The sequence below is a fragment of the Ranitomeya imitator genome, chromosome 2 (genome assembly GCF_032444005.1).
Source record: "Ranitomeya imitator isolate aRanImi1 chromosome 2, aRanImi1.pri, whole genome shotgun sequence".
NCBI classification, from domain to species: Eukaryota; Metazoa; Chordata; class Amphibia; order Anura; family Dendrobatidae; genus Ranitomeya; species Ranitomeya imitator.
This window is the reverse complement of record NC_091283.1, coordinates 759,855,240-759,921,061: the sequence shown is the minus strand read 5'-3', so window position 1 is coordinate 759,921,061 and position 65,822 is coordinate 759,855,240. Positions and strand designations below refer to the sequence as shown.

The window sequence follows — 65,822 nt, the reverse complement described above, 5'->3', positions numbered from 1 at the left end:
TGGTCATGAATAGTACTTCGGCTGGTTCTGTCCATGGACTTTCTCTGGTGCCTGTGGGTGTTTCTGAGTTTCCTTCCACAGGTGACGAGGCTAATTCGTTAGTGGGCTGCTCTATTTAACTCCACTTAGATCTTTGCCCCATGCCAGCTGTCAATGTTGTACTATGGCTCTAGTTCGCTCCTGGATCGTTCTGAGTTCCTGTTGCTCCAGCAGAAGCTAAGTTCCTCTGTGCTATTTTGCTTGTTTGCTATTTTTTCTGTCCAGCTTGCTTTTGTCAATATTGCCTTGCTTGCTGGAAGCTCTGGGACGCAGAGGGGCGCCTCCCGCACCGTGAGTCGGTGCGGAAGGTATTTTTCCCTGCACTCTCTGCGTGGTTTTTTGTAGGTTTTTGTGCTGACCGCAAAGTAACCTTTACTATCCTCTGTCTGTTCAGTAAGTCGGGCCTCACTTTGCTAAATCTATTTAATCTCTGTGTTTGTAGTTTCGTCTTTGCTCACAGTCATTATATGTGGGGGGCTGCCTTTTCCTTTGGGGAAATTCTCTGAGGCAAGGTAGGCTTTATTTTTCTATCTTCAGGGCTAGCTAGTTTCTTAGGCTGTGCCGAGTTGCATAGGGAGCGTTAGGCGCAATAGGTTTAGGGATTGCGGTCAGCAGAGTTCCCACCTCCCAGAGCTCGTCCTTATTATCAGTAACAATCAGGTCCATTATTTGTCCTAACCACCGGATCATAACAGTACAGCTGGCCAAAAGTGTTGATGCATCTCAATAGAGGGATAAGTGAAGCTCTGAGACCATTTTTTTTTCTTTGCAGCGTGTTCTGTCTCACTTTTCCCCTTTACCTCTGGTGTTATGCTGTGCTATCAGGCAACACAGTGTGCAGTAATCAGCGCACATACAGTGATATGGCAATAACCCAAAAAACAATAGAACAAGCTCTGAGACGTGGAATCTCTGCAGACTGCAATACCTGAACCTATCCTCACACAACTAAAAGCAGCAGTGGATTGCGCCTAACACTACCTATGCAACTCGACACTGCCTGAGGAGCTGACTAGCCTGAAGATAGAAATACAAGCCTGACTTGCCTCAGAGAAATACCCCAAAGGAATAGGCAGCCCCCCACATATAATGACTGTTAGCAAGATGAAAAGACAAAACGTAGGAATGAAATAGATTCAGCAAAGTGAGGCCCGATATTCTAGACAGAGCGAGGATAGCAAAGAGAACTATGCAGTCTACAAAAAACCCTAAAGCAGAACCACGCAAAGGGGAGCAAAAAGACCCACCGTGCCGAACTAACGGCACGGCGGTGCACCCTTTGCGTCTCAGAGCTTCCAGCAAAAGAGAATAGCACAGCTGGACAGAAAAAACGGAAACAAAAACAAAGTAACACTTATCTAGCAGAGCAGCAGGCCACAGGAAAGATGCAGTAGCTCAGATCCAACACTGGAACATTGACAAGGAGCAAGGAAGACAGACTCAGGTGGAGTTAAATAGCAAGGCAGCCAACGAGCTCACCAAAACACCTGAGGGAGGAAGCCCAGAGGCTGCAATACCGCTTGTGACCACAGGAGTGAATTCAGCCACAGAATTCACAACAGTACCCCCCCCTTGAGGAGGGGTCACTGAACCCTCACCAGAACCCCCAGGCCGACCAGGATGAGCCACATGAAAGGCACGAACAAGATCTGGGGCATGGACATCAGAGGCAAAAACCCAGGAATTATCCTCCTGAGCATAACCCTTCCATTTGACCAGATACTGGAGTTTCCGTCTAGAGACACGAGAATCCAAAATTTTCTCCACAATATACTCCAATTCCCCCTCCACCAAAACAGGGGCAGGAGGCTCCACAGATGGAACCATAGGTGCCACGTATCTTCTCAACAACGACCTATGGAATACATTATGTATGGAAAAGGAGTCTGGGAGGGTCAGACGAAAAGACACCGGATTGAGAATCTCAGAAATCCTATACGGACCAATAAAACGAGGTTTAAATTTAGGAGAGGAAACCTTCATAGGAATATGACGAGAAGATAACCAAACCAGATCCCCAACACGAAGTCGGGGACCCACACGGCGTCTACGATTAGCGAAAAGCTGAGCCTTCTCCTGGGACAAGGTCAAATTGTCCACTACCTGAGTCCAGATCTGCTGCAACCTGTCCACCACAGAATCCACACCAGGACAGTCCGAAGACTCAACCTGTCCTGAAGAGAAACGAGGATGGAACCCAGAATTGCAGAAAAATGGAGAGACCAAGGTAGCCGAGCTGGCCCGATTATTAAGGGCGAACTCAGCCAACGGCAAAAATGACACCCAATCATCCTGGTCAGCAGAAACAAAACATCTCAGATATGTTTCCAAGGTCTGATTGGTTCGTTCGGTCTGGCCATTAGTCTGAGGATGGAAGGCCGAGGAAAAAGATAGGTCAATGCCCATCCTACCACAAAAGGCTCGCCAGAACCTCGAGACAAACTGGGAACCTCTGTCAGAAACAATATTCTCAGGAATGCCATGCAAACGAACCACATGCTGGAAGAACAAAGGCACCAAATCAGAGGAGGAAGGCAATTTAACCAAGGGCACCAGATGGACCATTTTAGAAAAGCGATCACAGACCACCCAAATGACCGACATCTTTTGAGAAACGGGAAGGTCAGAAATGAAATCCATCGAAATATGTGTCCAAGGCCTCTTCGGGACCGGCAAGGGCAAAAGCAACCCACTGGCACGTGAACAGCAGGGCTTAGCCCTAGCACAAATCCCACAGGACTGCACAAAAGCACGCACATCCCGTGACAGAGATGGCCACCAGAAGGATCTAGCCACTAACTCTCTGGTACCAAAGATTCCTGGATGACCAGCCAGCACCGAACAATGAAGTTCAGAGATAACTTTACTAGTCCACCTATCAGGGACGAACAGTTTCTCGGCCGGACAACGATCAGGTTTATTAGCCTGAAATTTCTGCAACACTCTCCGCAAATCAGGAGAGATGGCAGACACAATGACTCCTTCCTTGAGGATACTCGCCGGCTCAGATAACCCCGGAGAGTCGGGCACAAAACTCCTAGACAGAGCATCCGCCTTCACATTTTTAGAGCCCGGAAGGTACGAAATCACAAAATCAAAACGAGCAAAAAATAACGACCAACGGGCCTGTCTAGGATTCAAGCGCTTGGCAGACTCGAGATAAGTAAGATTCTTATGATCAGTCAATACCACCACGCGATGCTTAGCTCCCTCAAGCCAATGACGCCACTCCTCGAATGCCCACTTCATGGCCAGCAACTCTCGGTTGCCCACATCATAATTACGCTCAGCAGCAGAAAATTTCCTGGAAAAGAAAGCACATGGTTTCAACACTGAGCAACCAGAACCTCTATGTGACAAAACCGCCCCTGCTCCAATCTCAGAAGCATCAACCTCGACCTGGAACGGAAGAGAAACATCTGGTTGACACAACACAGGGGCAGAACAAAAACGACGCTTCAACTCCTGAAAAGCTTCCACGGCAGCAGAAGACCAATTAACCAAATCAGCACCCTTCTTGGTCAAATCGGTCAATGGTCTGGCAATGCTAGAAAAATTACAGATGAAGCGACGATAAAAATTAGCAAAGCCCAGGAATTTCTGCAGACTTTTCAGAGATGTCGGCTGAGTCCAATCCTGGATGGCCTGGACCTTAACCGGATCCATCTCGATAGTAGAAGGGGAAAAGATGAACCCCAAAAATGAAACTTTCTGCACACCGAAGAGACACTTTGATCCCTTCACGAACAAGGAATTAGCACGCAGTACCTGGAAAACCATTCTGACTTGCTTCACATGAGACTCCCAATCATCAGAGAAGATCAAAATGTCATCCAAGTAAACAATCAGGAATTTATCCAGATACTCACGGAAAATGTCATGCATAAAAGACTGAAAAACAGATGGAGCATTGGCAAGTCCGAACGGCATCACCAGATACTCAAAATGACCCTCGGGCGTATTAAATGCCGTTTTCCATTCATCTCCCTGCCTGATTCTCACCAGATTATACGCACCACGAAGATCAATCTTAGTAAACCAACTAGCCCCCTTAATCCGAGCAAACAAGTCAGATATCAATGGCAAGGGATACTGAAACTTAACAGTGCACTTATTAAGAAGGCGGTAATCAATACACGGTCTTAGCGAACCATCCTTTTTGGCTACAAAAAAGAACCCTGCTCCCAATGGTGATGACGATGGGCGAATATGTCCCTTCTCCAGGGATTCTTTCACATAACTGCGCATAGCGGTGTGTTCAGGCACGGACACATTAAATAAACGACCCTTAGGGAATTTACTACCAGGAATCAAATTGATAGCACAATCACAATTCCTATGCGGAGGTAGGGCATCAGACTTGGGCTCTTCAAATACATCCTGAAAGTCAGACAAGAACTCTGGGATGTCAGAAGGAATGGATGACGAAATAGACAAAAATGGAACATCACCATGTACTCCCTGACAACCCCAGCTGGTTACCGACATAGAGTTCCAATCTAATACTGGATTATGGGTTTGTAGCCATGGCAACCCCAACACGACCACATCATGCAGATTATGCAGTACCAGAAAGCGAATAACTTCCTGATGTGCAGGAGCCATGCACATGGTCAGCTGGGCCCAGTACTGAGGCTTATTCTTGGCCAAAGGTGTAGCATCAATTCCTCTCAACGGAATAGGACACCGCAAAGGCTCCAAGAAAAATCCACAACGTTTAGCATAATCCAAATCCATCAGATTCAGGGCAGCGCCTGAATCCACAAACGCCATGACAGAATACGATGACAAAGAGCATATCAAGGTAATGGACAGAAGGAATTTGGACTGTACAGTACCAATGATGGCAGAGCTATCGGACCGCTTAGTGCGCTTAGGACAATTAGAAATAGCATGAGTGGAATCACCACAGTAGAAACACAGCCTGTTCAGACGTCTGTGTTCTTGCCGTTCAACTTTAGTCATAGTCCTGTCGCACTGCATAGGCTCAGGTTTACTCTCAGACAATACCGCCAGATGGTGCACAGATTTACGCTCGCGCAAGCGACGACCGATCTGAATGGCCAAGGACATAGACTCATTCAAACCAGCAGGCATAGGAAATCCCACCATGACATCCTTAAGAGCTTCAGAGAGACCCTTTCTGAACCAAGCCGCCAGTGCAGATTCATTCCACAGAGTGAGTACTGACCACTTCCTAAATTTCTGACAATATACTTCTACATCATCCTGACCCTGGCATAAAGCCAGCAAATTTTTCTCAGCCTGATCCACTGAATTAGGCTCATCGTAAAGCAATCCAAGCGCCTGGAAAAACGCATCAACATTACTCAATGCAGGGTCTCCTGGCGCAAGAGAAAACGCCCAGTCCTGTGGGTCGCCGCGCAAAAAAGAAATAATAATCAAAACCTGTTGAATAGGATTACCAGACGAATGAGGTTTCAAGGCCAGAAATAGCTTACAATTATTTTTGAAGCTCAGGAACTTAGTTCTGTCACCAAAAAACAAATCAGGAATAGGAATTCTTGGTTCTAGCATAGATTTCTGATCAATTGTATCTTGAATCTTTTGTATATTTATAACGAGATTATCCATTGAGGAGCACAGAGCCTGAATATCCATGTCCACAGCTGTGTCCTGAAGCACTCTAATGTCTAGGGGAAAAAAAAAAAAAAAAAACTGAAGACAGAGCTGAGGAAAAAAAAATGATGTCAGGACTTCTTTTTTCCCTCTATTGAGAATCATTGGTCTGGCTCCTTGTACTGTTATGCTGTGCTATCAGGCAACACAGTGTGCAGTAATCAGCGCACATACAGTGATATGGCAATAACCCAAAAAACAATAGAACAAGCTCTGAGACGTGGAATCTCTGCAGACTGCAATACCTGAACCTATCCTCACACAACTAAAAGCAGCAGTGGATTGCGCCTAACACTACCTATGCAACTCGACACTGCCTGAGGAGCTGACTAGCCTGAAGATAGAAATACAAGCCTGACTTGCCTCAGAGAAATACCCCAAAGGAATAGGCAGCCCCCCACATATAATGACTGTTAGCAAGATGAAAAGACAAAACGTAGGAATGAAATAGATTCAGCAAAGTGAGGCCCGATATTCTAGACAGAGCGAGGATAGCAAAGAGAACTATGCAGTCTACAAAAAACCCTAAAGCAGAACCACGCAAAGGGGAGCAAAAAGACCCACCGTGCCGAACTAACGGCACGGCGGTGCACCCTTTGCGTCTCAGAGCTTCCAGCAAAAGAGAATAGCACAGCTGGACAGAAAAAACGGAAACAAAAACAAAGTAACACTTATCTAGCAGAGCAGCAGGCCACAGGAAAGATGCAGTAGCTCAGATCCAACACTGGAACATTGACAAGGAGCAAGGAAGACAGACTCAGGTGGAGTTAAATAGCAAGGCAGCCAACGAGCTCACCAAAACACCTGAGGGAGGAAGCCCAGAGGCTGCAATACCACTTGTGACCACAGGAGTGAATTCAGCCACAGAATTCACAACACTCTGGGTGGTTCAGAACACAGGTGTAGACATGGACATTCAAGGTCTGTCCTCTTGGATGGATAATCTCACTACAAGGGTACAAAACATTCAAGATTTTGTGGTTCAGAATCCGATGTCAGAGCCTAGGATTCCAATTCCTGATTTATTTTTTGGTGATAGATCTAAGTTCTTGAATTTCAAAAATAATTGTAAATTGTTTCTTGCCTTGAAACCTCGCTCCTCAGGTGACCCTGTTCAACAAGTAAAGATCATTATTTCTTTGTTACGTGGTGACCCTCAAGACTGGGCATTTTCCCTTGCGCCAGGAGATCCGGCATTGCGTGATGTAGATGCGTTTTTCCTGGCGCTCGGATTGCTTTATGACGAACCTAATTCAGTGGATCAGGCAGAGAAAATCTTGCTGGCTCTATGTCAGGGTCAGGATGAAGCAGAGATATGTTGTCAGAAGTTTAGAAAGTGGTCTGTGCTCACTCAGTGGAATGAATGTGCCCTGGCAGCAATCTTTAAAAAGGGTCTCGCTGAAGCCCTTAAAGATGTCATGGTGGGATTTCCCATGCCTGCTGGTCTGAATGAGCCTATGTCTTTGGCTATTCAGATCGATCGGCGCTTGCGTGAGCGTAAAACTGTGCACCATTTGGCGGTACTATCTGAGCATGGGCCTGAGCCTATGCAGTGTGGTAGGACTTTGACCAGAGCTGAACGGCAGGAACACAGACGTCAGAATGGGCTGTGTTTTTACTGTGGTGACTCCACTCACGCTGTCTCCGATTGTCCTAAGCGCACTAAGCGGTTCGCTAAGTCTGCCACCATTGGTACGGTACAGTCTAAATTTCTTTTGTCCGTTACTCTAATTTGCTCTTTGTCGTCCTATTCTGTTATGGCATTTGTGGATTCAGGCGCTGCCCTGAATTTGATGGACTTGGAGTATGCTAGGCGCTGTGGTTTTTTCTTGGAGCCCTTGCAGCATCCTATTCCATTGAGAGGAATTGATGCTACGCCTTTGGCCAAGAATAAGCTTCAGTACTGGACCCAATTGACCATGTGCATGGCTCCTGCACATCAGGAGGATATCTGTTTTTTGGTGTTACATAATCTGCATGATGTGGTCGTTTTAGGGTTACCATGGCTACAGGTCCATAATCCAGTATTGGACTGGAAATCTATGTCTGTGTCCAGCTGGGGTTGCCAGGGGGTACATGGTGATGTTCCATTTTTGTCAATTTCGTTTTCTACTCCTTCTGAAGTTCCGGAGTTTTTGTCGGATTATCAGGATGTATTTGATGAGCCCAAAGCCAGTGCCCTACCTCCTCATAGGGATTGCGATTGTGCAATTAATTTGATTCCTGGTAGTAAGTTTCCTAAGGGCCGATTGTTCAATTTATCTGTGCCAGAACACGCCGCTATGCGGAGTTATATAAAGGAATCCTTGGAGAAAGGCCATATTCGCTCATCGTCATCACCGTTGGGAGCAGGGTTCATTTTTGTGGCCAAGAAGGATGGTTCTTTGAGACCTTGTATTGATTACCGCCTTCTTAATAAAATTACAGTCAAATTTCAGTATCCTTTGCCGTTGCTGTCAGACTTGTTTGCTCGTATTAAAGGGGCTAGTTGGTTTACCAAGATAGACCTTCGAGGGGCGTATAATCTTGTGCGTATTAAACGGGGCGATGAATGGAAAACAGCATTTAATACGCCCGAGGGCCATTTTGAGTACCTGGTGATGCCATTCGGGCTTTCCAATGCTCCATCAGTATTTCAGTCTTTTATGCATGACATCTTCCGAGAGTACCTGGATAAATTCCTGATTGTGTATTTGGATGATATTTTGGTCTTTTCGGATGATTGGGAGTCTCATGTAACATAGTAACATAGTTAGTAAGGCCGAAAAAAGACATTTGTCCATCCAGTTCAGCCTATATTCCATCATAATAAATCCCCAGATCTACGTCCTTCTACAGAACCTAAATAGTAACATAGATGTGAATAAATGTGAAGCAGGTCAGAATGGTGTTCCAGGTCCTTCGTGCTAATTCCTTGTTTCTGAAGGGGTCAAATTGTCTTTTTGGAGTTCAGAAGGTTTCATTTTTGGGGTTCATTTTTTCCCCTTCTACTGTCAAGATGGACCCTGTTAAAGTCCAGGCCATTCATGATTGGACTCAGCCGACATCTGTGAAGAGCCTGCAAAAGTTCCTGGGCTTTGCTAATTTTTATCGTCGCTTCATCGCTAATTTTTCTAGTGTTGCTAAACCGTTGACTGATTTGACCAAGAAGGGTGCTGATGTGGTCAATTGGTCTTCTGCGGCCGTGGATGCTTTTCAGGAATTGAAGCGTCGTTTTTCTTCTGCCCCTGTGTTGTGCCAGCCAGATGTTTCGCTCCCGTTTCAGGTTGAGGTTGATGCCTCTGAGATTGGGGCAGGGGCTGTTTTGTCGCAAAGACGTTCTGATGGCTCGGGAATGAAGCCATGTGCTTTCTTTTCTAGAAAGTTTTCGCCTGCTGAGCGCAATTATGATGTTGGTAATCGAGAGTTGTTGGCCATGAAGTGGGCATTCGAGGAGTGGCGTCATTGGCTTGAAGGAGCCAAGCATCGCGTGGTGGTCTTGACAGATCACAAAAATTTGACTTATCTTGAGTCTGCCAAACGGTTGAATCCGAGACAGGCTCGATGGGCGTTATTTTTCTCCCGTTTTGATTTTGTGGTTTCGTACCTTCCGGGCTCTAAGAATGTGAAGGCTGATGCCCTGTCAAGGAGTTTTGTGCCTGACTCTCCGGGTGTTTCTGAGCTGGCAGGTATTCTCAAAGAGGGGATAATTTTGTCTGCCATCTCCCCTGATTTGCGGCGGGTGCTGCAAAAATTTCAGGCTGATAGACCTGACCGTTGCCCAGCAGAGAAACTGTTTGTCCCTGATAAATGGACTAGTAGAGTTATCTCTGAGCTTCATTGTTCGGTGTTGGCTGGGCATCCTGGAATTTTTGGTACCAGAGATTTGGTGGCTAGATCCTTTTGGTGGCCGTCTTTGTCACGGGATGTGCGTTCTTTTGTGCAGTCCTGTGGGACTTGTGCTCGGGCTAAGCCCTGCTGTTCTCGTGCTAGTGGGTTGCTTTTGCCCTTGCCGGTCCCGAAAAGGCCCTGGACGCATATTTCTATGGATTTTATTTCGGATCTCCCCGTCTCTCAAAAGATGTCAGTCATTTGGGTGGTTTGTGATCGCTTTTCTAAGATGGTCCATTTGGTACCCTTGTCTAAATTGCCTTCCTCCTCTGATTTGGTGCCATTGTTTTTCCAGCATGTGGTTCGTTTGCATGGCATCCCGGAGAACATCGTTTCGGACAGAGGTTCCCAGTTTGTTTCGAGGTTTTGGCGATCCTTTTGTGCTAGGATGGGCATTGATTTGTCTTTTTCCTCGGCTTTCCATCCTCAGACTAATGGCCAAACCGAACGAACTAATCAGACGTTGGAAACATATCTGAGATGCTTTGTTTCTGCTGATCAGGATAATTGGGTGTCCTTTTTGCCGTTGACTGAGTTTGCCCTTAATAATCGGGCCAGCTCGGCTACTTTGGTTTCGCCGTTTTTCTGCAATTCTGGTTTCCATCCTCGTTTCTCTTCAGGGCAGGTTGAGTCTTCGGACTGTCCTGGTGTGGATACTGTGGTGGACAGGTTGCAGCAGATTTGGACTCATGTGGTGGACAATTTGACCTCGTCCCAGGAGAAGGTTCAACGTTTCGCTAACCGCCGGCGCTGTGTGGGTCCCCGACTTCGTGTTGGGGATTTAGTTTGGTTGTCGTCTCGTTATGTTCCTATGAAGGTTTCCTCTCCTAAGTTTAAGTCTCGTTTAATTGGTCCGTATAAAATTTCTGAGGTTATTAATCCTGTGTCATTTCATTTGGCCCTTCCAGATTCTTTTGCCATCCATAATGTGTTCCATAGGTCGTTATTGCGGAGATACGTGGCGCCTGTGGTTCCATCCGTTGACCCTCCTGCTCCGGTGTTGGTTGAGGGGGAGTTGGAGTATGTGGTGGAGAAGATTTTGGATTCTCGTATTTCGAGACGGAAACTCCAGTACTTGGTCAAGTGGAAGGGTTATGGTCAGGAGGATAATTCCTGGGTTTTTGCCTCTGATGTTCATGCGGCCGATCTGGTTCATGCCTTTCATTTGGCTCATCCTGGTCGGCCTGGGGGCTCTCGTGAGGGTTCGGTGACCCCTCCTCAAGGGGGGGTACTGTTGTGAATTCTGTTGTCGGGCTCCCTCCTGTGGTCATGAATGGTACTTCGGCTGGTTCTGTCCATGGACTTTCTCTGGTGCCTGTGGGTGTATCTGAGTTTCCTTCCACAGGTGACGAGGCTAATTCGTGCTCTATTTAACTCCACTTAGATCTTTGCCCCATGCCAGCTGTCAATGTTGCACTATGGCTCTAGTTCGCTCCTGGATCGTTCTGAGTTCCTGTTGCTCCAGCAGAAGCTAAGTTCCTCTGTGCTATTTTGCTTGTTTGCTATTTTTTCTGTCCAGCTTGCATTTGTCAATATTGCCTTGCTTGCTGGAAGCTCTGGGACGCAGAGGGGCGCCTCCCGCACCGTGAGTCGGTGCGGAAGGTATTTTTCCCTGCACTCTCTGCGTGGTTTTTTGTAGGTTTTTGTGCTGACCGCAAAGTAACCTTTACTATCCTCTGTCTGTTCAGTAAGTCAGGCCTCACTTTGCTAAATCTATTTAATCTCTGTGTTTGTAGTTTCGTCTTTGCTCACAGTCATTATATGTGGGGGGCTGCCTTTTCCTTTGGGGAATTTCTCTGAGGCAAGGTAGGCTTTATTTTTCTATCTTCAGGGCTAGCTAGTTTCTTAGGCTGTGCCAAGTTGCATAGGGAGCGTTAGGCGCAATCCACGGCTATTTCTAGTGTGTTTTGATATGTTTAGGGATTGCGGTCAGCAGAGTTCCCACGTCCCAGAGCTCGTCCTTATTATCAGTAACAATCAGGTCCATTATTTGTCCTAACCACCGTATCTTAACAGCAGACCCTGTAGTATTAGGCAGACCCTGTAGTATTAGGCAGACCCCCATAGGCAGACCAAGTAGTATTAGGCAGACTCCCCATAAGCAGACCCTGTAGCATTAGGCACCCCCCCATAGGCAGACCCTGTAGTATTAGGCAGACCCCCATAGGCAGATCCTGTATTATAAGGCAGCATCCCTTAAAAAAATAAATAAATACTCACCTCTCTTCTTCCTGGTTCCTGCACTGCTCTGAGCTCCCGCTTGTCTCCTGACAGCGGGCACCGGGCAGTGACATCATCGTGCCCCCTGTCAGCGTCGCCGACGTCAGACGCTGACAGGGGGATGATGGCGGAAGGAGCGTAGCGCTCCTTCCCTCATCATTGCAGTCAGCTGTACCAGCTAAATGCTGGTACAGCTGACCCTGCAATGACAGGCGGGGGGACCCACTGCTGGCCCCGGGCCCCCCCTGCCTGCTCAGGGGCCCCTTAGCGGCCGGTGGCAGAGCAGGGAGATCGATTATCCCTGCTCTTCCGAAGAAAGTAACTGTATCGGCGCGCGCAGGTTATCGTAGCGTAGCTCCGGGTGGGCCCCCTCTGAGCACCGGGCACGGGGCACCTGCACCCTTTTCCCCCCGTTAGCTATGCTACTGTGCTGTATAGAGGAACATATAACATTATAACCACCAGGGGCATAAATCAAAGTCATGGGGCTCCATAGAAGAAGTATAATGCAGCACCATAGTCCTCCATATCGTATAATGCATCCCATAGTTCTCCATATAATATGCTGCACAGCCCATAGTGATCCATGTAGTATACTGCACAGCCCATAGTCATCCATAAAGTAAAATGCACCCACAAAGTCACCCATAGCTGTATAATGCACTTCCACAGTCATCCATAAAGTATAATGCACCCCTATAGTCATTCGTAGCAGTATAATGTACTCCCATAGTTATCCATAAAGTATAACGCACCCTCATAGTCATCCATAGTTTATGGCCACTGATTTTTTTTAATAAATAAAATACTCACCGTTCCTTAGTTCCTGCACCTCTCGCGTCCTCTTGTGCTGACTTCGGTCTGTGATGGGCACTCCGCAATACACTTCAACTGTATGTGACTCCACGTATGCGCATTCAGTTGAAGTGTTTGCTGGCCCCTCATCCCCCAGACCCCTGAGCCACCGGGCTCTGCCACAACCACGGTCATTACGCCTCTGTTTTCAACCCCTTCACAACATGTCACGTAAACTTACGCTATATGTCATGTGCCTGACTTTGGTGTGGGTTCACATGCCGAGTTAACATCTTTCTCAGCAGATGATGGCTGATTTAAGTGGATCTCTGCACGCAGCTGTTAACCTGTTAAATCCGGCTGTGAAACTCTGACAGAGGCATGTAACACATGCCAGCAGAGGGCGTGTCCATCGGCTCGCCCATGATCTAATCGCAACCGATGGGTTGCCATAACAGCCGGAGGTCTGCTGAAGACCTCTTGTGCTTGTCATGACCAGTCTCCTGTTAAAGCCAACCTATAACTAATGTTCATAGGAGGTTGTGATTTTCACTATACATAGCAGGGCTCATATACTGTTATGCATAGCATAGGCAATCACAACATTGCAGCTTCAAGTCGCCTATGGGGACTATTATATACAGTAAAAAAACATGTTTTAAAAATCTAAAAAAATACATAAAAGTTCAAATCTCCCTAATTTTGCCTCATTAAAAATATAACAAACATTAAAACTACACATTTGGTATCGCTGTGCTTGTAAAAGTGCAATCTATCAAAATATAAAGCAAATTAATCTGAACGGTAAGCAGCGTAAAAAGAAAAAAAAAAGAAAAATTCCAGAATTATATTTTTTTTGCCTCCCACTATATTATTGCACAATAAGAGATTATCAAAACATCGTATCTACCCCAAAAAGGTATCAGTAAAAACATCAGCTTAGAGGAAAAAACATAACACAGCCTCATATCCCAAAAATTTAAATCTATACGGGTCTTGGAAAATGGCCACACAAACAAAGTTGTTTTTTGTTTTTTTATTAATTTCTGTTTTTGTCCACCACTTTTTTGCAATTTCAATGTACTTGGAGTTTTCTTTCTTGCTTCCCAGTGCATAATATAATAATACAATTGATATAATTCAAAAGTACAACTTGTTCCACAAAACAAGCCCTTATTTGGCTTTGTGGATGGAAAAATAAATAAAAGTTATGGCTCTTGGAAGAAGGGGAGGAGAAAATTGGAACCTTGAAAATCGCCTGGGGGTGAAGGGGTTAATTAACCATTGAACCTTAGGCCCTTTTCACACATCCATATATTTCTGGTACCGGAAAAAAAGAGTACCGGATTTATCTGTGTCCGTGTGTCTACTACGTGTGGCACACATGTGGCAACTGTGTGCCGATCAGTACCACACGGACAGCCGCTGGGGAAGAATTGCTACAGTAAGCGATGTTTCCCAGCGGCTGGTGCTGAAGCCGGCTGTCATCATTCTCCCCTGCTCTGCCGACAAGCAGAGGAGAATGATGCGTGTTATTAAAGTCCAAACTACAGCAGGTAGGGGCTTTTGGGACTGTTGCTCTCATCAACCGACACCTGCTGTCGCTAATAACAGTGACAGTAGGTGCGGAGGATGGGGGTATTTCACAGTATTTCACTGTGATCGTTCAGAAATAAATGCATGAAAAACCTGACGTGGGTTCCTCCTATTTTATTGAACCAACCAGACAAAACTCACAGCTGGGGGCTGCAAACCCCAGTTGTCAGCTTCTGCAAGGTTGGTTATCAAGAATAGAGGGGTTCCCAAGCTGTTTTTTTAAATTATTTAAATAATTTAAAAAAACTGCATGGGGTCCCCCCCCCTTGTTGACATCCAGCCTTGCTAAAGCTCACAGCTGGGGGCTGGTATTCTCAGGCTATTATGGGGCCATTGATATAGGCCCCCAGCCTAAAAAAAGCAGCCCACAGCTGCCCAGAAAAGGCGCATTATTAGATGCTTCTTTTATGGCACTTTGCCTGGCTTTTCCCACTTGCCCTGTAGCGGTGGCAAGTGGGGTATTATTTGTGGGGTTGACGTCACCTGTCAGGTGACATCAAGCCCACAGCTTAGTAATGGAGAGGCGTCTATAAGACATCTATCCATTACTAATCCTCTAGTTGTAATGTTAAATAAAGACATGGCCAGAATAAAGTCCTTTATTTGAAAAAATTACACAAACTCCTTTAATGTTCGAAATTAAACCATACTTACTGCAACACATAATTCCCGACGCCCTTGATCTCCTGTAATAAAACTAAAATTATAGATCAACAATTTACCATACCTGTCCATCATTGTGTCCCATGCTGTAATCCAAGTCTGGGGGCTAAATAGTTTTCAACCAGGACAGTGCCAAGATGTGACCGTTCCGGGTGAAAACCACTGGTGAATTAGCTGCAGAAAGTGCAGCATCATTCACCAGCAGTGACATCATTACCGACTTTTTTCCATGGTCCAGAGGTCACCTCAGTTCACCCCAGCCATGATGATGTCACCGCTGGTGAATGATGCTGAGCTTTCTGCAGCTCATTCACCAGTGCTTTTCAGCTGGGACGGTCACATCTTGGCACCATTACTAAGCTGTGGGCTTGATGTCACCTGAAAGGTGACATCAACCTCACAAATATTACCCCACTTGCCACTGCTACAGGGCAAGTGGGAAGAGCCGGGCAAAGTGCCATAAAAGCAGCATCTAATAGATGTGCCTTTTCTAGGCAGCTGCGGGCTGCTGTTTTTAGGCTGGGAGGGCCTATATCAATGGCCCTTTACCAGTCTGAGAATAGCAGCCCCCAGCTATGAGCTTTAGAAAGGCTGTTTGTCAAAAATGGGGGGACCCCATGCCATTTTTTAAAATTATTTATTTAAGTAATTAAAAAAACAGCGTGGGAACCCCTCTATTCTTGATAATCAACCCTGCAGAAGCTGACAGCTGGGGGTTGCAGCCCCCAGCTGTGAGCTTTGTCTGGTTGGTTCAATAAAATAAGGGGGAACACACGTCAGGTTTTTCATTCATTTAGTTCCGAACGATCACACTCGGCAGCTGCAGAATACCCCTATCCTCCGCACCTACTGTCACTGTTATTAGCAGCAGCAGGTGTCGGATGATGGGGGTAAAAGTCCCAAAAGCCCCCACCTGCTGTCGTTCGGACATTAATATAATGCTCATCATTCTCCTCTGCTCGTCAGCAGAGAAGGGGAGAACGATGAGATACGGCTTTAGCACCAGCCGCAGAGGAACAGCGCTTACTGTAGCACTTCTTCTCCGGCAGCTGTCCGTATCACATGCAGGACATCAAAGTGTTTTCTCTATGTACATGTGTGCGGGACGTTTCGCTGTCCATGCTGAAGGCAAAAAACGGACAGGTCAACGTGTTTTACCCACGGACACACGATCCGTGGAAACACACTGACATGTGCACAGACCCATTCATTTGAATGGGTCTACATGTGTACGTGTCTCCGGTACATGTGGAAACTGGCACCACACATACCGGAGACACAGACTTGTGAAAGAAGCCTTACATATTGTAATAAGCTTTGTGCAATGCATAGACTTTTGTTGGTTATGACTGATGAAGACAATGTGTTTGTATGACTACATTCCTTTAGTGTTATTCTTTTTGTAAAAGCAAATAAAGAGAAGCTTTTAAAGAAAAAAAAAAAGAAAAAAACCTATTCAAAGCTAACTCGTAGTTATTTGTGTTCCGTCAGAAGAACATTTTGTGCAGAAATCAAACTGGTCATGTCTCTCTCAGAGATAAGATCTTCCTGCTGATTGAGATGTAGATCCATTCTATCACATCGCCCACTTCTTCCTCACCAATACGCTTGCTGGAGGCAAAGGTGGCCAATTGTGACCTACGTTCATTATTACTTCTCTTCCCATGGCTGATGCCAGTAGAGGTAATGGAGCTTCTGCTGCTGCTAGCAGCTGCCACATTCTTTGCCATAGTATGTTTTTTATCTGTTTCACTATCCCGCCCATTGACTTTTTTCTTTTACCATGCATTTTGTATAAACTATAACTAACTTTTGCCAATATTTTCAACCCCAATTATTGCACCTTTACTAAAAGAACAAGAAATGCTAGGTAGGTACATGAACATAAAGTAAAATGGGCAGACTGCAATATACAGGGGCTTCTCACTAAATTAGAATATCATCAAAATGGTAATTTAACTCAGTTCTTCAATACAAAAAGTGAAACTCATATATTATATAGAATCATTACAAACAGAGTGTTCTATTTCAAATGTTTATTTCTGTTAATGTTGATGATTATCGCTTACAGCCAATGAAAACCCAAAAGTCATTATCTCAGTAAATTAGAATAATTAATAAAAACACCTACAAAGGCTTTCTAAGAGTTCAAAAAGGCCCCTTAGTCGGTTTCAGTGAGCTCCACAATCATGGGGAAGAAATGACACTCCACAAGGAGGGTAAGCCACAAAAGGTCATTGCTAAAGAAACTGGCTGTTCACAGAGTACTGTATCCAGGCCTATTAATGGAAAGTTGAGTGGAAGGAAAAAGTGTGGTAGAGAAAGGTGGACAAGCAATCAGGATAACCACAGTCTTGAAAGGATTGTTAGGAAAAGGTCACTCAATAATTTGGAGTAGATACACAAGGAGTGGACTGCAGCTGGAACCATTGCTTCAAAGGCCACCACAAAGAGACATATCCAGGACATGGGCTACAAGTGTCGCATTCCTTGTGTCAAGCCACTCATGACCAATAGACAGCGCCAGAAGCGTCTTACCTGGGCCAAGGAGAAAAAGAACTGCACTGTTACTCAGTGGTCCGAGGTATTGTTTTCAGATGAAAGTAAATTTTGCATTTCATTTGGAAATCAAGATCCCAGAGTCTGGAGGAAGAGTGGAGAGGCCACAATCCAAGCTGCTTGAGGTCTATTGTGGAGTTTATTATTATTATTATTATTATTTATTATAGGTTTCCCCAATCAGTGATGGTTCGGGGAGCCATGTCATCTGCTGGTGTAGGTCCACTGTGTTTTTTCAAGACCAAAGTCAGCGCAGCGGAATACCAGGAAATTTTAGAGCACTTCATGGTCCCTCTGCCAACAAGCTTTATGGAGATGGAAATTTCATTCTCCAGCAGGACTTAGCACCCGTCCACACGCCAAAAATTACTGGCAGATAACACAAAAGGGGCATCAATTTCTCGACAGTAGAAATGGTATAATAGTGACCTAATTTTGTGAGACGCACATGTAAGTGTGGCGTGTACAGTGGTCAAATTAACACTAGTAAAACAGGTGTTCAAAAGCAACATGCACAGCTAAATGTCTCATCTTTTCCCTCCTTTTTAATTTTTGTTTTAAACTAAATTCATCCCCCTTTAAAAAAAGGATGAAGTAAGAAATGCTGTTTATCCTATTTTTTGGAATTTAAGACACACTTTTTTACCCCAAATTTGAGAGGAAAATGGGGGTACGTCTTGTAATGGGGCAGCTGCAGTGGAGCAGGGTCACAGGAGATGGGGTCCCTACTGTAGGAGGCCGGTGGTGTCAGGAGTGGAGCGAAGCTGAGAACTCTGTGCTGGAAGGAGGGGGTGTCTTGGCTCTCGACATCTCAATCAGCGCAAGTTCCGCCTCTGGTGGCCATTTTCTTGAGGCCCACCACAGGGATATCAATGGAACGGGGACTCCGCTCACCGCCGACATTTTATGACAGTCCAGTGCCCGCAGCCTTGCACTGCCAGGACACCCCCTCCTCCCAGCACGGGTCCTGCAGAATCGTTCATTTGTGCTCCTGCCGGCCTCCCGCAGCAGTGACCCTGCTTCCTGTGAAGCTACTCCACTGCAAGCTATCATAAAATCAGACTATAAAATGCACCACCATTTTGTTTAAAACTTTTTTTCCTATTTTCCTACCCCAAATTTGAGGTGCGTCTTATAACCCACAAAATACGGTACATAACCCTTCCTTATATCTACCTTATAGCAGACTTGGGCATAACAAAAACTAACAAAGTAGAAAGCTAGAAAATCAAAGCATAAAATTGAAACCTAATGATTCTGCATTTGAAGTATATTAAATTGATATATTTCAGATTAGCTGAACTTGAAATAAAATACCGTACTCTGTTCTGGATTTGAGGAAGGGAAAAAAAACATTGTTTTACATTGGAAAAAGAAATTGCTCAATATTTGCCCAATAGTTTAAATAACATTCAGTGGAAAGGGTCAGCACTCAGCTGCACAGAACACGATGGTGATGATTACTCTCTTACTATTTTACCCTCGGGTTCACACGATGTGGTTTTGATATGTATTTGATATTAGCCAAAACAAGTAAGGAACATACAAGTACGGTAATTGATTTACAACCGATACAATGATTTGAGTAAGGCATTTAGAAATTCATGCACATGTTGTAGGAACACTTCCATTCCATGTACAGAATATTTTTTTTGGGTCTGAAACCAAGTTACATGTTTAAACATTTAGGCTAAGTTCCCATGATGAGTAATTGGTGAGTTTTTGATATTGCAGATTTTCTGAAGCAATTCTGCACCTATTGGGTAAATTAGGTTAATTATTAAGTTTTCTCATTGTGTTTTCTGAGTGCGTTTTTTTTATATTTGTTTTTATCTCGCTTTTGACAATGTAAGTCTTGACTTTGTTGTGGTATGTCATGCTTTAACCCCTTTAGGATGTAGATTAATGACCAGGCCTAAACTTTGAAATCTGACCAGTGTCAGGTTATGTGGTAATAACTTTGGAACGCTTTGAAGGATCCCACTTGTTCTGAGTATTTTTTTGTGACACATTGTATTTCATGGTAGTGGCAAAATTTGTTCGATATGACTTGCGTTTATTTATGAAAAAATTGAAAATTTGGCAAAAAATTTGAAAATTTCATAATTTTCATAATTTTTATGCCCTCAAATCAGAGAGTCATACCAAACAAAATAGTTATTAAATAACTTTTCCTGCATGTATACTTTACATCAGCACAATTTTTGAAACATACCGTATTTTTAGGACTATAAGACGCACCGGACCATAAGACGCACATAGGTTTTAGAGGAGGAAATTAGGAAAAAAAACTGAAGCAAAAAAATGTGGTCAATTCTGTATTTAGGATCACCTATCCTGGTAAATATGGTCCGCTCATCCCTATCCTGGTATGTATGGCCCTCATCCCCATCCTGGTGTGCATGGCCCCATCCTTATTCTGGTATGATTGGCCCCATCCCAGTCCTGGTATGCATGGTCCCCTTCTTACTCTGATATGATTGGCCCCATCCTGTTCCTGGTTTGATTGATTGGCCCTATCCAGGTCCTGGTATGATTGATTGGTCCCATCCAGTTCCTGGTATGATTAATTGGTCGCATCCAGTTCCTGGTATGATTGATTGGCCCCATTCCTGGTATGATTGATTGGCCCCATCCAGTTCCTGGTATGATTGATTGGCCCCATCCTGTTTCTGGTATACATGGCCCCATCCAGTTCCTGGTATGATTGATTGGCCCCATCCCATTCCTGGTATGATTGTTTGGCCCCATCCAGTTCCTGCTATGATTGATTGGCCTCATCCCATTCCTGGTATGATTGATTGGCCCCATCCAGTTCCTGGTATGATTAATTGGCCGCATCCAGTTCCTGGTATGATTGATTGGCCCCATTCCTGGTATGATTGATTGGCCCCATCCAGTTCCTGGTATGATTGATTGGCCTCATCCCATTCCTGGTATGATTGATTGGCCCCATCCAGTTCCTGGTATGATTGATTGGCCTCATCCCATTCCTGGTATGATTGATTGGCCCCATCCAGTTCCTGGTATGATTAATTGGTCGCATCCAGTTCCTGGTATGATTGATTGGCCCCATCCAGTTCCTGGTATGATTGATTGGCCTCATCCCATTCCTGGTATGATTGATTGGCCCCATCCAGTTCCTGGTATGATTGATTGGCCTCATCCCATTCCTGGTATGATTGATTGGCCCCATCCAGTTCCTGGTATGATTAATTGGCCACATCCAGTTCCTGGTATGATTGATTGGCCCCATCCCATTCCTGGTATGATCGATTGGCCCCTTCCCGCTCCTGGTATGATTGATTGGCCCCATCCTTTACTGGTATGACTGATTGGCCCCTTCCAGTTCCTGGTATGATTGAATGGCCCCATCCCTTTACTGGTATGACTGATTGATTACATAACCCTTCCTTATATCTACCTTATAGCAGACTTGGGCATAACAGTTCCTGGTATGATTGAATGGCCCCATCCCTTCACTGGTATGACTTATTGGCCCCATCCAGTTCCTGGTACGATTGATTGGCCCCATCCCTTGCTGGTGTGATTGGTCCCATCCCGTTCCTGGTATACATGGCCCAATCAGAAAAGATTAAAAAACAAACCTTTATTCTTACCTTCCTCCGCTCCCTCACAGTCGCAGCGTCCTGCTCCAGTGCAGCAGCTGCTTAAAGGGAACCTGTCACCTGAATTTGGCGGGACCGGTTTTGGGTCATATGGGCGGAGTTTTCAGGTGTTTGATTCACCCTTTCCTTACCCGCTGGCTGCAATATTGGATTGAAGTTCATTCTCTGTCCTCCGTAGTACACGCTTGCGCAAGGCAAGATTGGATTGAAGTTCATTCTCTGTCCTCCGTAGTACACGCCTGCGCAAGGCAATCTTGCCTTGCGCAGGCGTGTACTACGGAGGACAAAGAATGAACTTCAATCCAATATTGCGGCCAGCATGCAGCCAGCGGGTCAGGAAAGGGTGAATCAAACACCCGAAAACTCCACCCATATGACCAGGGCCGTATTTGCCACTAGGCACTTGAGGGCACGTGCCTAAGGCGGGGACAATGCAGGGGGGCGGCACCTGAGCAAGTTTAAAAAATGTATTTATTTTTTTTAAGTCCGGGGGTCCCCCGCCCACCCACCTCAGTCCCAGCTGCTGCGGGGGGAGGGGGTCTCAAGCGCAAGGCCACCATCAGGGCATTGCTGCCCTGACTACTGTATGGGGCAGAAATGGGTGCTGTACCTTTAAGCAGCAGCAGCCCAAGTGCATCATGGTCCTCCTGACGCCGGTCATGTCACACGCTGCGCGCTCTTCTTACTGTAAGCACTGGAGCAGACTGCAGAGAAGCAGGTAATGTTTGTGGGAGAAGATACTGAAGTCGGCGGTGAGCAGGGAGAGGAGGAGGCGGGCAGTGTGTGAGGACTCAGAGGAAGCTGCAGAGAGGAGACGGGAGTCTGCTGATGTGAGTGAGTGAGGGGAGGGGATGAGAGGCTGGTAAGGAGATGAGAGGCTGGTAAGGAGCTGAGAGGCTGGAGAGGAGAGGCTGGAAAGGAGAGGCTGGTAAGGAGAGGAGAGGCTGGAGAGGAGAGGCTGGAAAGGAGAGGCTGGTAAGGAGATGAGAGGCTGGTAAGGAGCTGAGAGGCAGGAGAGGAGAGGCTGGAAAGGAGATGAGAGGCTGGTAAGGAGAGGAGAGGCTGGTAAGGAGAGGCTGGTAAGGAGATGAGAGGCTGGAAAGGAGCTGAGAGGCAGGAGAGGAGAGGCTGGAAAGGAGAGGCTGGTAAGGAGATGAGAGGCTGGTAAGGAGATGAGAGGCTGGAAAGGAGCTGAGAGGCAGGAGAGGAGAGGCTGGAAAGGAGAGGCTGGTAAGGAGATGAGAGGCTGGTAAGGAGAGGAGAGGCTGGTAAGGAGATGAGAGGCTGGAAAGGAGCTGAGAGGCAGGAGAGGAGAGGCTGGTAAGGAGATGAGAGGCTGGTAAGGAGAGGATAGGCTGGAAAGGAGAGGCTGGTAAGGAGATGAGAGGCTGGTAAGGAGTGGAGAGGCTGGAGAGGAGAGGCTGGAAAGGAGAGGCAGGAGAGGCTGGAAAGGAGCTGAGAGGCAGGAGAGGAGAGGCTGGAAAGGAGAGGCTGGTAAGGAGAGGAGAGGCTGGAGAGGAGAGGCTGGAAAGGAGAGGCTGGTAAGGAGATGAGAGGCTGGTAAGGAGCTGAGAGGCAGGAGAGGAGAGGCTGGAAAGGAGATGAGAGGCTGGTAAGGAGAGGAGAGGCTGGTAAGGAGAGGCTGGTAAGGAGATGAGAGGCTGGAAAGGAGCTGAGAGGCAGGAGAGGAGAGGCTGGAAAGGAGAGGCTGGTAAGGAGATGAGAGGCTGGTAAGGAGAGGAGAGGCTGGTAAGGAGATGAGAGGCTGGAAAGGAGAGGCTGGTAAGGAGATGAGTGGCTGGTAAGGAGAGGATAGGCTGGAAAGGAGAGGCTGGTAAGGAGATGAGAGGCTGGTAAGGAGAGGAGAGGCTGGAAAGGAGAGGCTGGAAAGGAGAGGCAGGAGAGGAGAGGCTGGAAAGGAGAGGCTGGAAAGGAGATGAGAGGCTGGAAAGGAGAGGAGAGGCAGGAGAGGAGAGGCTGGAAAGGAGATGAGAGGCTGGAAAGGAGATGAAAGGCTGGAAAGGAGATGAGAGGCTGGAAAGGAGATGAGAGGCTGGAAAGGAGATGATAGGCTGGAAAGGAGATGAGAGGCTGGAAAGGAGAGGCTGGAAAGGAGAGGCTGAAAAGGAGATGAGAGGCTGGAAAGGAGAGGAGAGGCTGGAAAGGAGAGGAGAGGCTGGAAAGGAGATGAGAGGCTGGAAAGGAGATGAAAGGCTGGAAAGGAGATGAGAGGCTGGAGAGGAGATGAGAGGCTGGAGAGGAGATGAGAGGCTGGAGAGGAGATGAGAGGCTGGAGAGGAGATGAAAGGCTGGAAAGGAGATGAGAGGCTGTAAAGGAGATGAGAGGCTGTAAAGGAGATGAGAGGCTGTAAAGGAGATGAGAGGCTGTAAAGGAGAGGAGAGGCTGTAAAGGAGAGGAGAGGCTGGAGAGGAGAGGCTGGAAAGGAGAGGAGAGGCTGGAAAGGAGATGAGAGGCTGGAAAGGAGATGTGAGGCTGGAGATGAGAGGCTGGAAAGGAGATGAGAGGCTGGAGAGGAGAGGCTGGAGAGGAGAGGCTGGAAAGGAGAGGAGAGGCTGGAAGGGAGAGGCTGGAAAGGAGAGGAGAGGCTGGAAGGGAGAGGAGAGGCTGGAAAGGAGAGGAGATGAGAGGCTGTAAAGGAGAGGAGATGAGAGGCTGGAAAGGAGATGAGAGGCTGGAAAGGTGATGAGAGGCTGGAAAGGTGATGAGAGGCTGGAAAGGAGAGGAGAGGCTGGAAAGGAGAGGATATGAGAGGCTGGTCTCATGCTGTATATGGGGAGGCTGTGTGGGGCTCTCCAGGAGAGGCTGGAGAGGAGAGGAGAGGCTGGAGAGGAGAGGCTGGAAAGGAGATGAGAGGCTGGAGAGGAGAGGCTGGAAAGGAGAGGAGAGGCTGGAGAGGAGAGGCTGGAAAGGAGAGGAGAGGCTGGAAAGGAGAGGAGAGGCTGGAAGGGAGATGAGAGGCTGGAAAGGAGAGGAGATGAGAGGCTGGAAAGGAGATGAGAGGCTGGAAAGGTGATGAGAGGCTGGAAAGGTGATGAGAGGCTGGAAAGGAGAGGAGAGGCTGGAAAGGAGAGGAGATGAGAGGCTGGTCTCATGCTGTATAAGGGGAGGCTGTGTGGTGCTCATGCTGTATTTAAGGGGCTGTGGGGGGTTTAAAGATATATAGGGGGTGTCAGCATACTTAATTCTGCTCAATATTAAGTGATACAATTAATATTGTATCACTTAATATAGGCTGGACCACGGTGAGTCATTGGACGTGGTATATCTCGATTTTTCCAAAGCGTTTGATACCGTGCCGCACAAGAGGTTGGTACACAAAATGAGAATGCTTAGTCTGGGGGAAAATGTGTGTAAATGGGTTAGTAACTGGCTTAGTGATAGAAAGCAGAGGGTGGTTATAAATGGTATAGTCTCTAACTGGGTCGCTGTGACCAGTGGGGTACCGCAGGGGTCGGTATTGGGACCTGTTCTCTTCAACATATTCATTAATGATCTGGTAGAAGGTTTACACAGTAAAATATCGATATTTGCAGATGATACAAAACTATGTAAAGCAGTTAATACAAGAGAAGATAGTATTCTGCTACAGATGGATCTGGATAAGTTGGAAACTTGGGCTGAAAGGTGGCAGATGAGGTTTAACAATGATAAATGTAAGGTTATACACATGGGAAGAAGGAATCAATATCACCATTACACACTGAACGGGAAACCACTGGGTAAATCTGACAGGGAGAAGGACTTGGGGATCCTAGTTAATGATAAACTTACCTGGAGCAGCCAGTGCCAGGCAGCAGCTGCCAAGGCAAACAGGAGCATGGGGTGCATTAAAAGAGGTCTGGATACACATGATGAGAGCATTATACTGCCTCTGTACAAATCCCTAGTTAGACCGCACATGGAGTACTGTGTCCAGTTTTGGGCACCGGTGCTCAGGAAGGATATAATGGAACTAGAGAGAGTACAAAGGAGGGCAACAAAATTAATAAAGGGGATGGGAGAACTACAATACCCAGATAGATTAGCGAAATTAGGATTATTTAGTCTAGAAAAAAGACGACTGAGGGGTGATCTAATAACCATGTATAAGTATATAAGGGGACAATACAAATATCTCGCTGAGGATCTGTTTATACCAAGGAAGGTGACGGGCACAAGGGGGCATTCTTTGCGTCTGGAGGAGAGAAGGTTTTTCCACCAACATAGAAGAGGATTCTTTACTGTTAGGGCAGTGAGAATCTGGAATTGTTTGCCTGAGGAGGTGGTGATGGTGAACTCAGTCGAGAGGTTCAAGAGAGGCCTGGATGTCTTCCTGGAGCAGAACAATATTGTATCATACAATTATTAGGTTCTGTAGAAGGACGTAGATCTGGGGATTTATTATGATGGAATATAGGCTGAACTGGATGGACAAATGTCTTTTTTCGGCCTTACTAACTATGTTACTATGTTACTATGTAACTGGATGGACAAATCTCTTTTTTCGGCCTTACTAACTAAGTTACTATATTAATATTGAGTAGAATTATTTTCATGCTATTGGTTCGGCCTCCACAACAGTCATGGTCTTTCATTTGGCCCCTCGGGAAAATAAATTGCCCACCCCTGATCTAGAGACATGGAGTGAGAAGCCCACATACGATAGCAACAGATTAGTCCGTTCTCTCACTAAATTACCCATCCAGCTCTTCAAACTATTCTCTCTGAAACGTCCCAGCATTGCAGAGATAAACTTCCCTGTTTGCAGTCTGAGTGATGCTGCCCGTGGTTTTGGTAGTATGAATCGACTGACAGGTTCCCCTTAAAGGGACTCTGTCACCTGAATTTGGCGGGACTGGTTTTGGGTCATATGGGCGGAGTTTTTGGGTGTTTGATTCACCCTTTCCTTACCCGCTGGCTGCATGCTGGCTGCAATATTGGATTGAAGTTCATTCTCTGTCCTCCATAGTACACGCCTGCGCAAAGCAATCTTGCCTTGTGCAGGCATGTACTACAGAGGACAGAGAATGAACTTCAATCCAATATTGCAGCCAGCATGCAGCCAGCGGGTAAGGAAAGGGTGAATCACACACCTGAAAACTCCGCCCATATGACCCAAAACCAGTCCCGCCAAATTCTGGTGACAGGTTCCCTTTAAAAAACTGTCAGCCAAACCTTGCAACTGTGGCAGAATCAACTGACCATGTACTGTGTATGAGATCCACCAGATTCTCACATGACAACTAATGGAAAGGTTTGCAAAGGCTACTTTCACATCAGCGATTTTCTCCGTTCGCGGCAGATACTGCAGTTTTTCCGCCTCTGTCGTGTAACATATCACTTACAGGCCGGCAACTCTGCGTTCGGCCTCATTCATTACCTATGGGACTTGCGGACATGTGCAGCACTTGAGGTGAGACAAAAAAAACACTGCTAGCAGCATTTTTTTCTTGTTGCTGCAAGTACCGCATTTGCCGGATCGCAGCAAAACCGCAAGTGCCGCAAGTCCCATAGGGAATGAATGAGGCCGAACACAGTGTTGCCATAAGTGATCCGTTATGGATGCGGAAAAACTGCCGGATCTGCCGCAAATGTCAAAAATCGCTGATGTGAAAGTAGCCTAAGTCACTGCCGATAGTATCTGCATTAGGCCGGGGTCACACTAGACCGTAATACGGACGAGTGCAATGCGATAAAAAATCGCATAGCACTCGTCCCAATGTTAATCAATGGGGCAGCTCCCATCATCCGATATTTTCTCGGCTGTATTCAGGATCCGAGTGAAATCGCAGCATGCTGCGATTGTCAGCGTTTCTCGGCCGAGAATCGCCAATGAAAGTCTATGGAAGCCCCAAAAATACGGATTACACACGGACCAGCAGTGTGACTTGCGAGAAATACGCAGCGGTGTTAGAGAGAAAAGCCGGTAATTCAGTGCGGTGTACAGTAAAATCACACTGACAGCTTCCAGTAGAATAGGTAGAATAAATATGTACACAAAGAATAGGTATATATATATATATATATATATATGTCAGTAGACACATATATGTATATATATTATTCCTTCATACAGCCGCGATATAGCAAAAAGCCGGTAATTCAATTACCGGCTTTTGCTTTCTCCTTCCTAAAACCCGACATGATATGAGACCTGGTTTACATAAAGGAAACCATCTCATATCACCATTTTTTTTGCATAATCCACACTACTAATGTTACTAGTGTGTATCTGCAAAATTTGGCCGTTCTAGCTCTTAAAATAAAGGGTTAAATGGCGGAAAAAATTGCGCGGGAGCCCACGCCAATTTTTTCCGCCATTTAACCCTTTATTTTAAGAGCTAGAACGGCCAAATTTTGCATAGACACACTACTGACATTAGTAGTGTGGAATATGCAAAAAAAATGGGGAGAAGACATGGTTTACTGTATGTAAACCAGGTCTCAAATCATGTCGGGTTTAGGAAGGAGAAAGAAAAAGCCGGTAATTGAATTACCAGCTTTCTGCTATATCGCGCTGGATGACATAATAATATATATACATATATGTGTCTACTGACACATATATATATATATATAGACAGTATATATGTTTGTTTTTTTTTGACACATGGGTCCCTTGTATTGGCGTATGTTGGTTTTGCAAGCCTGCGATAAAAACACGCAGTACGGATGCCATACGGATGTCACACGGATCATTTGATGCGAGAAAATCGCATCCTCGCACTGCACTCGGATCACTGTTTTGTAAAAATGTGTGCGATTCTCGTCCGACAAAAACGGACCGATTTTTTATACGTTGTGTGTGTCCCCGGCCTTAGTCATACTCACCAATGGGGGAGGCAGCACGAAAAGTACCTAGGGCAGCAGAAACTCTAAATACGGCCCTGCATATGACCCAAAACCGGTCCCGCCAAATTCAGGTGACAGGTTCCCTTTAATGCTTGTAAGCAGTGCATGGCAGGGACATGTGGGTAGAAAGCTTTCAATCAGTGCTTTGGGCGGGTTATAGAGTGCTCAACATTCAGAGAACTGATAGATCTGCAGCAGAGAAAACAGTGATTTTATCAAAATGACAGCAAGCAGAACAGTAAGTGACACATTGCTGGAATTATCGTCTCTGCCCCTACATTATGCTGCTCTCGGACGGGGCAGCAAAAACATGGTGACAGATTCCCTTTAATTTTTTATTTACAAAAGAAATTGCACAAAGAAACTAAACAGTTTGAAAATAACTCAAGAATTATAACTCGTTAGTTGCTCTGTATACACATGCCAGGTGGCCTTGTCTGGAGATGTCTATTTATTCCAGAGATGCGACTAGACATTGCTACTTGTCTACTCCTGGGATCCTTTATTATCCATTTGCCACTGTTGATATTCTGCACAATCACACCAAGATTCTGATAGGGAATTTAGACTGTGAGCCCCATCGGGGACAGTGATGATAATATATGTAAAGCACTGCGGAATAAGATAGCGCTATATAAGCAACGCATACTAAATAATAATAGATAATTATAAGTCCTTGTGGTTTTGATTTTACATTCTCACTGCTTTGGTGATTGTTTTATGGCTCTGACTAAGCTGCACACAGAATCTCCACACACCCAGACACTTGCTGCCTAACCAAGGTCATTTTTTAATAAAAATAATGGCCTTTTTTGTGCAAAAAAAATTAACATCTTCAAAATAAATCTTTAATTTTTCCGACTGCTATCCATCAGTTATTTGGATATATAACATGTTCTAGATTTTTAGGTATGTTACATGCTCTAGTTAAAGAGCACATATCATCTCTCTGTCACTTCCCGTTTTATTACAAAATTCACTACCTAGCCCTGGACCAATTCTTTTTCTAAGCGCTCGTGCAGACAAAACATTGGATTGCACTTGGCCCATTAATTTTCTCTGAGCTCTGTGTACGTCCGATTTTGTTCCTCAGATGTATTCTGTCCGAACCCAACATCCAGCCTACTCAGAAGCCGTATGGGGGAGTCCTTGGAACGTGAAACTTCCAGTTGCGGCACAGTAAGAAGCTTTTCATTCTTACACTTTGTTTCACTGTCTGATTTCTCTGGATTTCTGATTAAGGCTGTAAAACATGATTCAAGAACTGTCATAACTAGTGAGTTGTGTAATTTTATGTATTTCTGTAGGAGAGTTGAATAATATAGTGATAAGATAATGTGTTTGTCTACTAACTGGTTGCCTAGTACAGATTTGGGGCGATCTATGTATGATTTATTGCCGTGGCCATCTCGGATGGGCAGTACACTGTCCTAAGGCTGTGTTTAGGCAAGCGACTTTGTTCATTCCCGGTGTGTCAGTTATCACTACAGTCCCCATAAATTGTGTGCTACCCCCTAGGTAAAGTAGGCAGGCTGAGTTTTTGTATATATGTTCATGAGAACCATTGTGAATTTCTGGCTAACACAGTACCGCAATACAATTTGTTATTGTACATCATGAGAACCATTGAATGACATGAGTGGGGTATGATGGACAAATAAATAAGCCCCCTGTGTCTGTACTGTACACATACTGGCTGGTGACCGGTTCATGCAGCATACCCTATTTAGTATATTATGGGTATATCGTACAATATAAGCACATTTTATCATTTACCTTTTGTATCTCCCTTATCTCCTCATTGATTGTAGCTTTTGAGTGAGAAGCTCACTTTTTTTGGTATCTGAGTTACATGTTTTTCTATAATGTCTTTATTGTCTGTACAAGTCCCCTCTAAAACTGTAAAGACCCCTTCACACTTAGCGACGCTGCAGCGATACCGACAACGATCCGGATCGCTGCAGCGTCGCTGTTTGGTCGCTGGAGAGCTGTCACACAGACCGCTCTCCAGCGACCAACGATGCCGGTAACCAGGGTAAACATCGGGTAACTAAGCGCAGGGCCGCGCTTAGTAACCCGATGTTTACCCTGGTTACCATGCTAAAAGTAAAAAAAAACAAACACTACATACTTACCTACCGCTGTCTGTCCTCCAGCGCTGTGCTCTGCACTCCTCCTGTACTGTCTGTGAGCACAGCAGCCGGAAAGCAGAGCGGTGACGTCACCGCTCTGCTTTCCGGCTGACCGACGCTCACAGCCAGTACAGGAGTGCAGAGCACAGCGCTGGAGGACAGATGGCTGTAGGTAAGTATGTACTGTTTGTTTTTTTTTACTTTTAGCATGGTAACCAGGGTAAACATCGGGTTACTAAGCGCGGCCCTGCGCTTAGTTACCCGATGTTTACCCTGGTTACCAGTGAAGACATCGCTGGATCGGTGTCACACACGCCGATCCAGCGATGTCAGCAGGAGTCCAGCGATGAAATAAAGTTCTGGACTTTATTCAGCGACCAACGATCTCCCAGCAGGGGCCTGATCGTTGGTCGCTGTCACACATAACGATTTCATTAACGATATCGTTGCTACATCACAAAAAGCAACGATATCGTTAACAATATCGTTATGTGTGAAGGTACCTTAAAGTGCTGCTGAATGTGACAGGTGGGGGGAGGAAGAGGTACCTGTTTGTTTGCTGTGAGTACAGAGAATCGAATATTCGTCCATGCCAACCTGTGCTCTGTGCAGGAAGATCGGAGGTCACTTTTTAGTCTACATTCCCACGGTCAGTAACCGGCAGCGCTTTGGATGCAGCATATATCCGCTGTGTTCAAAACGTTGACAGCTATTGAACACAGGTGATTCCGCATGTGTTCATTGAACTGTGCGGAATCACTGCATCCAATACATTGGATGGGTGAAATCTGGAAAAACGCGTCACATGTCCGTCTCCGCAAGGAAGCCGCGGGTGTCAGAGCACGCATAGTGAACATGGAAGTTTTTGAAATCCCATCCAACATGCTGTAACATCTGGCCTCTGCAGATGTACACAGCATCCTACGCGCAGCATTTACTGACCATGGGAACATACCCTTAAGGAGTGCAAACAAATTTTTGTTCATTTTTTTATCATATCAAATATCTTAAAAATATTTTTTTTATGTTTTCTACAATTATCCAACAGTTATTTGGATACATAACATAATCTAGTTTTTTTAGATATCATTTTAAATATATTACATGCTTTAGTCTACATATTGCCTATCTATCACTATCACTACCAGTTTTATGACAAAAATCAATACCAAGCTCTAGACTGTTTTTCTAAACGTGTGTGCCTGCAAAAAAAAATACAGGAAAAAAATACTAATAAATCAAGCATTAAAGGACCCGACTTTCTAACAGAGGGTGGGTGTCAACTTTGGGTTGGGGGATGCCAGCTTAAAGGGAACCAGTCAGCAGGATTGTGCACAGTAACCTACAGACAATGTCAGGTCAGCGCTATTATACTGAATAAAATGATACCTGGGTTTATGAAGTCCATCTTGTGATTTCTTAGTCTTTATTTTCAGTTTTTAATTAATGATATGCTCGTGTCCTAAGGCGAGGTCGGTGTATGTGGAGCTCTGATTAGATATTCCTAATGCAGACTGCTGACAAGTCACTGATCACTCACTGACCTGCCCCCTGGTTTACATAATGAATATACTAATGTGTGTATGAGTCGTCCGCCAGGGCCCTGGGGTACCCAGTACCAGGTCCGGTATTCACAGGGGGATGTCACGGTGGTGACCCGGTCCGTGGCCCTGGGCGACCATGTAAAAGGGGAAATTGAATAAAGTTTATGTTCGTGATGCCACCTGTGGTATTCGGTCAGTGTGGACCAACGCTGCTTTAAGGGGTCCTCTGGGGTGATGTTATGGCAGCAAGATGGTATAACTTCCCACTGGTGAAGTATATCCCCAAGGCATCTGGTGTGTAGATGGAAGATGGTGAATAATGCAGTAAAGAACGAAGACACAGGTTTGCAGTCTCTTTACCTGGTTTACTGAACTCTTCATGCAGCTACAGTCCAGGGCACCAGATCACAGGGCAGGTAGGATTCGGCCAACTTGGAAGCGAATCCAGAGTCCCCTTTACCAGGTGGAGTTAAAAGCCTTCCTCTAGCGCGGTGGTGTTGCAGTTCCTTACTGCCTATGGCTTCAGATAAGGTCCTCACAGTTCATCTCTCTGTCCCCCATATAGCATAGGGCAATACCTGTATGACAGGTAACTCGAGCCTTTTTTTACAGGGACTCTATCACGCCCCGGGCTCTATGTGTTACTGTGTCTCAGGTGTGTGTGGCAGACAGGTAACTTGCAGTTCAGCCGTCCTGCTGGTTTCTGATGTAAGTCTTAGAGTCCCTTACAACCTCGGTGGTCCGGCTACCAGTTATCTGCGCTTTGCCAGGGAGACAGTCTGCTCGCTGCTATCCTCCCCCTGGTGTCACTCTCCTGTGTTTTGCTCTCCTGCACGCTCACTGAACGATGTTCGGCTTTCTGTATCTCTCTTTTTCCAGGAGTTGTAGTACTTCAGACTATACGGCCCCTTCAGACCTTCTGACACTCTGTGTCCATCTGCTCTCTCCTCTGTCTCTGACAATCTGACTCAAACTGAAACTAACTTTCCCTCCAAACCACAATATATATGCACTGCTATTGAACCCGTTCTACGCCCGGGTGGCGAGCATTTACATTGGTATATGGTCTCCATCCTGGTATGTGCTGCTCCATCCTGCGTCCCCATCCTGTCATGTGCTGCTCCCATCCTGCGCCCCCATCCTGTCATGTGCTGCTCCATCCTGCATCCCCATCCTGACATGTATTATGTAAGAAGAAGCGGCAACACTGACAGGTTTGAGACCCGTGGAAGCGCTATCATCAGCACGAAACGGCCGTCGTCACATCCTGCTCACCTCCTTGTTCGTCTGTTCCCCGATGCCGTGAAGATACCATGTTTGTGTTTTATCAATAAAAACTTGGACCACACAGGACCGGTGAGTGTTGCCGCTTCTTCTTACATAGTAGCAGTGGCGTGACCTTTTTCCAGCATGCACCTCGACCGGAGAGTCGGTTCCATAGAAGTGACACGCACACCGTTTGTATTGCTGTTGGTTAAGGAAGGGCTGTGCGGCAGCTTTGCTCTAGATTGCTTCCCATCCTGACATGTGCTGCTCCATCCTGCGTCCCCATCCTGTCATGTGCTGCTCCATCCTGCGCCCCCATTCTGTCATGTGCTGCTCCATCCTGCATCCCCATCCTGTCATGTGCTGCTCCCATCCTGCGCCCCGTTCTGTCATGTGCTGCTCCCATCCTGCGCCCCGTTCTGTCATGTGCTGCTCCCATCCTGCACCTCCATTCTGTCATTTGCTGCTCCCATCCTGTCATGTGCTGCTCCCATCCTGCGCCCCCGTTCTGTCATGTGCTGCTCCCATCCTGCGCCCTCGTTCTGTCATGTGCTGCTCCCATCCTGCGCCCCCGTTCTGTCATGTGCTGCTCCCATCCTGCGCCCCCATTCTGTCATGTGCTGCTCCCATCCTGCGCCCCCGTTCTGTCATGTGCTGCTCTCATCCTGCGCCCGTTCTGTCATGTGCTGCTGCCATCCTGCGCCCGTTCTGTCATGTGATGCTCCCATCCTGCGCCCGTTCTGTCATGTGCTGCTGCCATCCTGCGCCCGTTCTGTCATGTGCTGCTCCCATCCTGCGCCCGTTCTGTCATGTGCTGCTGCCATCCTGCGCCCGTTCTGTCATGTGCTGCTCCCATCCTGCGCCCGTTCTGTCATGTGCTGCTGCCATCCTGCGCCCGTTCTGTCATGTGCTTCTCCCATCCTGCTCCCCTGTTCTGTCATGTGCTGCTCCCATCCTGCGCCCGTTCTGTCATGTGCTGCTGCCATCCTGTGCCCGTTCTGTCATGTGCTGCTCCCATCCTGCTCCCCTGTTCTGTCATGTGCTGCTCCCATCCTGCACCCGTTCTGTCATGTGCTACTCCCATCCTGCTCCCGTTCTGTCATGTGCTGCTCCCATCCTGCGCCCGTTCTGTCATGTGCTGCTGCCATCCTGCGCCCGTTCTGTCATGTGCTGCTGCCATCCTGCGCCCGTTCTGTCATGTGCTGCTCCCATCCTGCGCCCGTTCTGTCATGTGCTGCTCCCATCCTGCGCCTGTTCTGTCATGTGCTGCTCCCATCCTGCGCCCGTTCTGTCATGTGCTGCTCCCATCCTGCTCCCCTGTTCTGTCATGTGCTGCTCCCATCCTGCGCCCGTTCTGTCATGTGCTGCTGCCATCCTGCGCCCGTTCTGTCATGTGCTGCTGCCATCCTGTGCCCGTTCTGTCATGTGCTGCTTCCATCCTGCACCCCCATTCTGTCATGTGCTGCTGCCATCCTGCGCCCGTTCTGTCATGTGCTGCTGCCATCCTGTGCCCGTTCTGTCATGTGCTGCTGCCATCCTGTGCCCGTTCTGTCATGTGCTGCTGCCATCCTGTGCCCGTTCTGTCATGTGCTGCTTCCATCCTGCACCCCCATTCTGTCATGTGCTGCTCCCATCCTGCGCCCGTTCTGTCATGTGCTGCTGCCATCCTGTGCCCGTTCTGTCATGTGCTGCTCCCATCCTGCTCCCCTGTTCTGTCATGTGCTGCTCCCATCCTGCACCCGTTCTGTCATGTGCTACTCCCATCCTGCTCCCGTTCTGTCATGTGCTGCTCCCATCCTGCGCCCGTTCTGTCATGTGCTGCTGCCATCCTGCGCCCGTTCTGTCATGTGCTGCTGCCATCCTGCGCCCGTTCTGTCATGTGCTGCTCCCATCCTGCGCCCGTTCTGTCATGTGCTGCTCCCATCCTGCGCCCGTTCTGTCATGTGCTGCTCCCATCCTGCGCCCGTTCTGTCATGTGCTGCTCCCATCCTGCTCCCCTGTTCTGTCATGTGCTGCTCCCATCCTGCGCCCGTTCTGTCATGTGCTGCTGCCATCCTGCGCCCGTTCTGTCATGTGCTGCTGCCATCCTGTGCCCGTTCTGTCATGTGCTGCTTCCATCCTGCACCCCCATTCTGTCATGTGCTGCTGCCATCCTGCGCCCGTTCTGTCATGTGCTGCTGCCATCCTGTGCCCGTTCTGTCATGTGCTGCTGCCATCCTGTGCCCGTTCTGTCATGTGCTGCTTCCATCCTGCACCCCCATTCTGTCATGTGCTGCTGCCATCCTGTGCCCGTTCTGTCATGTGCTGCTGCCATCCTGCGCCCGTTCTGTCATGTGCTGCATCCATCCTGCACCCCCATTCTGTCATGTGCTGCTGCCATCCTGCGCCCGTTCTGTCATGTGCTGCTGCCATCCTGCGCCCGTTCTGTCATGTGCTGCTTCCATCCTGCACCCCCATTCTGTCATGTGCTGCTGCCATCCTGCGCCCGTTCTGTCATGTGCTGCTGCCATCCTGCGCCCGTTCTGTCATGTGCTGCTGCCATCCTGCGCCCGTTCTGTCATGTGCTGCTCCCATCCTGCTCCCCTGTTCTGTCACGTGCTGCTCCCATCCTGCACCCGTTCTGTCATGTGCTACTCCCATCCTGCTCCCGTTCTGTCATGTGCTGCTCCCATCCTGCGCCCGTTCTGTCATGTGCTGCTGCCATCCTGCGCCCGTTCTGTCATGTGCTGCTGCCATCCTGCGCCCGTTCTGTCATGTGCTGCTGCCATCCTGTGCCCGTTCTGTCATGTGCTTCTCCCATCCTGCTCCCCTGTTCTGTCATGTGCTGCTCCCATCCTGCACCCGTTCTGTCATGTGCTACTCCCATCCTGCTCCCGTTCTGTCATGTGCTGCTCCCATCCTGCGCCCGTTCTGTCATGTGCTGCTGCCATCCTGCGCCGTTCTGTCATGTGCTGCTGCCATCCTGCGCCCGTTCTGTCATGTGCTGCTCCCATCCTGCGCCCGTTCTGTCATGTGCTGCTCCCATCCTGCGCCCGTTCTGTCATGTGCTGCTCCCATCCTGCGCCCGTTCTGTCATGTGCTGCTCCCATCCTGCTCCCCTGTTCTGTCATGTGCTGCTCCCATCCTGCGCCCGTTCTGTCATGTGCTGCTGCCATCCTGCGCCCGTTCTGTCATGTGCTGCTGCCATCCTGCGCCCGTTCTGTCATGTGCTGCTGCCATCCTGCGCCCGTTCTGTCATGTGCTGCTGCCATCCTGGGCCCGTTCTGTCATGTGCTGCTGCCATCCCGCGCCCCCGTTCTGTCATGTGCTGCTCCCATCCTGTGCCCGTTCTGTCATGTGCTGCTGCCATCCTGCGCCCGTTCTTTCATGTGCTGCTGCCATCCTGCGCCCGTTCTGTCATGTGCTGCTGCCATCCTGCGCCCGTTCTGTCATGTGCTGCTGCCAGCCTGTGCCCGTTCTGTCATGTGCTGCTGCCATCCTGCGCCCGTTCTGTCATGTGCTGCTGCCATCCTGCCCCCGTTCTGTCATGTGCTGCTCCCATCCTGCGCCACCATTGTATTATATGCCCCCCATAAGACGCTCCAGTGTGTATGCCCCCGTATGCTGCTGCCATATAAAAAAAAAATACCATACTCACCTATCGTCCGGCTCCACTGCAGGTGTGTCTTCAAGAAAATGGCACCGGAAAGCGCGGACTGCGCAGGCGCCGATTCCGGCAGCAGGAATCGGCGCCTGCGCAGTCCGCGCTTTCTGGCGTCATTTTCTTGAAGACACACCTGCAGTGGAGCCGGAGTGTGTCTTCAAGAAAATGGCGCCGCAAAGCACGGACTGCGCAGGCGCCGATTCCTGCTGCCGGAATCGGCGCCTGCGCAGTCCGTGCTTTCCGGCGCCATTTTCTTGAAGACACACTCCGGCTCCTCTGCCTGTGACTGGTAAGTCAGAGAACGGCGCCGGCGCGCATTAAGCGCGTCATCGCACCCTCTGAACTGTCACAGCAGAGGAGTCGGGAGACGGAGCCGCACGCAGCGCTGGAACGGGGAAAGGTGAATATACTTACCCTCCTGGCAGTCCCTGACTCTCCGGTGGAGATCGCGGTATGCGTTCAGTGTTTACGCATACCGCGATCTCCTGGAAGGGTCACTCTGTGGGGGCCAGACTGCGCCGGCGCTTGCGCCTGCGCAGTCTATAAAGGCTTCGGACAGAGTGACGCTCCCAGCGTTATATTATAGATATTAAGGGGAGTCACCTAGGAAATAGGATCAAAAGCTCCCCCTTGTGGCCTGGAGTGTGAGCATGTTGTGTGTATGGTGGTTACATGATAAAAGATATCCTTCATCACTTCCAAACGTAACATCACTCTCCCCGTGAGGAAAGCAATGCAACTGTGACGACCAGGACCCTGGGGTGTCACATGTATTTGAAAAAAAGTATGTCACATAATCACTGGCATTTTCCCCTGGTCCTGAGGTCACCGCAGTTCAGCCCGGCCTCGATGATGTCAGCGCTGGGGAATGATGCTGCTCTCTCAGCAGCTCATTCACCAGTGGTTCTCAGCTCCAGCCTGCACGGTCGCATCTTGGCACCATTCAGGTTGAAAACTATTTAGCCCCCAGACATGGATTACAGCGTGGGACTGAATGACGGACAGGTGTGATATATTGTTGTTTTATTTTACTTTAATTACAGGAGATCGAGGGCTTTGGTGGAATTAGGCATTACAGTAAGCATGGTTTAACTGAGATTATTAAAGGAGTCTGTGTCATTTTTTAAATTAAAGGTCTTTATTCTGACTGTGTGTTTATTTAACATATAACTATAGGATTAGTAATGGATAGGTGTCTCATAGACACCTTTCCATCACTAAGTCATGGGCTTGATGTCACCTGACAATACAAAGGTGACATCAACCCCACAAACATGAACCCCATTTGCCACCATTACTGGGCAAGTGGGAAGAGCCGGGCAAAGTGCAAGAATTGGCGCATCTAATAGATGCGTCTTTTCTGGGCAGCTGTGGGCTGCTGTTTTTAGGCTTGGGGGCTTATATCATTGGCCCCTTACCAGCTTGAAAATACCAGCCCCCAGCTGTGAGCTTTAGCAAGGCTGGTTGTCAAAATGGGGGGGACCCCATGCAGTTTTTTAAATTATTTATTTAGATAATTAAAAAAAAACAGTGTGGAGACCCCTCTAAAATTGATAACTAACCTTGCAGAAGCTGACAGCTGAGGGTTGCAACCCCCAGCTGTGAGTTTTGCCTGTTTGGTTAAAGAAAATAGAAGGGAACCCATGTCGGGTTATTCATTCATTAATTTAGTTATATTGCAGTTGGCGGCTGAGGAATACCCCAATCATCCGCTCCTGCTGTCACTGTTTTTAGCGGTAGCAGGTGTCGGATGATGGGAGTATGAGTCCCAAAAGCCCCCACCTGCAGTCATTGTTCAGACTTTAATTTAACTTTAATCATTCTCCTCTGCTCGTGCCAATCGCCGTCTTCACCACCTGCAGCCGGGTAACAGCATTTACTGTAGCGCTTCTTCCCCGATGCCGATGTGTGTCACACGGAGGACATCAATGCATGCTCTCCATGTGCACGTGTGCAGGACATTTTGCCGTCTGTGCTGACGGTAAAAAACTGACATGTGCACAGACCCATTCATTTGAAAGGGTGTATGTGTGTCAGTGTCTCCGGTACATGTGAAAACTGTCACCACACGTACCAGAGACACGAATGCGTGAAAGAGACCATTGATGCAGCAACAAATACAGTGTCAGAAACGAACCAAATGCTCATCGTGGGAGCAGTCTTACTTTCCAGGTACTGTAAAACTGCTGCTTTTTTACGGAAAAAAATTGTCAAGAATGCAGCGTGTAAACAACCCTTATAGTCACAGTGTCAGGGCTCCTAATATGATTAGGTTGTGATGTATTTCTACACCCAGGAAGAAGTGATTAGCGAAACACGTGTCGGGGTTTCCTTCTCCCAGCAACCTCCAAATCACAGTTACTGACAGCACGGTGTAACCGCCTTTTTACTTTGGCCTTTGGCATTCCAAAGGTTATGATGTACTTGGACTTGCTAATAAGTTATGCACTTGCACTTTAGCACAAGCTACCTTCAGTTTAGTCCTCATAGGATTTATTCCTTCAGACATTACACTTACCATTACTGACAGCACAGTGTAACCGCCTTTCCATCTTGGACTCTGGCATTCTATAGGTTATGATATACTATGCACTCGCGCTTTAGCACAAGCCACCTTCAGCCCTCATAGGATATATTCCTGCAGACCTTGCATTTACCACACTGGCATTTTTTAAATGTCTTTATTCCATTAATCCAGAGCCTGCCGTTGCACGAGAGTTTAATATATGCAGGCATTATTAATAATAATAATAATTTGTATTTATATAGCGTCAACATATTTCGCAGCACTTAACAATTAAGCGGGGACATGTACAGACAATAAATTCAGTACAAGTTAAGACAATTTAAACAGTGACATTAGGGGTGAGGTCCCTGCTCGCAAGCTTACAATCTACAAGGAAATGGGGGGACACAATAGGTGAAAAGTGCTTGTTATTTCAGGTCTGGCAATTATAATAAATAGGGATTTTCATATAAAGCTGCATGATCCGGTCATCAGCCCGTGTGTTTAAGTGCAATAGTCAAGTATCAAGTGCAGTTATCGTGTGCATGGAGGGTGTGGAGACAGATGAATAGTAGGGTGCAGATTCACATGCAGATAATATTTGGAAGGAGGTAACAGGGCAAAGTTAGTTTACTGAGTAGTTGATGTGGTAGGCTTGTTTGAAGAGATGGGTTTTTAAAGCGCGCTTGAATAGGTCGGAGCTAGGTATCAGTCTGATCGTCTGGGGAAGTGTATTCCAGAGAGCTGGCGCAGCACGAGAGAAGTCTTGGAGACGGAGGTGCGAGGTCCGGATTACAGGAGATGTTAGTCTTAGGTCATTTGTAGAACAGAGGGCGATAGACAGAGATGAGAGAGGAGATATAAGGTGGTGCAGAACTGTGGAGAGCTTTGTGGGTGGCATTCCAAAGGTTATGATACACTTAGACTTGCTTATAAGCTATGCACTCGCACTTTAGCAAAAACTGTCTTCAGTCCTCATAGGATCCACTGCCTCAGACCTTGCATGTACCATACTGGTATTTTTGATATCTCTTTATTCAATTAATCCTGAGCCTGCTGTTACACGTGCGTTCAATATATGCTGATACCACAAATAAATTTGATCTATTTTGTTGCACATTGCTCTTTATCAATTTGTATGTGGTTGTTAATATTACCAATTATGGTGCGGGTTGCTTGGAGCTGACTCTGCCCTGCTTGACCTTCCTTATTTTATACCTATGATTCTTGATTTTATCTACTTGTTAATAAAATACTTTACTTTTGGTCGTGTACTTCCCCTCTCTTTGGGTACATGTATTTCTATAATGTATATAATGTTTTTTTACTATTTTTTAAAATATCTCCTTTATTTTTTCCAAACTTTCCTAACATTTTTAGAAAAAGCTTTTGGATAACATGGTATTATTATTTTTTATTTACAGTTATATATTGGATGGGGATGTTGTGTTTTTTGAGAATCAAGAAGGGTCTGTGTTACAGTTCTACTATGGACCCTAAAATGCTGTTTGCTCTGTATTATGGACCAGTTTGTAAATGAACTATTCCAGGCTAGCATAGTCATAGCGTGGGTGTTATCAGATCACAAGAACAGAACAGTAAATATAACAGCTTAAGTATATATTTGATTTCACCCACATACTAAAAAATGTGACGTTACAGAATTCTAACGAACTTTAAATAATATGTATAAATACCCCAGTACAAAGCTCGGATAAAGTACAAGGAGCTTTCTCACCGCTACAGAAGATGGTAAGTATCTCATATCTGCTCTATTTATTCATACAAGAGTAAAACATATTTTGCCTTTTTTTGGACATGATTTGCTCTTTGATTACCTTATGATTCCTTCAAGCACACTATTCCTGTAACATTTTTATTGCTTGTAAAAGTGCCATACATCCCAAGTGCTTTGTTTATTTATATCGTTTTTACATAATCTGTTGAATTTTTTTTCATTTGTATCATTTTGGTGTTTCTCAAGTCCCATGGAGAAGTCTATAGCAAAAAAATGCTGCATTTTAGGAAAAATGCAACAAATTCCCAAATCACCACAACAATGTGAAAGAGCAAAATGTTGTGATAAACCTTTTTACTTATTTTCTATGGACTTTGAAGTATCATTGGGCTGCAGAGTTTTTGATAAAGGCATTCAAAACATCAGTACACATGTTGCACAAAAAAGCTACAAAATGCTGAGGACTGAATTGTGTCTTCCCGAGCTGACAATCTACAGGGTATTGGGGCGGTGGACAGTAGGGTAAGGGATTGGAGCAGCTCCGGAGGTAGTCAGGTGGCAGCAGGGATATTGCAGGTTGCAGGCTTCCTAAAGACATGAGTTTTCAGGTTGTGTCTGAAGATTTCAATTGTGGAAGACAATCTGATATTCAGGGGTAGTAAGTATCATAGGATGGGGAGGTTCGGAAGAAATCAGGGAAATGGATGGAGAGATGTGAACATTCATTAAAACAATGACATTTGAGGAATGTTGGAAATATTGATGTAGATGGAAACAAACGCGGTAAATGAGAGATGGATGATGAGATCATGAGATAGTAAAGGTCAGATGGGAGAATATTATCCATGAGATTACATCGCTTGTATATTTCTAATGTGCACATATAAAGCTAAACTCAAAGGGGCATTAGGAATAGACCAAGATCACCGGTATGGAGACTGAAGATTTTATATTATTGTGCTGCGACTAATCAACCGTACACACCTATTTACAGTATGGATTGAACGGTTTTCATTAGATTTATTTTTGTACCCTTTAGAAACACTTTTTCGTGATCGTGTTTGCTGCTGCGATTTGCCTGACTGTTTGCAATGCGGCTTGTTTTATGGGACTGCCTGAATTTCAAGGAAAACCTGTAAATGGTAAGTAACAGTATAGGCTTAGCTGCAGCATATCTGACTAATAAGGTAGCATACCTCTGAATAATAAAGTGAAACAGCTACAAAAAATACCACAACACAAGTAACATATCTTAAAGGTAAATGCCATTTTTACACAAACACTCGTAGAAGTGATGATTGTACAGATAAATCCAGTGACTCATGGGTGATGTGTCCTATGATTATAGTCACTTGTTTTGTCTTCTCCATCTGGCCCTGATCCCAATAATACTGCATCCTCAGTAATAGTTATTTTGCCTCTGCATTGTGATACTGTCCCTTTAATTCCATCACAGTAATATTGCCCCCTTAGCGCCTCCAGGCAGTAATGTTACCACTTTGTACCACCATACAGTAATAATGATCACATTTTACCCTTAAACAAAAAGTAATGTCTCTTTGGTGCCCCATACAATAGTTATGTCACTCTTTTTAATTTTATACAAAAGTAATGCCACTCTTTTTGTCCACCAATAGCACAAGCACTACAATAGCAATGCCCTATACCATAGTATTGTCTTCCCATGTGAGTCCTCCTGCACTTTGTTTGTGCCAATAAAAATAAAATAAAATTTATCTAATTTGCAAAGGAAGCATTAAAATACTGTGGAACATTTGTACTGTGTGGGGGCACAAAGGGGCAATTATCACTATGTGAGAGCTCAAGGTTGACACTATTGTAGCACAGAGGCACAACGTGATACTATTGTGGCGGTATAAAGGGTGCAATCTTGGTGGTGGTCACTTTTGCCCTGAGGGCACAAATTGCTGCTTGGGATTTTTTTTTTATTATGGACCAGAATAGTGCATGGAATAGAAGTCAGTTCCTGCCGCCATCTGCTAGGTGAATGAGCACAATGAGCCAATAACTTGGAACAGTGACTAGTCCATTATTTCCTACTGCTGTCTGAATATGGCCTCTACTGATTTGGACACCTTTGCAATGAATTTCAAACATTTTTCCCAGATGTCTTTCAAGAATTTTGGTTAGCGTTTTTTTGTAATCTTTCATTATATTTTGTACATCTATTTATTATTTTGCGTTGCTAATATAATATAGCGCCATTATATTCTGTAGTGCTTTATCGACATCATCATCGCTGTCCCCATTGGGGCTCACAATCTAGATTCCCCATCAGTATGTCTTTGGAGTGTGGGAGGATTCGGAGAACCCAAAGGAAACCGTCACAAACAAGGGTAGGATTAGGACTCAGGACCCCAACGCTGCAAAGTAACAGTATATGTGTTTCTCTTGGCATGTTTTTCAGGCTCTGCAAAGAAGCCTATTGGAAAAATGGCAAAAAAATTCCAGCATACAGTTAAAAAAAATAAAACGCCAATGTCCTGTACTTAGGATGCAATTATCAATATGAGATCAGTGGTGATCCAACAACTGGAACCCTCACCGATCATCTGTAATCTACTCTGTTAGCTGCCAAATAAAAACAGTGTACGGGGCAAAACAGCACAACCATGTATACTATTCAGAGGCTTCTGACTTGTACTGCAGATTAGCTCCTGTTCCCTTCAATAGGAGCTGATCTGCAGCATCCAGCTGTGGCCACTACACGCTGAACTGATCTGTGCTGCTGTCTGGGCGGTGAAAACAGTTCAAAATAGTTTAAAATTAATATAAGTGTAGTGTAGTAGTTTAAAATAGGTAAGAAAAGTGTTAACACCACATCATAAGATGTCATCCTGCATTGTGAATGCTCTTACAGATTATGTTAGGTAACGTCACACGACTACCTAACCTCAAATGATTTGAATTAAGATCACATTGCTGATATTTTTTGATCCTCCTAAAAAAAAGTTAATAATATTCTTTCTTAAATTAAATGTCTTTCAATTACTTGCAGGTTGTTTTTTCCAGGGTGAAGTCCATCCATTTTCCAGTAACTGGGTAACAAAGGATTGTATGCAATGCAGTTGTGGTTCTAATGGGATGTTGAGCTGTTGTACTATGTAAGTTATGGTATTTATTTTACTTGAAAAAATAAAAGCAGTAGTCCACAGACCCATTTAAAAAAAAATTAAAAACTAAGTGCACAGTCTACTGGATTCAATGCCATGTACTTTTTCATTTTGCTTTTATGGTGCCTAATATATTGCATAGTAGTATACAGATTGTTATGACACACATCAGACCCTTTCCCCATTAGAGCACAAAATCTAATTTTCAAAACTCTTTATATTTTTCGAAGTGGGGGAGGAACAGGAAACCTTCCTCCCAAATGTCTACATGGAGAACATACAAATTCCATGTAGACATTGTGATTGGTTATATTCAAACCTTGTGCCCCAGCAATTCAAGACAATAGTGCTTATGCCTGACCCAATATGATGCCATTGAACGTTATGTAGGCTGTGTTCTGATAACTTAAGGTACCTTCACACATAACGATATTGTTAACGATATCGTTGCTTTTTGTGAAGTAGCAACGATATCGTTAAGGAAATCGTTATGTGTGACAGCGACCAACGATCAGGCCCCTGCTGGGAGATCGTTGGTCGCTGAACAAAGTCCAGAACTTTATTTCGTCGCTGGATCTCCCGTGGACATCGCTGGATCGGCGTGTGTGACACCGATCCAGCGATGTCTTCACTGGTAACCAGGGTAAACATCGGGTAACTAAACGCAGGGCCACGCTTAGTAACCCGATGTTTACCCTGGTTACCAGCGTAAAAGTAAAAAAAACAAACACTACATACTTACCTACCACTGTCTGTCCCCGGCGCTCAGCTGCTCTGCACTCCTCCTGTACTGGCTGTGAGCGTCGGTCAGCCGGAAAGCAGAGCGGTGATGTCACCGCTCTGCTTTCCGGCCGCTGTGCTCACAGCCAGTACAGGAGGAGTGCAGAGCAGCTGAGCGCCGGGGACAGACAGCGGTAGGTAAGTATGTAGTGTTTGTTTTTTTTTACTTTTACGCTGGTAACCAGGGTAAACATCGGGTTACTAAGCGCGGCCCTGCGCTTAGTTACCCGATGTTTACCCTGGTTACCCGGGGACTTCAGGATCGTTGGTCGCTGGAGAGCTGTCTGTGTGACAGCTCTCCAGCGACCAAACAGCGACGCTGCAGCGATCCGGATCGTTGTCGGTATCGCTGCAGCGTCGCTTAATGTGAAGGGGCCTTTAGAGACAGGGGAGTATGGGAAAAAGTAGTGCATTTTTACAACATTTAATCTGATTAACCATCAGTTATCACAAGTTAATACATCGGTTCTAACACACAGCGTGTATTCTGTTTGCACACAGGCTTGGTTTGCCAATGCACATCGAAGGAGACGAATGTGAAGTCTTGGAAGATAAAGAGACCTGCACTATGAAAATTGTTTACAAGGATGATCATTCAAAAGAATGCTAATAAAACCTGCCCAATTTCAATATTATTACCTTTTTCGAAAGTTAAAATAAAAAAACCTTAACAAAAAATTGAAGAGAGAGTTATAGAAACATCTGCAGAAAACTTTATTTTTAAATAAGAAAGAAATAAAATTGCTAATTGTATGGATTGGTTTTGGGTCTTATTTCTATATCATGCAATGTTTGGGACCCTAGGTCAGAAGACAGAAGAGGTGGCACTTCACAGAAAATGGATGGTATATTAAAGTGCAGTTCTGGGCAAATCTGAAATAGTGACTGAACTGAAATGCATATTTTTATTCATATGTGCTTGTACATTAACCCCTTCCCGAAATTTGCAGTACATGTACTGCTCTGTGGGAGCTGTGTTCTCTCAAAGAGCAGTATAGGTACTGCCAATCACGCGGCCTCACGCTGAGCACCGCGGCGATCGGTTGCAATTGTCAGAGTGTCAGCGATCAAAAAATGTCATGTGACTGAAAATGGTACCAATAAAAACTGTCACCAAGTCCCGCAAAAAACAAGCCCTCACATGACTCTGTCGGTTGACACTATGGACGTCCTGGCCCAAATTGATGGTATGGTATTGGTACAAAATATGTTGTTGGTAACAGCAGACATAGAATCCCTATATATCATTATCATGATGGCTGATAGCAATTGGGATGGCCAAACATGTGATCTAGTTCTCGAATTACTTAACTATATTCTTACCCATAACTTTTTTGTTTTTCGAGACATCTTTTATTTACAGCGATGCGGCACTGCAATGGGTTATGGCCTGTGCGCCCTCCTTCGCTAACCTCTTTCTGGGGTACTGTGAGAGGGAGGTTTTCAGGGGGAGGGAAGGTGTTTGGAGCAGTGGACCTAACATGAATTACAGGACTTTATGGGAGATTTGAACAATAATAGATTTAACATCAAGTTAACCTATACATGCAGTGATACTGAGGTCGACTTCCTGGACATCAAATTCAAATTTACCAACATCTACAGCTACAAACTGATGTCTTTCGGAAGTCAACCTCATCAGTGTTTTCTCAGCAGAAGATTATCACTACAGGACTAGGTGTCTCGTGTCTCCTAGTCCAACCACTGTCCCCAGCTCTGATTAGCAGCTTTCTGTCAATATACAGTGTACACAGTAAGCAGTCCATCAGTGGTGTGGACGGGGTTATACACAACTCAACATCTGAGCTCTGCTAGATCTGCTGAAGAGAAAACTGTGATTCTATCCCACCTGCTGCACCCAGAAAACTAAGTGATACATTGCTGGAATCAGAATTTCTGTCCCTACATCATGGTGCACAGCAAAAACTTGTTGACGGATTCCCTGTAAGGCCCAGTTGTAATATCACTGTAGCTCTATCACTAGATGTGACCTCCCTATACCGGTATACCTGCTGCTGTGATTCTGCAGAAGTGTTATTCACAAAACTGCTGTGTACATCTACATCTCCTGAATGGTATTACTGCATATCTTCTATAGATATAATAGAGAGGTTCTTAGCGCACATTTTGAGCAAATTGTGCGAGCCCATCTGCCAACGACAAGGCGACCTCTTCAGATGGGACCTACACTAACCTAACACTACCTTATTAACTAATGGGACTCTGCCTCACAAATCTGTTATTATTATTACTACACTTTTTATTATTTGTTAAAAATGTACCTTTTATCATTTACTTTTTGATTTATTAGTTTTATCATTTTTATTACTCTTGTGACTCTAATAATGATATTACTAAGGTCCCTATGTCTAAAGCTTTTGATCCAGAAGAAGGCAAAAACCCCAAGACACATTCAGCCAATTTGTGTCACTGAGGGAAAATTCCTTCTCGACCCCGGGAAAAGGCGATCGGTCCTAGAACCCTGGATCAAACCTAATTATGTTATTACTAGGGATCTAACTAATATTAGAGTGCTAATTCTACTACTACTATAGTTATTATTATAATGTATAGGGGTTTGTTCTTTTTATAGGTTTTATATCTATTATTTACGTCCTGCTATCTTATTACTGTACTATTCTAACTTTTCTATAACTAGTTCACATTACAGCACTGATTGAGCTACGACTATAATTATTGTAATTTTAGGTTCTTGCCTTTTTATAGATATAATTATTTTATATTCTTACTATTATTAATACTGCTATTTTATGATTGTAATATTCTAACTTTTCCATTATCATTAATACTACCTTATTCTTACACTGTTGATCCAGAAGAAGGCAAAAACCCCAGGACACATTCAGCCAATTTGTGTCACAAGGGGAAAAATTCCTTCTTGACCCTGAGAAAAGGCGATCAGTCCTAGAACCCTGGATCACACTGCTATTCCACCTACTACTATTACTACTGGTAATTTATTACTATTTTATGACTTTCTTATTATCACTAATCTCATTACTCTTGTTAGTCTAATGCTGATATATTGTCCCTATATTACTATTATGCTGCTATTATTATTTCTAGTGTTTTTTATACTTACGGGCCGATAATGCCAATGTATCGGCAGAAGGGTCCCAGCAGGATGGTCCACATGATGTTCTTCCATGTCATGGGAGAGGCTTGGCTGACTTGGTGGTGGACGTTGTGGGGCCTGGTCCTGCTTCTTCGTGTGCTGCTTCTCGGGAGCCTAATGTCCAGTTTGATCTTCTTTGCCGCCATCTCATTTTTTTCCTTCTCTTCTTTCTCGTCCTCCTCCTCGTCCAGATAGGCCAGCATTTCTCTCAGCGTCACTTCTTCTTCCCTCTTCCTTTCCTCCCTGGCTCGGATGTTTATGGATGGCGCGGGCCGTTCTTCATCCCTTACAGCAAACCTTCTCTGGGCTTCTGGGTTGGTTGGCATGAGGCGCTAGGAAGAGAAAGATGAAGTTAGAAGGATGACTAGGAATATCTGAGTACATAACTACCTCCACTTAGATTTCTCACTGACCTCCTTCTTGTAGAGGGGTGACGGGAGAAACTTCATACAATACGCCAGTCTTCTCAGTTGCTCCTCAGGTATGAGGTAAACTGAAGAAAACACAACCAAATATTAGGATCAATCCTAACCGTACAAAGAGGATGTGAAAGAGAAGCCACTACTGAAATTTACTAAGTGGCACTGCGGAAAAAAAGATCTTAAACTTGCTTTTCAGACTGTCAGAAGGAGCTCACTGATAGATTCTCAGTTAGTTCATTCTGCAGCCAGCAATAGACAGTACAGCACAGAGATAATAGGAAGCAAATTATGGAAATTGTTTAATGAAACTCCAATGCAAAAATAATTTTTACCACAAAATACACGCATTTAAAGGGAAGGTGCCACCAGTTTTCTCGTATTTTGTTTTTTTGTGAAATTAAGCTTAAAATAGTAATTAAAATGTATTAATGCAATGTTTGCACTGTTTGCAAACATTTATATATGAAAAATATTATATATTTTTCTACAAATATACATATTTACCACTAGGGGGAGCATTTTCCGTTTTAGACCTCAGGCAGCTATAGTAAGATTTAGCAGCTCTGCCCCAGGGATATTAGACCACCCAAAAGGGGAGGGAAATGGTGATGTCAGCAGTTACTGCCCCAACAGTAAGAATGAAGAGCAGCATCACAGGGCAGCACCATTTTGTGTGTGACTGTTCTGTGACCTGCTATCACCAGCAGTTACTGCATCAGAGGCACAGCTTGTTTACAGAGGAGCAGAACACAGTGGACTCAGCAGCATCTGGACCCAAGAAGAGTGAAGACATGTGGTGTGCATGGAGCAGCATTAGGAGCTGTGTGGGAGCTCCAGCTCTGCAGTGAATAGCCAGGCATTATGGAGGGAGGGGTGAGATGCATTGTATGGCTAAGGCCGGGGTCACACTAGACCGCAATACGGACGAGTGCAATGCGCTAAAAAATCGCATAGCACTCGTCCCAATGTTAATCTATGGGGCAGCTCCCATCATCCGATATTTTCTCGGCCGTATTCAGGATCCGAGTGAAATCGCAGCATGCTGCAATTCTCAGCGTATCTCTGCCGAGAATCGCCAATGAAAGTCTATGGGGGTGAGAAAAAATAGCACAGCACACGGACCATCAGTGTGACGTGCGAGAAATTCTCAGGCATTGGGCAGGTGACAGGAAAGGCTCAGCCATTATTTGCTCATTTTGCAAGTGTGTGAGAAAATCTCACCATACGGACGCCATACGGATGTCACACGGATGCCAAACGGATCATTGGATGCGAGAAAATCGCATCCTCGCACTGCACACGGATCACTGTTTTGGTAACATTTGTGCAATTCTCGTCCATCAAAAACGGACCTTTTTTTATACGTTTTGTGTCCCCGGCCTAAGAGTGACTGATGGGAGAGAAAGAGACGTGAAGTATGATGAGTGAGACACATATGGAGTGTGATGGGGAGATACACATTGAGGCTGTGTGCACACGTTCAGGATTTTTCGCATTTTTTTGCGTTTGTTCGCTATAAAAATGTGATAAAAACAATTTAAAAATGCATACATATGCATCCCATCATTTATAATGCATTCCGCAATTTTTGTGCATATGTTGCGTTTTTTCTGGGGGAAAAACGCATCGCAGTAAAAAACGCAACATGTTTTGCGCATGTCGTGTCTCCTCCTTTGATGTGGGCTCCGGCGCTGAGCCCACATCAAAGTCACGACATGTCGGCTGTTTTGTACAGCTGACATGTGCGCGCAATAGCGTCAGGTGAAATCGCAATTCACCCGCCGCTATTAACCTGTTAAATGCCGCTGTCAAATGCTGACAGCGGCATTTAACTACCGCTTCCAGCCGCGCGGCCAGAAATGGGCGTATCGTCCACCCCCGTCACATGATCAGGGGTTGGCGATGCGTCAGGATGGTAACCATAGAGGTCCTTGAGACCTCTATAGTTACTGATGGCGGCCTGCTGTGAGCGCCTCCCTGTGGTCGGCACTCATAGCAAGCCTGTAATTCAGCTACGGAGCAGCAATCTGATGATCGCTGCTATGTAGCTGAGCCGATCGAGTTGTGCCAGGTTCTAGTTTCCCATGGAGGCTATTGAAGCATGGCAAATATAAAAAAAATGTTTTTAAAAATATGAAAAAAAAAAGTTTAAATCACCCCCCTTTTGCCCCATCAAAAATAAAACAATAAAAAAATCAAACCTACACATATTTAGTATCGCCGCGTTCAGAATCGCCCAATCTGTCAATAGAAAAAAACATGACTGACATGTGCCCGCAATAGCGGCAGGTGAGATCACGATTCAACCGTTCCTCTGTATGTGTTTTCCGTCCGGCGGAAACAGCTGTTTTGACGGATCCTGCAAAAAACGGATGAAACGTGTGGCCATCCGGCGCTAATACAACTCAATGAGAAAATAACGAATCCGGTGAAAAAAAACTGATCTGGCAGAAAAAAAAGTAAATTGTGGGAAAAAAACGGATCTGGCGTGAAAAAACGGATCCGGCGGAAAAAACTGATCTGGTAGAAAAAAAAGGAACTTGTGGGAAAAAAATGGATCCGGTGGAAAAAAACGGATTAGGCGGGAAAAAAAGGATCCGATGGAAAAAAAACTGATCTGGCAGAAAAAAAAGGAAATTGTGGAAAAAAACGGATCTGGCGGGAAAAAACAGATCAGGCGGGAAAAAAAAACCTGATCTGACAGAAAAAAAAGGAAATTGTGGAAAAAAAAGGATCAGGCGAGAAAAAAAGGATCCGATGGAAAAAAAACCTGATCTGGCAGAAAAAAAAAGGAAATTGTGGAAAAAAACGGATCCGGCGGGAAAAAACGGATCCGGCGGGAATTAACAGATCCAGCAGGAAAAAATGGATCTGGCGGGAAAAAACGGATCCGGCGGAAAAAAACGGGTCCGGCAGGAAAAAATGGATCCAGTGGAGAAAACGGATTCTGCAAATGTGCCCGCAGGATGCGTTTTTTTTCCCATAAACTTGTATTAGCGACAGATGGTGACGGATGGCCACACGTCGCATGGTCGCGTCCGTCGTGCAACGGATCCGTCGTGTTTTGGCGGACCGTCGGCACGAAAAATCGTTCAAGTGAACTTTTTTTGTCCAGCGCGTCCGCCATTTTCTACCGCGCATGCGCTGCCAAAACTCCGCCCCCTCCTTCTAGACTTCAGAATGGGCAGTGGATGTGTTGAAAAACTGCATCCGCTGCCCACGTCGGGCACAAATTTCACAACGTGCGTCGGTACGTCGGCCCGACGCATAGCGACGGACTCGTACCGACGCAAGTGTGAATGAGGCCTTTGTGAGGGTTGAATTAAAAAAAAAACAAAAAAAAAACGCGTGGGCGCCCGTGCAATTTTCTGCGCCAGAGGGGGAAAGCCGACGGCCGGGGGCCAATATTTGTAGCCTGCTATGACTATCAGCCCGCAGCTGTCTGTATAGCCTTTACTGGCTATTAAAATAAGGGGACCCCAAAAAAAAAAATTGCGTGGGGTCCCCCTATATTTTATAGCCAGAAAGGCTACGCAGACAGCTGCAGGCTGATATTCATAGCCTAGAGAGGGGTCATGGATATTGCCCCCCCCCCCCCCCCCCCCGGCTACAAATACCAGTCCGCAGCCGCCCCAGAAATGGCGCATCTGTAAGATGCGCCAATTCCGACACTTAGCCCCTCTCTTCCCACTCCCGTGTAGCGGTGGGATATGGGGTAATGAAGGGTTAATGTCACCTTGCTATTGTAAGGTGACATTAAGCCGGGTTAATAACGGAGAGGCGTCAATAAGACGCCTATCCGTTATTAATCCAATAGTAAGAAAGGGTTAAAAAAAACACGCACACATTAGGAAAAAAGTATTTTAATATTCTTCATTTCACCATACTTACCATACTTCAGCGCCTGCAAAAAACGTAAAATAATAAACTGTATACTCCCTTTCCGCCGTAGTCCAATTAATATTGAGTGTCCCACGACGATCTCCCCTATAGAACAGTGACATCGGGTGATGTCACTGCTCTATAGGACCCTCAGTGACACACTGACAGGAGACAATGGCTCCTGCAGTGCATCACTGAGAGGTTACCTTAGGACAAGGTCTCACTTTATGGCAATTGCTGCCTGGGAAATTTTCTCATACACCAATGGCATAAAGTGAGACTAGGGACTTTTTTTTTTTACAGCGGCGGAGGAATACAGTGGTGGAAGGATACTTTCCTGCTGTCATTGTGTTCCTGGAGCCCCTGGAGAGCAGTTGCATTATCTGATGCTGCTGCTCTCCACGGGAGATCGTCGTGGGACACTCGTGGATTTCTGCGGACAGGGAGTATATTGGTTGTTTGTTTTTTTAATATTTTTTTTACAGATGACACTGGCTTCGGGGAACAAAGTGACAAGTAATGGTGAGTATGAAATCTATGTTTAATGTACTGTATGTCTATATGTATGTAATGTATGAATGTATTGTATGTAGCATGTATGTAGCATGTATGTGGCATGCATGTGGCATGTATGTATGGAGTATTTTTTTTTTTTCATTCAACACAGTAGCCGGATGATGGGACTATTACTGTCCCATAATTGGCTAATGTGTCAATCACTGTCATTGTAGCAGGCATCATCCGATGGGACTTGTAGAGACCCCCCCCACGCTGCACAGAGACCCCCCCACGCCGCACAGAGGCCCCCCCACGCCGCACAGAGACCCCCCCACGCCGCACAGAGACTCCCCCACGCCGCAGAGACCCCCCCACGCCGCAGAGACCTCCCCACGCCGCACAGAGACCCCCCACGCCGCACAGAGACCCCCCCACGCCGCACAGAGACCTCCCCACGCCACACAGAGATCCCCCCACACCGCACAGAGATCCCCCACGCCGCACAGACCCCCCACACCGCAGAGACCTCCCCACGCCGCACAGAGACCCCCCCACGCCGCACAGAGATCCCCCCACGCCGCACAGACCCCCCACGCCGCACAGAGACCTCCCCACGCCGCACAGAGACCCCCCCACGCCGCACAGAGACCTCCCCACGCCGCACAGAGATCCCCCGACGCCGCACAGAGACCCCCCCACGCCGCAGAGATCCCCCCACGCCGCAGAGACCCCCCCACGCCGCAGAGACCTCCCCACGCCGCACAGAGACCCCCCACGCCGCACAGAGACCCCCCCACGCCGCACAGAGACCTCCCCACGCCACACAGAGATCCCCCCACACCGCACAGAGATCCCCCACGCCGCACAGACCCCCCACACCGCAGAGACCTCCCCACGCCGCACAGAGACCCCCCCACGCCGCACAGAGATCCCCCCACGCCGCACAGAGATCCCCCCACGCCGCACAGAGACCTCCCCACGCCGCACAGAGACACCCCCACGCCGCACAGAGACCTCCCCACGCCGCACAGAGATCCCCCGACGCCGCACAGAGACCCCCCCACGCCGCAGAGATCCCCCCATGCCGCAGAGACCCCCCACGCCGCCCAGAGATCCCCCACGCCGCCCAGAGACCCCCCCATGCCGCACAGAGACCCCCCCACGCCGCACAGAGACCCCCCACGCCGCACAGAGACCCCCCACGCCGCACAGACCCCCCCACGCCGCAGAGAGCCCCCCACGCCGCACAGAGAGCCCCCCACGCCGCACAGAGAGCCCCCCACGCCGCACAGAGAGCCCCCCACGCCGCACAGAGACCCCCCCCCACGCCGCACAGAGAGGGAGAGCGACACAGGGGGAGAGTGCAGTTTACCGGAGATCACTGGGACTCTGTGCAAGTGGGGAGGCGGAGACAGAGCAGGGGAAGCACACGGCAGAGTGTGAGAGCAGAGGATGTCTGCCCAGAACCTGCAGTGCCTGGAGTACAGAGGAGCAGTCAGTGCTTCTGTCCTGTGATAGAGAGCAAGTGGAGCTCAACAGATAGCACAGGACTATAATAAAATGGCAGCTAGTCACACCTACAGCAGTGAGTTGTGCAGCCCACAGAGGCGTGCCCAGCTCACTGCTAATGCTGCTGCAATGTTACAGATAGGGTCCGAGACGGTCTATTATCTGTTATGTCCATGGGGTGCCGTAATCTGACACTGATAGTGACGTGCTACTGCTGCAAAACCAAGATGTCAGCCCCCAGTGCATTCTTTCTACTCATATATCACACGAAATCTGTTTTACATGCATTCAAATCTGGGTTATAACAGCATGTTATGCTACATTACATTGATTAATTAATGATCTACAAACGCGGTACCTTCCCTTTAAGTAAACACAAAAATGTCCCCAAAGATAGACAACCCCTATAAAGTAAAGCCCCAGATGCCCACCCAACAGCAGTGTAGAGAGCGGTCAGTTATCACAGACTGATGGAAGCTACCTGATCCAGCGCTGGCAGAATACCCGCTCCACATGGCGACCGCTGATATCTTCTCTGACAAAATGTACCCAAATCCTATAAGACATCAGGAATAGTCAGCAGGGGTTTTGGTAATTGATTCATATTTATTTTATCATAAATTCAGGTGCAGGGAAGGGCAACATTGGGAAATATATGGGATATTGGCGGTTACATATGTGAGCTTCATTACAGGGGTATTTTCAGTTGGAGCAAGTTATTCATGGGATCGGTGATGACTTATAGATCAGTGGGGTCCGTCCACTGGAAATTCCAGCCATCACCAGCACTTTTCTCCCCATTAGAAGGTAGAGGAGGTGCACATGCTCCCCTGCTGCTCCATTCATCCTCTCTGGGACCTGCAGGAGCTGTACTCGTTGCTCTCTGGCAGTCCCGGTGGTCGGGGGAGGTACTGCTGCTGCCGTTTAATGAGATACCAGTGCCCTGTCCTGGCGATTGGTGCGGTTCCCAGTGATCGGACTCTGATCTTATCCCGCAGACAGGTGATAACTTGTCCCAATGGGATCACCCCTCCCCTTTAGCATGTGGTATATATGGAGGACGGGATATCATGCAGAGTACTAGCGATACTACACTGCGGCCATCATGTGTGTGTGCCGGGGACATTCCCCATGGAGGAGCAGAGCGGAGGGTAAATATCGGGATCTTGTCTCTGAATCGATCCAGATGGGAGATGTCACGAGTACCGGCCTCACCCACTGATATCTCACCACATCATGTGTTGGGGAAATAATAACTTGGTAATGATCAGATTTATCAGAAAGTGTCAGTTGTGGTCTGTGAGTGTCTGTGATGGATGTGGGGTCCGTCCGGTGCATTATCTCACGGGTTATACCTGGAATCTCGCACTGACTGCAGGTGTCTGTCTTCACACTCCGAGGAGATGTAACAAACTGACTTTTTTTTTCAAATTCAAACTGAGCAATCCTACTGGTTGTTGATGACTGCAGTTACCATGGTGACAGAAGCGTCTGAAGATTTAAAGGGACAGGACACTGTTATAGTGCTATAGTACATTTTACTATAAAGTTAATAAAAAACTGGATATTACGTGGCTCTGTTCAGATAATGTGGGGGGCAAATATATCTCTTTATAATTTACATAGATTCATTTAGAGGATCTGCAGAGATATTTGGGGGTACAATAACTTGTGCTGAAAATTGAATGTACAAAACATCACAAAAATGCAGTCAAATAGTCCCATAAAACAGGGGTGTCAAACTGCATTCCTCAAGGGCCTCAAACCATGCGTGTTTTCAAGATTTCCTTAGCTTTGCACAAGGTGCTGTAATCATTATGTGTGTAGGTCAGGGGTGTCAAACTGCATTCCTCGAGGGCTGCAAACAGGTCATGTTTTCAGGATTTCCTTGTACTGCACAGGTGATTAAATTATCACCTGTGCAGTACAAGGAAATCCTGAAAACATGACCTGTTTGCAGCCCTTGAGGAATGCAGTTTGACACCCCTGCCATAAAATATACAAATTTATTAAATATCCAATAAAACAATAATCAAACAAAGAACAGATAAATGGACAACAAAGGGGGGGGGGGATAATGCTTATCGCAGCTGACATTCGGCACTATGTGCCAGGAGCGGTCACGGACCGCCCCCAGCACATTAACCCCCGGCACACCGCGATCAAAGATGATCGCGATGTGCCGGCGGTACAGGGAAGCATTGCGCAGGGAGGGGGCTCCCTGCGGGCTTCCCTGAGCCCCCCGCAGCAACGCGATGTGATCGCGTTGCTGTGAGGGTCTTACCTCCCTCCCTGCCTGCTCCAGACCCGGATCCAAGATGGCCACGGATCCGGGTCCTGCAGGGAGGGAGGTGGCTTCACAGAGCCTGCTCAGAGCAGGCACTGTGAAGCCTGCAGCACTGTAAGTCAGATCAGTGATCTGACAGAGTGCTGTGCAAACTGTCAGATCACTGATCTGTGATGTCCCCCCCGGGACAAAGTAAAAAAGTTAAAAAAAAAATTCCAAATGTGTAAAAAAAAATAAAAAAAAATATTCCTAAATAATGAAAAAAAATATATATATTATTCCCATAAATACATTTCTTCATCTAAATAAAAAAAAAACAATAAAAGTGCACATATTTAGTATCGCCGCGTCCGTAATGACCCGACCTATAAAACTGGCCCACTAGTTAACCCCTTCAGTAAACACCGTAAAAAAAAAAAGCGAGGCAAAAAACAAAGCTTTATTATCATACCGCCGAACAAAAAGTGGAATGACACGCGATCAAAAAGACAGATATAAATAACCATGGTACCGCTGAAAACGTTATCTTGCCCCGCAAAAAACGAGCCGCCATACAGCATCATCAGCAAAAAATAAAAAAGTTATAGTCCTGAGAATAAAGCGATGCAAAAATAATTATTTTTTCTGTAAAATAGTTTTTATAGTATAAAAGCGCCAAAACATAAAAAAAATATAAATGAGGTGTCACTGTAATCATACTGACCTGAAGAATAAAACTGATTATCAATTTTACCAAACGCGGAACGTATAAACGCCTCCCCCAAAAGAAATTCATGAACAGCTGGTTTTTGGCCATTTTTCCTCACAAAAATTGGAATAAAAAGCGATCAAAAAATGGCACGTGCCCGAAAATGTTACCAATAAAAACGTCAACTCGTCCCGCAAAAAACAAGACCTCACATGACTCTGTGGACCAAAATATGGAAAAATTATAGCTCTCAAAATGTGGTAAAGCAAAAAAATATTTTTTGCAATAAAAAGCGTCTTTCAGTGTGTGACGGTTGCCAATCATAAAAATCCGCTAAAAAACCCGCTATAAAAGTAAATCAAACCCCCCTTCATCACCCCCTTAGTTAGGGAAAAATTAAAAAAATGTATTTATTTCCATTTTCCCATTAGGGCTAGGGTTAGGGTTAGGGTTAGGGCTAGGGCTAGGGTTAGGGCTCGGGTTAGGGCTAGGGTTAGGGTTAGGGCTAGGGCTTGTTGTGAATTCTGTTGTCGAGCTCCCTCCTGTGGTCATGAATGGTACTTCGGTGAGTTCGGTCCGTGGGCTCCCTCTGGTGGCTGTGAGTGGAGCTGCTGCTTCTGAGGTTCCTTACACAGGTGACGTGGTTTATCCTTTGGTTGGCTTCTCTATTTAACTCCACTAAGATCGTTTCTCCATGCCAGCTGTCAATGTTTTAGCATTGGTTCAGTTCGCTCCTGGATCTGTCTGTCTTCTCCTGCAGAAGCTAAGTTCCTGATTGTTATTATTGTTCTTGTTTCTTTGTCCTGCTGGTTATCTTGATTTTGTCTTGCTAGCTGGAAGCTCTGGGATGCAGGGTGGCACCCCCGCACCGTTAGTCGGTGCGGAGGACCATTTTGCACACTCTGCGTGGTCTTTTGTAGGTTTTTGTGCTGACCGCAAAGATTCCTTTCCTATCCTCTGTCTATTTAGTAAGTCGTGCCCTCCCTTTGCTGAAACCTATCTCATTTCTGCGTTTGTGACTTTCATCTTTACTCACAGTCATTATATGTGGGGGGCTGCCTATTCCTTTGGGGAATTTCTCTGAGGCAAGGTAGGCTTTATTTTCTTCTCTAGGGCTAGCTAGCTCTTAGGCTGTGACGAGGCGCATAGGGAGCGTCAGGAGCGCTCCACGGCTATTTCTAGTGTGTGCGATAGGATTAGGGCTTGCGGTCAGCAGAGCTCCCACATCCCAGAGCTCGTCCTGTATGAGTTTAACTATCAGGTCGGGTGCTCCTAACCACCAGGTCATAACAGTACAGCTGGCCCAAAGTATTAATGCATCTCAATAGAGGGATAAGAGAAGTTCTGAGACCATTTTTTTTTTCTTTGCACTGTGTTTTGTCTTTCTTTTCCCCTAGACCTTTGGGTGGTTCAGGACACAGGTGTAGAGGTGGACATTCAAGGTCTGTCCTCTTGTGTGGATCATCTCACTGCAAGGGTACAAAACATTCAAGATTTTGTGGTTCAGAATCCGATGTTAGAGCCTAGAATTCCTACTCCTGATTTATTTTCTGGAAATAGATCTAAGTTTCTGAATTTCAAAAATAATTGTAAACTGTTTCTAGCTTTGAAACCACGCTCCTCTGGTGACCCCGCTCAACAAGTAAAAATCATTATTTCTTTATTACGTGGTGACCCTCAAGACTGGGCATTTTCCCTTGCGCCAGGAGATCCTGCATTGCGTGATGTTGATGCGTTTTTTCTGGCGCTAGGATTGCTTTATGATGAACCAAATTCCGTGGATCAGGCAGAGAAAAGTTTTTATCAGATTACCGGGATGTATTTGAGGAGCCCAAATCCGGTGCCCTACCTCCTCATAGGGACTGCGATTGTGCTATTAATTTGATTCCCGGTAGTAAGTTTCCTAAGGACCGACTGTTTAATCTATCTGTGCCAGAGCACGCTGCTATGCGGAGTTATATAAAGGAATCCTTGGGGAAGGGTCATATTCGCCCGTCGTCGTCACCATTGGGAGCAGGGTTCTTTTTTGTGGCCAAGAAGGATGGCTCTTTAAGACCTTGTATTGATTACCGCCTTCTTAATAAGATCACAGTCAAATTTCAGTATCCTTTGCCGCTGATGTCTGATCTGTTTGCTCGAATTAAGGGGGCTAGTTGGTTCACCAAGATAGATCTTGGAGGGGCGTATAATCTGGTGCGAATTAAACAGGGCGATGAATGGAAAACAGTATTTAATACGCCCGAGGGCCATTTTGAGTACCTGGTTATGCCATTCGGGCTTTCTAATGCTCCATCTGTGTTTCAGTCCTTTATGCATGACATCTTCCGAGAGTACCTGGATAGATTCATCTTATATATAATTGCCTAGAATACTACTTCCTGCAATTTGTGCCAACTTCCGTGGCTTTGTCCGGAGCTAATGTCCGGAGCTAATGTCCGGAGCTAATGTCCGGAGATAAGTGACGTCAACAGTGTCCAGTGTCTGATTGGTTGCCGCCTGCTGCGAGCGACCAATCAGAAATGTGCCGTACTGTGACACACTCCGCCTGCCATTTTGGTGTGATTTTTGAATTTTTACCTCACAGAAAGTTTCTACTGCGTGGAGGCGGGCCCAGTGACGTTGCTCTTCAAGCTCCTGCCGAATTTCAAGTATATATGGATTCTAGACTCCCGATTCTTTAGAATCGGGCTGCCATCTAGTGATTGTATATTTGGATGACATTTTGGTCTTTTCGGATGATTGGGAGTCTCATGTAAAGCAGGTCAGAATGGTGTTCCAGGTTCTTCGTGCTAATTCCTTGTTTGTGAAGGGGTCTAAGTGTCTCTTTGGAGTTCAGAAGGTTTCATTTTTGGGTTTCATTTTTTCCCCTTCTACTATCGAGATGGACCCTGTTAAGGTCCAGGCCATTTTGATTGGACTCAGCCGACATCTGTGAAAAGCCTACAGAAGTTCCTGGGCTTTGCTAATTTTTACCGTCGCTTCATCGCTAATTTTTCTAGTGTTGCTAAACCGTTGACTGATTTGACCAAGAAAGGTGCTGATGTGGTCAATTGGTCCTCGGCGGCTGTAGAGGCTTTTCAGGAGTTGAAGCGTCGTTTTTCTTCTGCCCCTGTGCTGTGCCAGCCAGATGTTTCGCTTCCGTTTCAGGTCGAGGTTGATGCTTCTGAGATTGGAGCAGGGGCTGTTTTGTCGCAGAGAAGTTCTGATGGCTCGGTGATGAAACCATGTGCCTTCTTTTCTAGAAAGTTCTCGCCTGCTGAGCGCAATTATGATGTTGGCAATCGAGAGTTGTTGGCCATGAAATGGGCATTCGAGGAGTGGCGACATTGGCTTGAAGAGCTAAACATCGCGTGGTGGTCTTGACGGATCACAAGAATTTGACTTATCTCGAGTCTGCCAAACGGTTGAATCCTAGACAGGCTCGATGGTCGCTCTTTTTCTCCCGTTTTGATTTTGTGGTTTCATACCTTCCGGGATCTAAGAATGTGAAGGCTGATGCCCTGTCAAGGAGTTTTGTGCCTGACTCTCCGGGTGTTCCGGAGCCGGCGGGTATTCTTAAAGAGGGGGTAATTTTGTCTGCCATCTCCCCTGATTTGCGGCGCGTGTTGCAGAAGTTTCAGGCTGATTTGTCCCTGATAGATGGACTAGTAGAGTTATCTCTGAGGTTCATTGTTCGGTGTTGGCTGGTCATCCTGGAATCTTTGGTACCAGAGATTTGGTGGCTAGATCCTTTTGGTGGCCTTCTTTGTCATGGGATGTGCGTTCTTTTGTGCAGTCCTGTGGGACTTGTGCTCGGGCTAAGCCCTGCTGTTCTCGTGCCAGTGGGTTGCTTTTGCCCTTGCCGGTCCCGAAGAGGTCCTGGACGCATATTTCCATGGATTTTATTTCTGATCTCCCTGTTTCTCAAAGGATGTCGGTCATTTGGGTGGTTTGTGATCGCTTCTCTAAGATGGTCCATTTGGTACCCTTGTCTAAATTGCCTTCCTCCTCTGATTTGGTGCCATTGTTTTTCCAGCATGTGGTTTGTTTGCATGGCATTCCAGAGAACATCGTCTCGGACAGGGGTTCCCAGTTTGTTTCAAGGTTTTGGCGGTCCTTTTGTGCTAAGATGGGCATTGATTTGTCTTTTTCTTCGGCTTTCCATCCTCAGACTAATGGCCAAACCGAACGAACTAATCAGACTTTGGAGACATATCTGAGATGCTTTGTTTCTGCTGATCAGGATGATTGATTGTCCTTTTTGCCTTTGGCTGAGTTCGCCCTTAATAATCGGGCCAGCTTGGCTACTTTGGTTTCTCCTTTTTTCTGCAATTCTGGTTTCCATCCTCGTTTCTCTTCAGGGCAGGTTGAGCCTTCGGACTGTCCTGGTGTGGATACTGTGGTGGACTGGTTGCAGCAGATTTGGACTCATGTGGTGGACAATTTGACATTGTCCCAGGAGAAGGCTCAACGTTTCGCTAACCGCCGGCGCTGTGTTGGTCCCCGACTTCGGGTTGGGGATTTGGTTTGGTTGTCATCTAGTCATGCTCCTATGAACGTTTCCTCTCCTAAGTTTAAGCCTCGTTTCATTGGGCCATATAAGATTTCTGAAATTCTTAATCCTGTGTCATTTCGTTTGGACCTTCCAGCTTCTTTTGCCATCCATAATGTGTTCCATAGGTCGTTGTTGCGGAGATACGTGGCGCCTATGGTTCCCTCCGTTGATCCTCCTGCCCCGGTGTTGGTCGAGGGGGAGTTGGAGTATGTGGTGGAAAAGATCTTGGATTCTCGTGTTTCGAGAAGGAAACTCCAGTACCTGGTCAAGTGGAAGGGTTATGGTCAGGAGGATAATTCCTGGGTTTTTGCCTCTGATGTTCATGCTGCCGATCTAGTTTGTGCCTTTCATTTGGCTCATCCTGATCGGCCTGGGGGCTCTGGTGAGGGTTCGGTGACCCCTCCTCAAGGGGGGGGGTACTGTTATGAATTCTGTTGTCGAGCTCCCTCCTGTGGTCATGAATGGTACTTCGGTGAGTTCGGTCCGTGGGCTCCCTCTGGTGGCTGTGAGTGGAGCTGCTGCTTCTGAGGTTCCTTACACAGGTGACGAGGTTTATCCTTTGGTTGGCTTCTCTATTTAACTCCACTCAGATCGTTTCTCCATGCCAGCTGTCAATGTTTTAGCATTGGTTCAGTTCGCTCCTGGATCTGTCTGGTGTCCTGTCTTCTCCTGCAGAAGCTAAGTTCCTGATTGTTATTATTGTTCTAGTTTCTTTGTCCAGCTGGTTATCTTGATTTTGTCTTGCTAGCTGGAAGCTCTGGGATGCAGGGTGGCACCCCCGCACCGTTAGTCGGTGCGGAGGACCCTTTTGCACACTCTGCGTGGTCTTTTGTAGGTTTTTGTGCTGACCGCAAAGATTCCTTTCCTATCCTCTGTCTATTTAGTAAGTCGTGCCTCCCTTTGCTGAAACCTATCTCATTTCTGCATTTGTGACTTTCATCTTTACTCACAGTCATTATATGTGGGGGGCTGCCTATTCCTTTGGGGAATTTCTCTGAGGCAAGGTAGGCCTTATTTTCTTCTCTAGAGCTAGCTAGCTCTTAGGCTGTGACGAGGCGCATAGGGAGCGTCAGGAGCGCTCCACGGCTATTTCTAGTGTGTGCGATAGGATTAGGGCTTGCGGTCAGCAGAGCTCCCACATCCCAGAGCTCGTCCTGTATGAGTTTAGCTATCAGGTCGGGTGCTCCTAACCACCAGGTCATAACAGGGCTAGGGTTAGGGTTAGGGTTAGGGCTAGGGCTAGGGTTAGGGCTAGGGTTAGGGTTGGGGCTACAGTTAGGGTTGGGGCTAAAGTTATGGTTAGGGTTTAGATTACATTTACAGTTGGGAATAGGGTTGGGATTAGGGTTAGGGGTGTGTCAGGGTTAGAGGTGTGGTTAGGGTTACCGTTGGAATTAGGGTTAGGGGTGTGTTTGGATTAGGGTTTCAGTTATAATTGGGGGCTTTCCACTGTTTAGGCACATCAGGGGCTCTCCAAACACGACATGGCGTTCGATCTCAATTCCAGCCAATTCTGCGTTGAAAAAGTAAAACAGTGCTCCTTCCCTTCCGAGCTCTCCCGTGTGCCCAAACAGGGGTTTACCCTAACATATGGGGTATCAGCGTACTCAGGACAAATAGGACAACAACTTTTGGGGTCCAATTTCTCCTGTTACCCTTGGGAAAATACAAAACCGTGGGCTAAAAAATAATTTTTGTGGGAAAAAAAAGATTTTTTACTTTCACTGCTCTGCGTTATAAACTGTAGTGAAACACTTGGGGGTTCAAAGTTCTCACAACACATCTAGATGAGTTTCCTGGGGGGTCTAGTTTCCAATATGGGGTCACTTGTGGGGGGTTTCCACTGTTTAGGTACATTAGGGGCTCTGCAAACGCAATGTGACGCCTGCAGACTATTCCATCTAAGTCTGCATTCCAAATGGCACTCCTTCCCTTCCGAGCCCTCCCATGCGCCCATACAGTGGTTCCCCCCACATATGGGGTATCAGCGTACTCAGGACAAATAGGACAACAACTTTTGGGGTCGAATTTCTCCTCTTACCCTCGGGAAAATACAAAACTGAAAGCTAAAAAATAATTTTTGGGGGAAAGTTTTTTTTTATTATTTTCACGGCTCTGCGTTACAAACTAGTGAAACACTTGGGGGTTCAAAGCTCTAACAACACATCTAGATGAGTTCCTTAGGGTGTCTAGTTTCCAAAATGGTGTCACTTGTGGGGGGTTTCTACTGTTTAGGTACATTAGGGGCTCTGCAAACGCAATGTGACACCTGCAGACCATTCCATCTTAGTCTGCATTCCAAATGGAGCTCCTTCCCTTCCGAGCCCTCCCATGCGCCCAAACAGTGGTTCCCCCCCACTTATGAGGTATCAGCGCACTCAGGACAAATTGGACAACAAATCTTGGGGTCCAATTTCTCCTGTTACCCTCGGGAAAATACAAAACTGGGGGCTAAAAAATAATTTTTGTGGGAAAAAATTTTTGTTTTATTTTTACGGCTCTGCATTATAAACTTCTGTGAAGCCCTTGGTGGGTCAAAGCGCTCACCACACATCTAGATAAGTTCCTTAGGGGGTCTACTTTCCAAAATGGTGTCACTTGTGGGGGGTTTCTACTGTTTAGGTACATTAGGGGCTCTGCAAATGCAATGTGACACCTGCAGACCATTCCATCTAAGTCTGCATTCCAAATGGCGCTCCTTCCCTTCTGAGCCCTCCCATGCGCCCAAACAGTGGTTCCCCCCACATATTCTGTATAATCGCACTCAGGACAAATTGGCCAACAAATTTTGGGGTCCAATTTCTCCTGTTACCCTCGGGAAAATACAAAACTGGGGCTGATAAAATAATTTTTGTGGGAAAAAATTTTTGTTTTATTTTTACGGCTCTGCATTACAAACTTCTGTGAAGCCCTTGGTGGGTCAAAGCGCTCACTACACATCTAGATAAGTTCCTTAGGGGGTCTACTTTCCAAAATGGTGTCACTTGTTGGGGGTTTCTACTGTTTAGGTACATTAGGGGCTCTGCAAATGCAATGTGACACCTGCAGACCATTCCATCTAAGTCTGCATTCCAAATGGCGCTCCTTCCCTTCCGAGCCCTCCCATGCGCCCAAACAGTGGTTCCCCCCACATATTGTATATAATCGCACTCAGGACAAATTGGTAAACAAATTTTGGGGTCCAATTTCTCCTGTTACCCTCGGGAAAATACAAAACTGGGGGCTAAAAAAATAATTTTTGTGGGAAAAAATGTTTGTTTTATTTTTACAGCTCTGCATTATAAACTTCTGTGAAGCCCTTGGTGGGTCAAAGCGCTCAAAACACATCTAGATAAGTTCCTTAGGGGGTCAACTTTCCAAAATGGTGTCACTTGTGGGGGGTTTCAATGTTTAGGCACATCAGTGGCTCTCTAAACGCAACATGGCGTCCCATCTCAATTCCTGTCAATTTTGCATTGAAAAGTCAAACGGCGCTCCTTCCCTTCCGAGCTCTCCCATGCGCCCAAACAGTGGTTTACCCCCACATATGGGGTATCATCGTACTCAGGCCAAATTGGACAACTTTTGGGGTCCAATTTCTTCTCTTACCCTTGGGAAAATTAAAAATTGGGGGCGAAAACATAATTTTTGTGAAAAAATATGATTTTTTATTTTTACTGTTCTGCATTATAAACTTTTGTGAAGCACTTGGTGGGTCAAAGTGCTCACTACACCTCTAGATAAGTTCCTTAGGGGGTCTACTTTCCAAAATGGTGTCACTTGTGGGGGGTTTCAATGTTTAGGCACATCAGTGGCTCTCCAAACGCAACATGACGTCCCATCTCAATTCCTGTCAGTTTTGCATTGAAAAGACAAATGGCGTTCCTTCGCTTCCGAGCTCTGTCATACGCCCAAACAGTGGTTTACCCCCACATATGGGGTATCGGTGTACTCAGGACAAATTGTACAACAACTTTTGGGGCCCATTTTCTCCTGTTACCCTTGGTAAAATAAAACAAATTGGAGCTGAAGTAAATTTTTTTGTGAAAAAAAGTTAAATGTTCATTTTTGTATAAATCATTTTTATTGGTCACAGCAGTAAAGAATAAAGGTAAACTGTACAAACTTATAAATCAGTGCAATGATAGGCAATAATTTTAAGTCAAACAAGAAGAGCATAGTTACATTTATCTCTTGCGATATACTTTTCTGATTAATAATGCTCTTGACTATCCCGAAATTATGAATTATTAACATTAGGAACTACCGGGATAGTTGGT

The 65,822-nt window shown here is 46.2% G+C and overlaps 1 protein-coding gene across 3 annotated transcripts; it reads left to right on the top strand.

Moving 5' to 3' along the window:
• The first annotated feature begins 21,692 nt into the window (after nt 1-21,692).
• LOC138667758 (beta-microseminoprotein-like) lies at nt 21,693-45,360 on the top strand. Of its 3 annotated transcripts, none has more exons than XR_011318924.1 (4): nt 21,693-21,729; nt 41,733-41,835; nt 43,713-43,818; nt 45,109-45,360. XR_011318924.1 is itself a non-coding variant. In XM_069755854.1 (4 exons), exons 1-4 carry the CDS (start codon nt 29,002-29,004, stop codon nt 45,215-45,217), a joined length of 360 nt encoding a protein of 119 aa, XP_069611955.1. In that variant the 5' UTR covers nt 28,981-29,001; the 3' UTR covers nt 45,218-45,360. The 3 variants fall into 3 exon arrangements, 2 of the variants coding, with proteins under 2 accessions (XP_069611955.1, XP_069611956.1); XM_069755854.1 differs by lacking the exon at nt 21,693-21,729 and adding an exon at nt 28,981-29,043; XM_069755855.1 differs by lacking the exon at nt 21,693-21,729 and adding an exon at nt 40,602-40,707.
• The last annotated feature ends 20,462 nt before the right edge of the window (nt 45,361-65,822 follow it).

What these genes read in the sequence shown, in the direction of transcription:
- LOC138667758 (XM_069755854.1), top strand. Translation starts at nt 29,002, where the DNA reads ATGGGGGAGTCCTTGGAACGTGAAACTTCCAGTTGCGGCACA. An exon ending in AAACTTCCAGTTGCGGCACA is followed by an intron (nt 29,044 to 41,732) that starts GTAAGAAGCTTT and finishes TGTACCCTTTAG; the next exon opens with AAACACTTTTTCGTGATCGT. An exon ending in TCAAGGAAAACCTGTAAATG is followed by an intron (nt 41,836 to 43,712) that starts GTAAGTAACAGT and finishes AATTACTTGCAG; the next exon opens with GTTGTTTTTTCCAGGGTGAA.